The following is a 71790-nucleotide window of genomic DNA, read 5'->3' on the forward strand; positions in this document are numbered from 1 at the left end:
TGCTCCCCTGAGTGTCACCCACCTTATGGCCCCACTGTCACAATCACTGAGGAAGCCCCCTGTGCTTGTTAAACTTACCACTACTATTAATACTACTACTACCACCACCACTACCACTACTACTACCACCACCATCACCACTATTACTACTACTACTACTATCACCCCCATTACTACTAGTAGTAGTAGTAATACTACTACCACTACTACTACTACTACTACTACACACACACACACACACACACACACACACACACACACACACACACACACCATGCACCTTTATAAAGGTCATACAGTACAACTCAGCTGTGAAAATCAGAGATACTATGGTGAAGTAGAAAGATGTCCGGAGCTGAAGTTAAGAAACCTGGGTTCAAATCTTTGTCATTTACTCCCAGGTGACCTTGGGCAAACCATTTGAATTCTCAAGGCCTCAGTCTGCAAACCCTCTAAAAGCAAAGGGTTGGATACATGTCCTTCGCAGGGCCTTGCCTCAGCAGAGGTTCAGAGGGCCTTCAGAGGCCATCTAGCCAAATGTTTCCATTTAATGGATGAGAAAAATGAAGCTCAGATGGGATAAAGAACTTGACTAAGGTCACTCAGGTCATCATAGGGGCAGGATTTGAAATCTAATCCTCTGCCATCCTGCCTTTGCCCCTCCCCCTACACACACACACACACACACACACACACACACACACACACACACACTTCCTGAGGTTCTAAGCCATCCTGTCCTTCCTGTCCGGAGCCCTGTAGACATCCAGGTTGTAGGAGAGACACCAAGAGTGCCAGAGTGAACCATAGACAGAGGCCCTGAAGCATGGCTGATGCCCTTTGTAATCTGTGAAATGGGCTGGAGGAAGGTCAAAGAAGAGAAAGAACACAGGCCCCTGGCTGACTGAGAAGGGAGAAGGGAGGACTCCCCAACTCTGTGCTGTTGTATCTTCTCTGCAAGAGATGCTTTTCAGGCTGAGAAGAGGAAAAACCAGCTGAGAGGAACCAGAAAAGAAGGGCACAAAGCCCCTCCCTTGCCACCCCAACGGAGCTCCCCTGGCGAGGCCTGTGTGATCCCCCCCCAGGATGGAGAAGCTGTGAGGCCTAGCAGATGGGGCTGCTGAGCCTCCATCAGTCATCTCTCACAGGCCTGGGGAAGGGCCTAGCTGCAGTGTCTGGAAGGCGAATGCCTCAGCCGAGGTCTGGGCAGGCTTGACCCGAATGGCTGCTGTCGCCACAGCGACTCCTCCAACATCAACCCAGAGAATGACCACCCAGCAAACAGCCGAAGCTCAAGCAGGACGGCAGTGAAGAGCCAGGAGAGGGCTGCCCCGAGGAGGAGGAGAAGTGAGGCTGCAGAACAGAATGGCCCCTCAGAGCAGGCAGAGGAGTCTCCACTGCACCCTGAGCAAGCCAAAGGCCTACGAGCAAGGAGCAGGGGTGAAAGAAAAGGGAGGAGTCTCGTCAGGATGGATGGCGAGAGACAGAACCACGGCAAGGGCTTTTCTGGGAGAAGAGAGAGTTCTGGAGGAAGACGGGTGCCATCCTCAGGGATCTGGGGCTCAGACAGACAGCTCATTCTGGCTCAGGAGAGTGGGGATCATCCAAGCTCCTGGGAGGATGGGAGGGTGTGGATGAGGGAGATTTCAAGACAGATGGGGGAGTGAAGGTCAATAAGGAACTTCCCCATCAAGGATACAGGAAAACTCCTACCTTTCTGTCATTGCAGGAATTGGCATTTCTTAGAGAGTCACAACAAGAAGGCGGGGGAGGGGAGGGGAGGTAGAGGACAAGAGCTGAAAATACTGGAACTGAAGAGAGACTAAGTAACTGGAAGGGTCATGAACGAAAGAATTAAGTATAGAAGAGAAAGGGAGGATGAAACGTGATGAAATAAATTATTTTTAGAAAGAGGCCCATAAAATAAATTGTTAAAACCAACAACCAAAAAAAAAAAGTTGCAAGGTCAGAAAGGAAAGTTGGCTGCTTACCTGGAAGGGGAAAAAAATAGAAGAATTAAATAACTAGATAAAAGCAAGAAAGGAAAAGGAACTAATAATTTAAGCAAAAACTCCAAAACTATGGAAAAAGATAACAGCTGAGAAGGAAACAAGGTCTGAAAGTGAAAGGAAGAGAGGGGGAATATGGACAACTTTAAAAAGATTAAGCTAAACTAACTAAAGAAATTCAATACTGTGTTTACAGAGGAAGAGGGGAATCAATCCTAATTTGGAAAAAAAAGAGACAAATGGCAGAAAATATAAAGCTCCTGTGATTTTAAAAGTGAATAGATAAAGCAATTCAAAAAAATGAAAAAGAGTGATAGATTGAATAAAAAGATAAAAACCCATGATCTATTCTTTATAGAAGCACATTAAAAAAAAAGACATGAACAAAAGAAAAATGAGGGAGGGGAAGGCAAAAATTCATTCTGCATAAAGTAAATCTTAGAAAGCATGAGATGCAATCATGGGATGATGTCAGACAAAGTAAAAAAGAAATGTTCAAAATAGTAAAAGGATAAACAAGGAAATTACATTATACTGAAAGGGACCACAGACAACAGAGTATTGACAGTATCAAACTTATTTCTCCCAAATGCCTGTGTCTATAAATTCACAAAGGGAACTACCTGAGTGATGTGAGACATTGGCAGTAACGCAGCGGTGGCAGGAGATTCCAATGTCCGTCTCTCAGCATTGGATAAGTCCAACAGCAAGACAAACAAAAAGAAAAACAAATAATTGAAAAGAAAATTGCTAAAGAAACAATAGCTAAAAGAATTATGGCATCTCCTAAGTGCACATTTAAATACACTTATGTCGTGTATGACAGAAAACTTTTGTGACAACTCACCTTTTATTAAGGCAAGGAGAAATTACAAACCAATATGAAAAGGCAAAAATAGTCAATACATATGCTATAGACCGTAATGAAATAAAAATAGGAATCAGGAGAGTACAATTAAAAGAGAGAGACCTAAATGGAGATAATAATGAATTCCTAAGTAATGAGTGGTTAAAAGAGTAAATTATAGAAACAATAATCGTGTGAAAGAAAATGACAATGATGAAATAACATACCAAAATTTCTGGGACCCAGCCAACACAGCCATCATAGGGAAATTATAACCCTACAAACAAACAATAACAAATGGAAAAAGGATTAATGGACAGAATACCCATTGCCAGCTCACTTGCACCTCTTAGCATCTCGTTTCCTTCAGAACTCTTCTGAGGTGACATCTCCTACAGGAAGCCTTTCCTGAACCCTTCCTCCCTCTCCCCATTCACTGTTTATTCATTTGGCATATAGTTATGTACATGCGGTCGTCCTTGGTAGAATGACAGCAGTGACTGTCCCATCTTGGTCTTTGTCCCCCCAGAGCCTAACATGGTGCCTGGTACACGGCAGACCCTAGTAAATGTGTGCCGATTGACTTATTGAGATAGGGGAGATCTGTTCAGAGTTCCACAGGATAGGAGCCACTGGATAATGAAGATGGATCGAGAGAGGGGGGAGTGACACAAGCCGTGGGGAAGCTCCCACAGTGAAGGAGAGGGGACGGCTTCCAGGGTTGGTCAACCAGCACTCCTTAGCTGCCTGTCAAACTCTTTCCCATACCTTCTTTTCTACCCTTGTCTCACAAAGCTCACAGCCTAAAGGAGAAACAACACAAAACAATGATGTGGGAACAGAATATATGCAGGATAAACTGGAGGTAATCTCAGGGGGACTGGCAAAAGGTGGTGCTTTAGCTAGGGAGAGAAAGAAGCCAGGGAAGCAGGATGCAGAGTTGAGCAGGGAGAGGAAGGAGGTGTGGAAGAGAGCCGGTGAAAAGGTCCCAAGCGGGTAGATGGAGCACTGTGTGTGAGTGTGTGATGACATGGGGCTCAGTAAAGTGAACCAGAACCCCTTGATGGACTAGAAGCTCCCTGAGGCCCCAGGACTTAGTCCTATGTCAGGCACAAAGTAGGGGCTTAATTAATAAATGTTTATTGAGTGATTTGAATTATGAAGGCAATTTTTAAAAATCGTGTTTTGTCTTCGTATCCCAAGTGACTTGTACACCAGGCAACTGACAAAAACTAGACTGGATTAGACTGGTTTAATAATTTGAGTGAGGTCCTTCACAACTCTACAATTTTCTTGGATTGTGTTTTCATTAAATTCTGTTGATACCATTTGTTTTGATATCACCTTTATTTCTAAATATATCTCTCCCCCTCCCCTTCCCCTATCAAGAGAGCCATTTCTTGTGACAGTTAATAAAATATAATGTTTTTAAAAACTAACAAATTCATTAACGGAATCTGAGAGAATACACAATGTTGAATATCTATCATTTTATTTTTTGTTCTTGGGGTTTGGGGTAGATGAGTACACTTAGATTTGCAGTCATTCACGTAGTAATCATTAAGTGCTTACTATAGACCAAACGGGCATCAAGCCCTGGAGCTACAAAGAAAAAAAAGTGAGGTGTCTTTCCTCAAGGATCTCACATCCAAATGGGAGAGATGACATTCAGATAACCATGGACATCCAAGTCACATACCAAGTAAGGTACAGGAAAGGAATCTCGGGGAAGGCAGGAGCCACTAGCAAGGGCAGGACTGTGCACAGGAGGCGTCTGCAAGAGCCTTCTGGCACAAGGTAGAAGATGGCAGGAGATCTTCCCGGGCTGAGGAAGGGCCACTGGAAATTCAAGGAGCTAGAGGAGAGAGAGATCATTGCAAGGAAGAGCCAGGAGGCCAGAGTCATAATGTGCGTTTGGGGGAGAGAAAGTAAGGTTCGAGAACAGTGGAATGGCAGGAAGGGGCCAGGCTGTGAAGGATCTGGGACTTCACACGTTCTTCATGGAAGATCCTCTTCTGCAATGAATATGGATGACGCTGCATTACTCAAAGTGCCTTCTCTTCCTATTTGGAGGGTCTTTCTCTGGGCTGCTTGTAAAATGTGGTGCTTGTTATCAAAATTGTGATTGTAGCTTTTAATTCTTTTTGTCATATTTGGACCTGGTTGCAAACTGTGGACTGACTGACCAGGGCTGTGTTGCTTCTACCGTAATGGTAATCAGGTTTCATGACTGTTTTCCATTCTCCTGAGAGTCCCAGAATCCCCATTAACTCTGCACAGCCTGTCCTCAAGGTCAGTCACTTTGGTATGTATAGAATCCACATGTTGTCTTAATGTGGTTTAACTGTATACCCACCTCTTCTACCCTCAAGTGTTTTTCTGTCCCAAATCTGTTGTTCTTTTTCTGTTTCTACTTCTTTGTAGAAGATGCTTGTCACCCCATTCCTTTCTTCCAGCCAATACTGATAGCTAGTATTTATATTGCATTTTAATGTGTGCTAAGTGCTTTACAAATACTGTCTCACTGAATTCTCACAACAACCCTGGGAGGTATGTGTTATTATTATGCCCATTTTGCAGAAACTGTAAATGGAGAAATTGAGGCAAACAGAGGCTAAGAGACTTGCCCAGGCCACACAGGTTGTAAATGTCTGAGGCAGGATTTGAATCCGGGTCTTCCTGACTCCAGGCCAGCACTCTGTGCACTGCTCCACCTAGCTGCTGCTAGTTTGAATTGTGGAGTAAGTAGGGTTCAGGACAAGCCATCATTGAGCGGGGTCCCCTACAGCTGACCCTGAGCTTCAAGGTACAAGTTTTCTTTTGCTCACTTCACTGGATGCTTGCCTTGGGCTGGGGGTGGGGGCAATGAAAGAGGAAGCTCAATACTAGCAACCTCTGGTTTGTTTTTCTTATGTAGCAATTACATCTTCTCCTTTTGTAGATTTAGCTACAAGCACCATAGATATTTTCCTTCATAAAGTCATTCCAAATGTTTTCATAAGAGTTCTTTGCAAGGCATTTAAATCCCCGAGTTAAACTCTGCTGGCGTGAGAACCTCCAGAAGGGAGACAGCCCCAGGCCCACCTCCAGCAGGAGCAGAATCCAGTCTTTTGTTGGGAATCTTCCACTGCTTTTCCCTCTCTCTGTTTTGGAGACTTCTCCTTCTCGGGGCTTAGCTTTCCACCACCTCTTCTTGAAGTGAGCATCAGTAAGATGTAGTTTGGTTGTCTACACACGGCAGATCAACCTTGATGAGGTGGCAATAACAAATACTTGACAAGTCCTTCACAGAAGAACACAGCTGATAGGCAGATGTTCAGTTCCAAATAGCAGTGCACTGGCCAGCTGCTTCAAGAAAATGATTCCTTTGCTTCTGTGATAGCCAGGAAGGATGATCAGAACTGTCCCAGGACTGATGGAAACTCAAAGTCTTCATCCATGGATAGAGGGCTTTTCGCCACCACTTAACAGCCTGTGAGACACCTTCTTGGGAGAGTACCACTGAGGCACTTGGCCAATTTTAACCACCGGAGTAATCCCGTTTTTATCACCAACTGCCTTTTAGACCACATAAACAAGCTTTTCTCTTTTTGTTTCCAATTCGGCTTGTAGACAAAGATTGCTTCTCTTCTACAGAGCTCTGTAGATCAGGAACATCCATTGATTTCTCGGGCAGAACAGGGTTCTGGATGCAGAAGTATGAGAAAGTTCTTGATCAGCTGCTGTTTTCTTTTTGTCTTACTTGCTGTTATTAGTATCGTTGGGTGTGTTTTGCAGGATTGCCTTCTGCATTCTCAGGTTCTGCCAGTTAGTACTTTTAGCTGGTCCCATTTTCCTCTCATCAATGGACATTCTGTAGGTTTTTGTTTAGCCAGATGGATACTCGCCTGCTCCATCTGAGGATGAGTGAGTCAAGAAATGCTTCATCATTCAGCACGCTAGAAAGTGAAGAACATCACAGAATGAGAGCCATCCTCAGCATTCACCCTCTGATCTCTGCACGGCTATGGGATCATTACCTCACATTCCTCCCCGCGCATGTTCAATTTCCAGAAGGATTCAGAAACTTCTCCACAAGCTTCTACTATAAGGACGTTTGGCCTGATACTACTGAGACTACATCTGTTCTGAGTATAAACAGAGGGCTTAAAACTCCAAGGATTTCCACAAAAGATACTGAAATGCATGTTTTTATTTTAACTTCAAAAATCTCCAATTTAGCCTGGAAAGGATATGCACAGTACAAAATGGTATGTATTTTTGTAAAGTATATTTAGCATTCTCTTTTCCACGGTACCATTTACATGTGGCACAGTGCCATGGACATGGTAGTTGCTCCATAAATATTTGTTCATCGAGAAACTGTCCCCGGCACCTTTCAGGTAGATGTCCTAATACAAGCATATCTAGAGTCCTTGCCCTTAAGGAGCTTGTCAAATGGAGGGGACAACGTGCAAATGACTATGTACATCTAAGGTATCTACAGGGTAAGTGGAAGACAATCTGGGACATCAGGTGAGATGGGGAAAGGCTTCCAAGGGAAGGTGGGATCTGCACTGAGTTAGGCAAGTAGCCAAAGAAGACAAGAGGGGAAAGGGAAGAGCAGATTATTCTTGACATGGGATAGCCAATGCAAAAGCCCAGAGTGGAGAGATTGAGCACTGGGTTCAACGACCTACCAGGAGGCCACAGTGCCCAAGTACATTGAGGGGTTAAAGTCTGAGAAGACTAGAAAGGAAGGGGTCAGGTTAGGAAGGTGCCAAGCAAAATTAGGGCTGGGTCACTGGGGCTCTCTGAGCAGGTGGGTCATGGTGAGGCCTAGGCTTCAGGAGAATCACTTTGGCAATGGAGTGAAGGATGAATGGAGGGAGGAGACTTCAGGTGAGGGAGACCAGTTAGAAGGCATGACCCAGGGTTATAAAATGGAGAGAGGGGAACATAAAGGAGACATATTGTAAAACTTGACAAGATTTGGTCATGCAGGGGATATGCTGGGTGAAGGAAAATGAGGATTTGAGGAAAACGCCAAGGTGGTAGGCCTGGGTAACTGGGAAGGCGATGATGCCCTCAAAAGGAATAGGGAGGCTGGGAAGGTGAGAGGGTTTGAGGGGAAAAGATAATGAGTTCTGTTTTGCATTTGTTCAGTCTGAGACATCTGTAGGCCATCTGATTCAAGATGTCCAAGAGGCAACCTGGTCATGAGTGATGGTACCTCAGGAAAGGGCTAGGGTTGGATGTATGAGTCTGGGAATCATTTGCATAGAGATAACTGAACCTATGTGAAATAACGAGAACACCAAATGGAATAGTACGGAGCTGTTGTTCAGTCATGTCTGACTCTTTGAGACTCCTCTGGGGTTTTCTTGGCAGGTTTGCCCTTTTCTTTTCCAGCTCATTTTACAGATGAGGAAAGTGAGGACGACAAGGTTAAGTAACTTGCCTAAGGTCACACAGCTGAGTGTGTGAGGCCAGATTTGAACTCAGGTCTTCCTGACTCTAGGCCAGGCACTCTATGCACTGTGCCACCTAATAGTACAATCTATAAATTATAGCAGATTACCAGGTACCCATGAGTTAAGAAACTTTTTTGCATCTTTTAATGAAGTTTTATTCTATTTAAAATGTAAAAACCATTCTCAGTTCAAGGACCATATAAAAACAGGCTGCTATAGAGATGTGGAGAGGGAGGGAGGAAGGAATAGGGAGGGAGGAAGGAAGGAAGGAAGGAAGGAAGGAAGGAAGGAAGGAAGGAAGGAAGGAAGGAAGGAAGGAAGGAAGGAAGGAAGGAAGGAAGGAAGGAAGGAAGGAAAGAAAGGCATTTATCAACCACTTACTGGATGCCATGTACTGTGCTAAGCACCTTACAGATTTGATCATTTGATCCTCACAACCTTCGGGCTAGGTATTATTATCCACACTTTACAGTTGAGGAAACAGGCAGAGAGAAGTTAAGTGACTTGCCCTGAGTCACACAACTAGTGTCTAAGGCTAGATTTGAACTCAGGTCTTCCAGACTCTTGAACTCTATGCTTTGTGCCATCTAGCTGCCACCTAGACAACTATAAAGTTAGGGAAAATAAGAAAATGAGGCCAGTGCATTCCTTCCAGGAGGAGGGAATGCAGGTCACAAGGAGGACAAACAAAGATGGAGAAGTGGAGGCTAAGTGGTAGCTTCTGGGTGGATTTGGAATTATTTGAATGAAGAGCTACAAAGTCACATTTAGGGTTACATCATTAACGGCTTGGAAGGATGACCTGTTGAGGAGTATCGAAGGCCTACATTGTTCCACATTTTAGGGTTAGAGTCAGAGGTTGGATTAAGTTTGGAGGATTAGCTCGGATGTCTGATGGCAGAATTCCATTCCAAAGAAAACAAAACTCAATGGGGGAGAATGAGTGTGTTTGAATAGGAGGAATTTTAGTGGGGATACATGCAAAGGTCAGCATTTGAAACAATTTCACAAATAAAAATGTGGAAAGTCATAGACGAACAATAAATTATTGGGGGAGGGGGTCAGGGCGGAATCTGGGTGGGGTTTTTTGGTGGACTTTAAGGTCCACACTATTCGAGTGTAAGGAAGCAGTGACGGGTGGGAGCGCCAACAGCCGAGAACCCAGCTGTACTCCGGGAAACTGACAACCCTGGAGCTCCTCCCCCCACGTGGTCTGCACTACGAGTCCCAGAATCCACCGCGCCAGAGGCCCGCGCATGCGCGACCGGCGCCCGAGCTATGGTAGGGCTGTGCTCGGCTCTGCTGGCAGCGGCCCTGGGCGGGGGGCTGTGGTTGGCAGTGCGCCGCTACGTGAGGCCCGCGGGTCGGGCCGCGGCCGGCCTCATGCGCGGCAAGACGGTCATCGTGACGGGCGCCAACAGCGGCCTCGGCCGGGCCACGGCGGCCGAGCTGCTGCGTCGGGAGGCCCGCGTCATCCTCGCCTGCCGCGACCGCGGGCGCGCCGAGCAGGCCGCTGCTGAGCTCCGCCGGGAGCAGGAGCTGGAGCGGGCCCGGGCCCAGGCGCTGCCCGCAGCCGAAGGCGAGCCCGCCGGGGAGCTGATCGTCAAGGAACTGGACCTGGCCTCGCTGCGCTCCGTGCGCGCCTTCTGTCAAGAGGTGCTGCAGGTGAGCGGGACCTGCGCCGTGGGGCCGAGGCGACAGCCTGGGTCGGGGCGGCTTGCTGGTGGGAGGAGCATGCGCAGTGAGGGGGGGGGTGCTTGCAGGTGAATTGGGGCATGCGCAGTGGGGCCGGCGTTGCCCTCTGGTGGGGTGGCTTTGCTGGTGGAGGAGCATGCGCAGTGAGGGGGGTTGGAGGTGGAAAGGGGCATGCGCAGTGGGGCCAGGGCTGCAGCCTCACGTGGAGGAGTGGGGGCGACCTGCAGGTGAGGGGTCAGGCCTACTGCTCATGCCCCTCTCATCTCCATCCCCTCCCCAGTGCCCACCGCCTGGGTTGCCAACAAGGGGTTAGTTCGTCTGCTTTGGGGGGAATGCCCAGGCAGGGGGGCGGGTCAGGGAAGGTGTAGCCTGAAGGAAAGCCAGGCAGTCTACCTGGGGTTTGGGGAGAGGGGAAGTTGTGTTGGGAGCCCAGGAGTGCAAAGGCGCAGAAGCAGGAGACAAAGGGCAGGAAGGGGGCACCTGGCGGAGCTCCGGGAGCTTCGCGGGCCGCTCGTGGGCTTGGTCCTAGATGGGGAGACTGGGGCAGGGAGACGGGGTGGGGTGGGAGGGAGGCGATGGTGCTGCCCAGGGCTGAAAGTGTGGAGGTTCTGGGCCCAGTGGACAGATGCAGCCCCGGACCTGGGCATGTCCCCGTGGGCAGGTCACTCGGGCTCAGTTTCCTTTTCTGTAAAGTGGGGTTGGTGTTAGGATCGTGTGAGGTCATGTTTGCAAAGAAAGGTCGACCGGAAGCACCCCCCTCCCATGAGGGGGAGGAGGAGGATGAGGGTTGCCCCCCCATCGCTGCCCCCGCCAGGCCCCAGTCAGGGGAGACTTTTCAAAAGCCCGGTAGAACACCTAGAACCTTGGCCCTGGCACGTCCAGACTGTCCTGGGCCATGTGAGTCCAGCATCGGTGTGGGGGGGGGGCGTCGGGACCCCTTCTCTTCTCCGAATCCTGTTTTTCGATGCAGAGCATCAGGCACGTGGGACACCATAACTGACCAAAGCAGACAGGGCCGCAGATTAAACATTTGACTTCAACAGTGTCTTGCTTTCAGGAAACACAGTAAAAACCAGAGATACACACAAAGATAAAATAAAGGGCAGGAGCAGAACTTATTCTATAAAAAAATTTAAAAAGCAGGGGTACTAGTCTCTGTGACCAAGGAAACCCAACAGGAGAGATGGAAAGAATAACACCGTAGAAAATGACAGCAGGAGGCATCATCAGCCTGGGAATCTGCCCCGAGAACACTAAGATGGAGTCCTGAACAGAAACCTCCTCATTGCTCATGGCTGGGCCCAGTCGTCCTGGGTGTCCCAAAAGTCTTCAGAAGATTGAAGACTGAACTGCCCTAGCTCACCACGAACCTAAACTGATGCACATGCTCTGTGCCACACCAGGCAGACTGTGGAACATCTCAACAAAATAAGAACAAGGTTTGTCTGGCAAAAGAAAAGGTCAAGAATCTCGAGGGAAATCACGAGGGGGAAAATGTAGACAGGAGGAGGGCTGGCAGCTCCATATCCCAGTATGTGATAATAGACACCAAAGCCATGATCCTCAGGACGGTTTGGTCCTGAGTGAGAAATGAGGAAGGTGCACAGCCTGCAGGAGCCAGAGATCCTGGCTGCTGGGCCAAGACCCTGCAGGAACCACGGGATCAGGAGGCCCGGGGAGAGGGGGGGAGAGGAGGGGCCTCGGAACAAGTCAGAGGAGCAAGGAAGACGTTTCCTTTTAGATCTATCATACCAACCAAGGGGCAGAGAGTCAAGTCAGCAAGCACTGAAGTGCCTACTGGGTGCCAGGATGCACAGAAGACAAAATCAACCGTTTTGATGACAGGAAGTGTGAACATTTGTATGTAAACAAAGCCAATCCACCAGTCAGGTAACTGGGAGAAAGGACTTGCAGCAATTTTCTCTGATAAAGTCTCTTTTCCAAGATATGTAAACTAAGAGCCATTCCACAACTGATAAATGGACAAAGGAAAAGCGCAGGTAGTGTCATTTTTAAGGGAGAAATCTAAACTATCGATAGCCATTTGAAAAAAAAATGCTCCAAATCATTGACAATTAGGGAAATGCAAATTAAAGCAACTCTGTGGTTCCTGCTCCTACCCCTCAGACAAGTAAATTTAACAAAAAAGAAAATGGCCAATGATGAAGGAGTTGTGAGAAATCAGGACCATTTGCTTATGCCACGGGTGTGGGCCCCACTGTTCTGGAAAGCAGTTTGGAAGAGTGCTCATAAAGTTCCAGAACTGTTCATGCCCTTTGACACAGCCGTGCGGTAACAGTATTAATAATTAACTTGTGTGTCGTGTTGGGGTTGGCAGGGCACTTTGTACATGTTATTCCGTTTGATCCCTGTAATAGACAAACAGGCCAGGAGGAGGGAAGTGACTCACTCCAGATCACAGAGCTAGTAAGTATTTCAGGCAAGATTTGAACTCAGGTCTTCCTGACTGCAAGTCCAGCACCTTAACTGCTGCACTGTCCCTGCCAGGCTTAGACCCAGACAGATCAAGCAAGGGCAACGGGTCCCTATGCCCAGAAGTGTTTAGAGTGGCCTTTGTGTAGTTGCAAAGAGCTGGACATTGGGGGTGGGGTCGGGAAGCACTCATCTATTGGAATGGCGTAGGAACTGCCAGGCTGCAAGTCGTGACACAGGGACGGCTCCAGAGAAGCCTGGGGAGACTCGGTGAAGTGAGCAGGAGCAAGAGAGCAACCTCTTCCAGAACAGCTACCCTGGAAAACTAACCCTGAACGCACCCAGATCAATGCAGAGTGCTCGGAGCAGCGATAGGCTACGTATTTGTTACAGGGGGGTGTTTTTCTTCCCTCGTCCTCCTCCTACAATGGAGAGGGAAAGGAAGAAAAAACAGATTTTTGGAAACTGAAGAATTTTCAATTAAAAAAATGATGCCTTTGGGAAAAGCTTCCAGAAGGTGAGTATAAAAGTGCTCCTTTCCTACTCCAAATTCCAATGTCTTTATGAATATTGGAAGGAAAACAAGACCCAGGGATTCCAGGACGTGGCTGACATTGCCACCTGTTAAGTAGGGGTGGTATTTGTCATGTGGCGCAGCATGGCACAGTGGTGGAAGACCGCTGATCCCCAGTGAGGGGAGCCCAGAGTCTTCCCAGATGCTTCTTTCTACTCTGGGAGAGTTTGTTCCTAAGGCTTTCCTCGTGTGAAGCCCGCTGCTCGGAGCTGGGCTCTGTGGAGCCATCTCAGGACAAGTGTGACCCTCACTCCTTTGAAGCCTTTCCCAGGGAGCTTCGCCCTCCAGAAGATCCGCTCGGAGGGTTTTCTTCACAGCACCCCTAGTTCCTTCATCACGCAGATTGGCTGGTCGCAGGGCTTTCTATAGCATCTTAATGACCTGCTTATGATGAAGTTCCTAGAACTGCACCTGCCCTGCATGTGTGCTCAGAGCAGTGCAGTGACACCTGGCCATCTTCTGCTCGGATGCCGGGCCTTTCAGGGCAGTCTAGGATCACGATGACCTCTGCTGGACCGCACCATAGTGACACTGAGCTTGCAGTTCACTAAGACACCCAGTCTTCCCTGCCCCCCACCCCAAAGGTGATCTGGTGTCCAGCCACGGGAAGGGAATGACCTCATGTTTTTAAACCAGACCTGGGTGGTCATTGTGTAGGGAACTCTTGGTAAGGGAACTCCTGGAAGCATTGAGATCTCCCTGATTGCAGCCCTCTGCCCGCAGCGGAAGCTCGTGCACTTTGGAGGGAATAACTGGGATGAGCCAGTGGCTTTGACACCCACCTCCTGGATGTGCAGATTTCCCTGTGTAGAGATCCCCTGCACCTCTCTGGGAACCTCCCTGCCCCCTCACTGAGAGGCAGCACCATGTAGTATGGCAGTCCTCAGACCCAAGAGCTTTTGTTTATATTGAGCATGTTGTCATTCAGCCGCTTCTCAGTCATGTCCAACTCTCCATGACCCCATGTAGGATTTTCCTTGCAGAGATACTGGAGTGGGTTGCCATGGTCTTCTCCAGCTCATTTTACAGATGAGGAAACTGAGGCAAGCAGTTAAATGTGACTTGTGCAGAGTCACACAGTAAGTGTCCAAGACCAGATTTGAATTCAGGTAGATGAGTCTTCCTGATGCCAGGCCTGGTGCCCTGACCATTGCACCACCTAGCTGCCCCCTTATATTGGTTATATCTATCTATAATTGCTGTATTATAAATTAAAATATCCCAGTATTTTTATGAGAATAATTTTGACCTCGCAGACCCCTTGCAAAGGTCCCCAGCAGCACCCTGTGTGGTGGATAGAGAAATGTCCTTCAAAGCAGCGAGATCAGAAGTTGTCCTGCTTCTGGCATGTGGGCTCTGGGACTCCAGGCAGATTTTCTGACTTCTCAGTGCCCCAGGCAGCTTAAGGGATATTGGGAGAGGGAGTATCCTTACCGGGAGCTCCCTAGACCAATAAAATTGCAGGATTGGCTCCCTACCCTCACCCCCCAACAACCAACCAACCACTGTTTAAAAAACAAGACTCCTCTTTTCTCTGCCCAGACTCTGAACATCTTAGCTTGTTGGGGCCACAGCAAGTCCTGGAAGAAGTGTTAGCGAGCTGTGGTCGGCTGTAGGACTTCATCTGCTTCTTCCTGTCAGTCAGCCAGATGTGTTAGGCTCTTACGGGACCAAACCCTTCCGTAGGGGCTGGGAGACCAGCTGTGCAAAGCCCTGGAGGTGGGAGAGGGAAAAGCCAACCATGTGGTGTGACTGGAGTGCAGAGTGGGTGAGTGGCCAAGCTTTTACAGTGAGCTCCGTCACTGCCTCCTACAAGAGGTTTTTACTGGTCCCTCCCCCAATCCCTTCTCCGCCCCCCCGCCCCCCCCACCTACTGTTAATTGCTCCTGACCTCCTCCCCCGCCATTAGCTTGTATTTCTTCCTATCTTTTTCATGACTTACATGAGTACATGTTGCCATACCCTCTAGAACTTCATCTCCTTGAGGGCAGGCGGGAGCTGCTTTGCTGGGCTTCCACATTCCCAGCACTAACTGCAGGGCTTTATAAATGCCCTTTGACTGATGGGTGGATTTTGTGTGATTCTGGACAATAGGGAGCTACTGCAGACTTTTGAAGAGCACAGTGACTTCTGGGTGCAGAACAGGCCTGAGGCAGGGAGCTGGATTGGGAGGTCACAGGTCGGAGTCCAAGTCATAGGCAGTGAGGGCTGGACTCTGTGATGAGTGAGAAATGTTACAGGGATAGAACTGAGAAACCTGTGGGCTTAGAGAAGCAGGACAAGGCAAGGAGAGCCCTCTGAGAAGACAGAGAGGACTCGGGATTCGAAACTCTTCGGGCTTATCCCATGACAGCAGCGGAGCTGGCTCCTTAGGTCAGGAAGGCATCTGCTTGGAGATGACCATCCAACCCATGGCAATGCAAGAGATTGGGGGAGGGACAGAGCCCTGCCCCTGTCCCCCAGACACCCTGAGGGAAAAAGGGGACAGGGGTGGGGACCCAGGCTCTGGCTGAGGAAGAGCAGACAGGTGGGAGGAGGCAGAAACCCAGGGGAGGCGAGTCATCAACCACAGAGAGGTTAGGAGTAGCCCCAGCAGTTCGCAAAGCATCTCCTATGTTCTAGAAGGAATCGTGAGCCATCTCAGTGGAGGGAGGACCCACGTTAATGGAATCCCAGGTCCTTGAGCATCGTTGTGTTGCCATGGGAACACTATAAGAGACCTTTTAGAATCTGGGCCTGTTGGTGTGAGATGGATGGGGACAAGCCCCAAAGTCTCAAGTCTGGGATTCTGTTGCTAAGGCCTGTGCTGGCTGATCACCTGGGCTATGTGCCATGTTTTTCTGGGCCCCCTGTTGGCAGGACGGCTCCATTGGGCAGAAAGTGCTAAAGACTGTGGCGAGTCTCTCTGGGTGAAAAGGGAGACCTTGGTTTGAAATCCGGATGGGAAGCTGCTGCTTTGACATCCTTTGGGTTGGGGTTGGTTGGGATAAAGCCGGTGTGGCCACCTGCCGCAAGACCTCATCCACCCCTTCTCTTTGCATTTCCAGGAGGAGCCCCGGCTGGATGTCTTGATCAATAATGCTGGAGTCTTCCAGTGCCCATACATGAAGACAGAAGATGGCTTCGAGATGCAGTTTGGGGTGAATCATCTGGGCCACTTCTTGCTTACTAACCTGCTTCTTGACCGCCTTAAAGACTCGGCCCCCAGCAGGATTGTAGTGGTTTCTTCCAAACTTTACAAATATGGAGAAATCAACTTTGAAGATTTGAATAGTGAGCTAAACTATAATAGAAGTTTCTGTTATAGTCGGAGCAAGTTGGCCAATATTCTCTTTACCAGAGAACTAGCCCGCCGCCTAGAAGGCACAAACGTTACCGTGAACGTGCTTCATCCTGGCATTGTCCGAACCAACCTGGGGAGGCATATAAACATTCCCCTGCTGGTCAAGCCACTTTTCAATCTGGTGTCGTGGGCTTTTTTCAAAAGCCCTGTAGAAGGAGCCCAAACCTCGGTCTACCTGGCTTCCTCAGCAGAAGTAGAGGGCGTGTCGGGAAAGTACTTTGGAGATTGCAAAGAGGAGGACCTGCTACCCAAAGCCATGGATGATTCTGTGGCGAGAAAGCTCTGGGATATCAGTGAGGTGATGGTGGGCATGTTGAAGTAGCTGTGGGGACTCTGGGGCAGTACAGGCTAGGCCTTTCCTCAGGCACAGGCCTGTCAGGACTGGAACACTGAGACACTAAACAAATGAGTTGCGTGGGCCTCTTATGTGAAAATAATCATTGGAGCCTTAAAAGGCTCCCCTGCTGGCATTCACAGCCAGGTGCTTGAGGCTACAGAAAACCCCTGGTCTGAATGCTCATAGACTAGCCGCTGTTTGTTAGGCTTTTAGCTGAGCATGTGCGTGAACTAAGAACTGGGCAGTCATGGCACTGCCAGGGGCCCCAGGAGTGCCCCACTGGGGTGGGACCCAGAATTGTTAGAATAAACACTGTTGACCAAACTTGGCGTCGTGGACTTCTTTCTGCATGATAAACCTCCCTCACCAGTGCCAGACTCCCAGCTTCTAAATGTCATCCTGGTAGGTGACAAGTAGCATTGATCCCCACGCTCCTGGAGAAAGAAGCTGAGGCTTGGAGGGCCCTTGGCACCAGGCTTGGGCTTTCTCTGCCTCCCTGCACTGCTGCTTCGCTCTTACTTAGAGCCCAGGTCATTTCATAGGACCAGCAGCATCAAAGTCCCCTGCTTCATTTTTTAAATGACTGTTTTTTTAAATTTTGTTTTGTTTTTTAGTATTCTGCCGTCTCATAAAAGTGCAAAGAACTTGGTGAAAAGAGTCCAGCTTGCAGTGCACCTACCCTCGTTGTCACTCTTCGAGGGTGAGAGCAGCTGCTGCTTTGAAGTCCATTCGTAAGGTCTTTCTCAGCCTCGACTGTTTGAGCACGAAGGATCCTAGCAGGTCGTAAATCACAGCTGCTTTCTGTCCGGCCTGGACACGGTGCTTTGTAATCCAGGACTGGTAACATTTGTAGCATCCCAGGTGTGGCCGTGCAGGTGTGGTCAGTATGGCTGCATCCTGTGCTCTCCGACTTCTTTAGAAAAAAAAGTTAATCCTACAAAGGGGTCTGCATTGCTTAGCAATATGGACAGGAAATCAGCTAGAATGTAACATGGGAAAATCGGAGCTAATAAATCTGTCCTACACCTCGACTTCATTAAAAGGGGCTCTTTATTTCAAGGAATGCCATCTTTTCTGCATTTGGATACATGATGACTTTCAGTGGATTCAGGTCTTCCCCCCACCCACCCCCCAGAATTGAGCTTTTTGAGTGGGGGAAAAATGTTCTTTGTGGCAGTGTTATAAAATGGGGGCTATTAATTTAGTAATGATGAAAAATGAAGCACTCATCTGGGAAACACTAAGGCCAACTGAGCTGCCATTTGGAAGACATCCTTCCCACCCTAGTGTTTGATGAAACAAGAGGCCTTGTAATGGCTGCAGTGTGATGAGCAGCTTGCCTGGCCAGCTCAGAGTTGTGAATTCTCTTTCTTCTTTCTCCCTTCCATTGCTTGGCTTTAGGCCATTTACAGAAGGGATGAAAATTATTAATGCAATGGCTTTTGCTATTTGCAATCAGCCCTAGTTAAAGGTGGTTGGAGAGACGAAGAGAACTGTTTTCCTAAGTATCTGAATTGAGAAGTTACACTTTCCTACAGGGTCTTACTTTTCTTTTTCTTTTCTTTTTTTTTTTTAGGGGTCTTTTACTGGGTGATTGAGTTGCTTGACAATACCTGAGACCAGCTAATGTAATAAAAGAGTTGGATTGTCAGCAGTAGAGGGGTGCAAACCCAATGCCATTTGTATGATGGGGTAGCCATCAGATATATTGTTTCTAGCATTGATTCAGGTGGTATGTACCACTATGGAGACAGTAGAGCCCTTCTTCTATGAAGCCGTCCAGAACAGTCCAAAATGCAGAAATAATCGAAGATGTTTGGTTAGGGAAAAAACTCACAAACCCCATGCACTTTTTTGGTGAGGCTACCATCAGACCCATACTTCCTTGATTTAGAATCATGGGAAAATAGGCTCCTTCATCCAACCAGTTTGCTTACTTTGGATCCAAAATCAGTAGAACAATGATCCCGGGAGTTGGTACAAAACTTCCTTATGGTGCCACAAACCAGCCGAGACCTTTCATCTTTGCTTCTCTGTGAAACAAGATCAGGCTAGATTTCTAATGCCCCTTAGAATGTTCAAATCAAATGTTTCATGGCCACTGAGGCTACTGACCTCAATGAGAAACAGTAGCTAACAGACATAAATAATATAATCTACCCTAAGAATATCGCAGGACAATTTAATAATAATAATAACAGCTAGCATTTATGTAATGCTTTAGGGTTTACAAATATTCTCTCATTTGATACAACCCAGGAATAGAGGCGCTGTTTTTATCTGTATTTTACAGTTGAAAAACTGAAGTAGACAGATGTCAAATGACTTAATCAGGGCAACACAACTAGTCTGTATCTGAACTTGGGCTTGAACTCAGGTCTTCCTGACTGGGTCTAGGGCTCTAGCCGCTTTGCCCTCTTAGCTGCCTTACAATCATAATTATTTCCCCACCCGAGACATCAGGATGAGGTTAGGTAGGTTTAGCATCTCCTACATCAGAGGTAGGGGAGTTTATAACATGCTTGGAAGTATTTTCAACAAAAATGTTGGATTTTGAAGTTTTGGCACAGAAATCCTCAGGTATCTGGAAAATTCACTAATGGGGGAATCAGTCATTCCTTGATGCTGTCAATAAATAAGGTGTTGCTCTCTCAGTGTACTTGGTGCAGTAATACAGTCTGTGCAGGTGTTGGGGGCCTGGGAGAAGGGGGAGCAGCATAAAGTAGAGAAATGGACTTAAATCGCCTTCACTCAGACTGCTCAGGAAGTGCCAGGCTTTCTCACTACTCCAGGCCATAAATGGATTTACCTGCAAACAGAGCCTGTACAATGGCGAGAGGATCAGTGATGGACAGCCTCAGTCCTAGGAACAGTGACATCTTTTAAAAAGTCACCAGTAGCTTCATGCCCAGAGGTTCTCCTGTGAGCCCTGACAAAGCTCAGCTCCCTTTCCTCTTCCTGTAGCATTTCTAATGTCAGGGAAGCTGTTTGCTGGAAGATCCGGGAGGCCTGGACAGCATGGTTTGGTTTGTTTGTGTTTTGCTTTTAACCTGTCTCCAAATAGAGTTTTGGTGTGAGGAACAGCAGCTATCTCCCCAAAGCCCCTTATCCCTCAAACCTGCTGTGCCTGGCTCGAGATCTGAAAACCTGTATTTGAATATTTAATTGATTCCAAATGTCCTCGGGAACAGTCAAATTGGAGCGTGTTCGTAATCGCCCATTAGGACGCTGCCCCCAAGACAGCCTCAGATGTTACCACAGGGGGTTCCTGTTAGTTGTAGGTAACATGAAAGGAAGCAGTTTAATCTGAGCAGGAAGAAAGACTGGACCGATTTCCATGTGACTGAAAGGGCTCTCAGTCAAATGTGTCCTCAGTAGTAACAGCCTTCACTTAACAGAAAGAGAAGTCTGTAGGCTGAGGACCTGGCTTTCCTCCCCTCAGAGGCCCTGCAGCAGCACCCGTCACGGGCCATGTAAGATGTTGAGCTCGGGGAGGTGCCTGAGCGTCTGAGAGGTCCGTGTTCGCTCCCTAGTCAGCGTCAACAGGCAGGCTTTGAACCCGAGCCTGTTTAACTAAGTCCAGCTCTCTCTCTCCCCAAGGTGGTGCTGCCACTAACGGAGTAGGGACACCGCCCATGAGCCAAATTTCCATATAACAAGGAGGCCTAGTGGGTTTGCCTCTGCCCCACCCTTCCCACGTGGTTAGGCGTGGCCACTCCCCCCCCCCCCGCCTTGCCCCTAAATTCCTCCTCTGAGAAGGCAGCTCCTGATAGCCGATGGTCCGCTCCCCCGAATTCTGTCATGCGGGGTTCCGAGAGTGAGTGGAAGCTTCTTGGCTAGGCAGTGTGAGCTGCAAGGGAGCTGCGGATGGCTCTGCAGCACAGAGGCTGCAGCAGCATTTCTGGGCTGGGAGAAAGTGATCAGCCCCATTCTCCAACACAACTTCCTCCTCTACCTAGACGTCTGCCCCCCTTAAAGTCATCGCTGGCCCCGTCTCCCTCTGTGGTACCTAATGTCGCCTCCTTTACCTGGAAGCACTGTTCTCTTCTCACATCCTCACTATCCCTGGGCTGTCCTCCCACGTCTCCCCAGGATCGAGCTTTCCTAAATGGCTGTTGAATTGTCGTCTTCATTAAAGACTTGAACGTGAAAACGCATTCTGTTTTGGGCCTCCGGCTCTGCTAGGGAACGTGCCTGCCGCCACGCAGTCTCAAGTTTGATATTAAGGCATGCAGCCGGCAGCTAGGGGGCAGTCCCTGGGGGCAGGAAGCCTTGACTTCCGATCCAGCTTCAGATGCCTGTGCTATGCACTCAGCTGGGTGACCCAGGGTGAGCTACTTCACTTCTGCTTGCCTCAGTTTCCTCATCTGTAAAATGGAAGTCTTAACAGTACCTACTTCGCAGTATTGTTGTGAGGACCAAATGAACTAATGTTTGTAAAGCATCTGGCACAGAGCCTGGCACATAGCAAGTACTGTGTGAATGTGAGGTAGCAGTGTTATTATTGGTATTGGAAGGGCCTAGCAAGATTTTTTTTTTTTTGGCTAGGCAATGGGGTTAAGTGACTTGCCCAGGGTCACACAGCTAGTAAGTGTTATGTGTCTGAGGCCAGATTTGAGCTCAGGTCCTCCTGAATCCAGGGCTAGTGCTCTATCCACTGCACCACCTAGCTGCCCCGGCCTAGCAAGATTTAATGGCATGCCCAAGGTCACCAGGTACAAAGAAGTAAAGCTGAGATTCGAACCCAGATTGGATTGTTGCTTTGGCTGGTGGCCAGAGTCCCCAGCCACTCTAGAGATCCAAGCCATCCCCAGGAGTAACGGCTGCAGTGGTAGCAGCTGACATTTACATAGCATTTTTTGGACCGGACTTGTGATTTCACTGGTCTAGGCACCTCTGTACCTTCTTCCAGCCTGAAGAGGCGAAAGGGGCTTGCGGGGGTGGCAGCCAGGGTGTGTTATAGGTGGACTGGCACCCAGGCCTTCCAGACGGCACAAGAGGCTGCATTGTAAGGTCTCCATGGGGCTTTACAAAGCATGTGCATCTTTGATTTCCACAATAGCCCTCTAGGGTATTTTATAAGAAGCTAAAAGCTGTGACATGCCTATAGCGAGGCCTCTAATGAGGCACCTGCGAGTGAGGAAGCCCTGGGTTCAGCTCCTCCCTCAGGCACTTACCAGCTGTTCCACCTAGGAAAGGTCACTTCAACTCCTTGTACCTCAGTTTCCTCTCTTGTAAAATGAGAGGATTGGACTTAATGGTTTCGAAGGTCCGTCCTAGCTTTAGAAGCTTAATTCTCTGATCCTAAGTGTTCTAGGCACCTAGGTCTTCGAGACTCACAGAGTTCTCTGTATACTCCACTACATTGTTACCGGCAGCTCCCTACTTGCAGACTTAAGAGGAAATGGTGGCTCTTTTAGATGCACCCTGCAATTAAAGCCGTTGGGTCAATGGAAGAGCAGGATGCCCTGTTATTAGTTTATAATTATCTCTGCGTGTGTGTGCATTCACACATGCATGCGTGTGGGGAAACGCGTGATGGTCATTTGAGATGGAATGTGTGCCCTGACATGCTGCCGGTAGATTGGGAAACCCTGGGAAATGGGCAGCCTCAGTGTTTTGTGAAAAAGCAGAACCCCTTTCTGTGGCCCATCCATGAAAGGACAGAAGTGGCTTCATGTTAGAGGTGTTGGGCTGGAGCATTCTGTTGACAGAAGCCGATTCTGCCCAGGAGTTTTGTGTTAATGTAATCAAACACTTCAGAGTCGGAGGCAGCCCTGGAGAGCCCCAGTCCACCCACCTCAGAGTTTATCTTTAGCTCATCTGGAAGAGTTTATTTTAAACATTGAACATTGTTTGCTGCTGTTGAAATGAAAGTGAGAGGGTCGCCAGCTTTCTTCCAGGGCCATCTGGCTGCCTTGGTGATGGAGCGTGGGCTTGAATCCGTGTAACCCCGGGTGGGAGAACTCTCGCCTGGGTGTGGGTCATGCAGCTGGCTTGGCTGCACTTGAAAGAGCTCCCACAAGGCTATCAGAGCCACGGGATCTGGAGATGATGGGCTGGGGGGAGGGAGAAGGGGAGAGGGTTGGCTGACAAGGGCCGTGGGGGCCTTTGCAAAAAGGATGGAGGCAGCAGCAGGAGATAAGGGCAGAGAGGGCGGAATGTTCCAACGCCTTCCTCACCAGCCTGTGCCGGGCCACCTGGGGTCCATCCAAAAGGGGCAGCGAGCAGGAACAGAGATGCACTGGGAGCGTCCTTGAGGAGACTGATCCGGGCTTTTTAAAGAGATGCATACACCTCAACCAAGAGGGATGCAAAAGAATAATAATTCTCCAGCACACTCAGGCTTATACAGGGCTTCCAGACATTCTCTCCCAAGAGCCTCTGGGAAGCAAGCACTTCACGGGTCATCATCTCTGTTTGGCAGAAAAAGAGACTGCCTCCTGCCCAGGATTCTAATAATAGCTAGCATTCCCTATAGCACCTTAAGGATTGCAGGCACTGTACAATTATTATCTCCTTTGATCCTCAGAACAACCCTGGGAAGTGGGTACTATTATTATCCCCATTTTACAGATGGGGAAACTGAGGCAGACAGCAGTTTCTGGTGCCAGGCACAGTGCTCTATTCACTGGACTGCCCAGCTTAGTGCCATGTATGTAGTGAGCTCTGGATAAATGCTGCCTCTCATTACATGGCTGTTCCATGTCTAAGGGGGCGTGGGAACTCAGCTGTATCTGCTATGCTGGGATGTCTCCCAATGTGGTGTTAGCACAGGAGCTATAGGGGGGTGGAGAGTCTTGCCAGATCTGTGACTCCCACATATGGAAAATAAGGTTACAGGTATGAAAAGAGTGGACTTTTCAAAAACATGTGTGACACGGGAACATTGGTGTGCAGAACGAGGACTCCCCACCTCCTTGTGAGATTTTGTTATTCCCATTTTATGGAGTGGAAAGCTGAGGCTCCAGCAGTGCAGTGAGCTGTCCCAGGTCACACAGCTTCTAACTAACAGGGCCAGGAATCAAACCCAAGTCTCCTGACTTCAGACCCAGGGTTCTGACAACTCTACCCCAGCTCCTGGTTCCTAAGGCAGGAAGCGAGCATTTATTAAGCACTTACTGTGTGCCAGACATTGTGCTGAGGACTCAGATGTCGGGCTCTGGGAGGAATGGGCACACAGGCCTCCTGAAGGCTAGCTGTTGGCCATGTTTCCTAAGTGGCCAATCATTTCTAAAGGTCAGTTCTGTATTGTCCTTGTTAATGAGGGTCAGGGCAGACAGGTGGCACCATAGTACACAGAGTGCCTGGCCTGCAGTCAGGAAGACCTGAGTTCAAATTTGGCCTCAGACCCTCACTATATGTGTGACCCTAGGCAAGTCACTTCACTCGGTTTGCCTCAGTTTCCTCATCTGTCAAATGAGCTGGAGAAGGAAATGGCAAACTACTCCAGTAACTTTGCCAAGAAAACTTGAAATGGATTCACGAAGAATTGGACACAACTGAAGAATCACTGAGGGAGGGCAAGGGGAGGCAAAGGTTCCTGCCTACATTTGAGTTCTTCCTTGCAGCCCCTTGCATCAGAGCTGATGTTCAGGGATTCATCCAACGACCATTTCATGAGCCCGGGGAATGAGCTGCCTTTCTTTCTGCCCCTTTCCCAAACCAAATTCGCCACTGCTACAATGAAGGGTGAAATGATCTATTTGCCTTTGGCTCTGCTCAGAGGCTCCCCCAGTCCCTCTAATTTGACTCTAGGCTCCCCAAAGCCAAGGTTTCCTTCCTGGACCACCTCTCCAGCTCCCACCCTCTCCCAGGTCCCGACTCTTCTCTTCCTCAGCCTTCCATTGGGCTTTCAGGAAGCCTCTGTTCTCTCACTGTCACTGTGGGTCCTAGGCTCTCCACTCAGAAGTGGCATTTTATGTATTTTGTATTTATTTATGTCTGTGCACATGTGGCCTCATGCCCTCTCTTCCTCCCCAAGAATGGAAGCTCTATGAGGGCAGGGATTGTTTGATTTTGTTTTGCAAATGTCCAGAGCGTGTGGCAGAGTACTGCTCGCACGGGAATTTAATAAAGGCCTGATTTACTGAATATGTTATCTTCTTTGATCTCTGGTATTCAAAGTCCTCCATTACCTTGCTCCTCACTGAATTTCAAGTCTTCTCACACCTTAAACCAGGTCTGCACAACACATGGTCGAGTAAAGGATTTCACCAACAGTCCTAGGGCGGCCGGAGAAAAATGTAGAGGATGTAAAATAAAGGAAAGATGCACCAAGTTCTTTGGCCGTGCCTTCCTCCAGTCACTATTGAGCCGGTCCTGTACCTTGGTGGGTGGGGTGCCACTGTGTGTGCTGTCCTGTTTGTCATGTGACCTGCAGTGACCAACCACATCAGTCTGTCTCTAGTCTGAGAGGAGCGACTTCATGATAAATAAAAATCTTAATTAATAAGTGTAATTAAATGATATTAATTGAATTTTCCCTCTTTAATATGGCTTATTTGCAAAATAGTGTAATCATTAATTACACCTTTACTTGGGAAGTAAGTAGCTAAAAATGTACCTGTGGCCTGAAGACATTTAGCCTAATTTTGGCCCCTACCTAGTGCCTTCAACCTTCCTGCCTCCCCAGGGACTCTTGGATCCAGCTTCCCTGGCCTCCCAGGTGTTCCTTAAACGAGACCCTCCATCTCTCAGTTCTGGCCATCCTCCAGGGCTGGCACTCTTGTCTCTGCCTCCTGGCTTCCTTCAAGAGGAAGCCTCTCTCAATCTCTCGTGATTCCAGAGCCTTTCCCACTCACTCCCATCATCTCCAGTTCAACCTATTCTCCCCTTATTTGTACATAGTTGTTTGCATATCTTCTTCCCCCATTAGACTGGGAGCAACCTGAGGGCAGGCACTTTATTTGTTTGTATCCCCAGCACTTAGCACTGTGCCTGGCACGTAGTAGGTGCTTCATAAATGCTAGTTGACTGACTTCACTTGTGTGCGTTTGTGTAAGTCTCTTTCCTTCTCTGGGCCTCAGCTTCCCCCACTGTAAAATGAAGGCATTTCACTGGGTGACTGCCAAAGTCTCTTTAAGCTCTGGTCTGGAGTGCTGGGACATCTGTCACAAAGCTAGTAAGTGACAGAGTTGGGATTCGAACTCTAGTCCCAAATGCAGGGTAACCTCAGAGTAGTCATTTCCCTTTTCTGAGCCCCAATCTCCTCTTCTGTTAAATGGGTATGCTGGGCCAGATGATCCCTACGAGTGTTCTCAGCAATGGCATTCTGATTCTCTAAGTCCCCTGCATATGCTTCCGTGACAGCCCTGTAGATGACCACAATGTTCTCTTAGCTTTGAGCACCACTTTGCTAAGTTCTTTCCTCCCAATATCCCAATAAGCTCAGTAATGGAAGCAATATTGCCCCATTATACAGAGAAGGTAACTGAGGCCCAGAGTGGAAGTGGGCTGTGGTCACACAGCTGAATAAGAGTCTGCAGCAGGATTTGAAGACAAGTCCTTCTGACTGACACCAGGCCCAGAACCCCCCACCCCATCATTCCTCCTTGCCCCTCACCTGTGCTTTATGATGGCCACACCGACATTCCAGCCTACATGATTAATCGTAATTATCCAGCATTTGTTGTGCAACATGTCGAATACTCAAATAGCTGAGCACATGCTAAATAACATTTCCCTGGCCATCCTTCTTGGACCATCCTCAAGGCCCTGAGCTGGCCAGGAACAGATAAATTATCTTGGCTCTTGTCTGAGAAACATCTTTCTCCAGTGATTGGTGGGAGGAAAACCAGGAGGTCAAAGAGGGAAGAAGGTCAGTAATCTCAAAAACTAAAGATAACTCGAGGAAGAGAAGGTTTGAGGAAAGGCCATGGGCCTTGGCAGTGACAAGGTGCCTGAAGAGGGTTTGACATAAGGGGAAAACTTCTTAATGACTTTGTTGTTATTGTTCGGTCATTTTCAGTCACGTCCAACTCTTCGTGACCCCATGTAGGGTTTTCTTGGCAGAGATGCTGGAGTGGTTTGACATTTCTTTCTCCAGCTTATTTGACAGATGAGGAAACTGAGGCAATCAGGGTGAAGTGACTTGTCCAGGGTCATGCAGTTAGAAAGTGTCTATGGCCAAATTTGAACTCAGGTCTTCCTGACTCCAGGCCTGGTGCTCTGTGCACTGTGCTACCTAGCTACCTTGACTCCAGCTTCCCAAAACTCTTCTTTGAAAGGGAGTGAGCTCTGAGTTCTTAGAGGTCTTCAAGCAAAGGACAACTCGTCAGGAATATTGTCTTGGACACAAATGGGTTGGCCTTGAGGCCCTATTCTGGCTCTTAGATTCTATGGTTCTACTTCAGGTACAGGTGAGATGGTGTGGACCTTGGGATACCTCGGATACACCTTCTCGCTCTGAAATTCTGTGACCCCAGGAGAGGGCTCGATGGAAAGTATAGAGAAGCTTAAAGTAGAAACCCCAGAGTTTGCATAGGACCATCGAACTGGAGCTGAAGGGAGAGGAGAGACCCCCCAGAACAAACTCCTCACGTTGCTAAAGTGAGGAAAGGAAAAGAGTGCGCGGGCTTGGCGTTGGGGACATGCATTTGAATCCTGGCTCTCTGACCCGTATCTGTGAAATGAGAGGTTTGTTTGATGTGTTGTCTAATCTTCCAGCTCTACCTTTAGACACTATGATTTCAAGGAAGTCACATAACTAATAAGAGGTGATCTGAATTTGAACCCAGGACCTCTGATTTCAAAGCCAAATCCAACATTCTTTCTTCCGCACCAAGCTTCCAGTTTTGATTGGTATGCAACAGTGTGTTGTGACTCTTCTCTCATAAATGTCTTTTTTGGAACAGGTGTTAGTTTTGTAAGAAATTGGACCATGCAAATAGATCTATTTAAAGAAAGAGAGAGAGGAAGGAAGGAAGGAAGGAAGGAAGGAAGGAAGGAAGGAAGGAAGGAAGGAAGGAAGGAAGGAAGGAAGGAAGGGAAGAAAGAAAGAGAAAGAAAGAGAAAGAAAAGGAGAGAAGGAAGAAAGAAAGAAAAGAAAAGGAGGAAAGGAAGCAAGGAAGAAACTGATAGCTTCCCCAGGCCACCCTATATAGTTTTTCTGTCAACACAATTGAATAGAAAAGACTTCTGCTTAATATCTCTAACTGTAAATTACCAGAGTGGTTAAAGCAACCCATTCCCAATGCAGCCCACTGGTTTTGTGCCAGAGGGAAAGAGATCATATTTCATTGAGATCGGAGAAATTGCCCAAACAATGGAGATGTCTGAGTTATATCATAATGCAGTGATCAAAAGAAACATGTTTGAGGGCTCAGATACCCCGGGCAAACCCGCGCCTCCTCCCGAAACACAGAGACTTTAACTCTCCAACATCTGCAGAGAGTCCAAAGAGATTAGAAATGCCCTGTTATGAAAACAGACTAATTAAAGACTTCAAATACCAAGAATAGTTTTCCCGCTATGTAACATGCCCAACTGATAACACAGCTTGACATTGCTCATATTATTTCACTTTTCAAAAAATTTCAATTGGGGGAGAGATAACACAGAAAGTTTCTGGGTTTCTTTGTTTTTAAAAACATAAAAATCAAACCTGAAATCAGCTTTCAAATGCATAGTCTTATCATATTGATTTTATTAACACAAATAGCTAATGGAATCATGTTTCCATGCTGTAGATACTGTCTTTTTTCCCTCCTCCCCACCCTTCTGTACTTAAGGGGGTAGTGTGTATGTAAGAAGATTAGGATGTGGCAATGATAGGGCTTTAAAATGTGTAAAGCACTTCCCTTACATGATCTCACTGGAGCTCCATGGCTGCCCCAGGAGGGAAGGACAACAAGGATTGTTTTCCCCACTTCAAGGAAGAGGATGCCAGGACTTAGAGAAGGGAGTTACTTTCCCAGGCTAATATAATAATTACCAAAAGTGGGATTTACATGCAGGTTTTTCTCCAGCACTCTGTTTCTATAACAAAGAAACATTTCCTTCTTAAGTATCTTGTCTTTATATCCCCTCCCCCCCAAAAAAAAATATAAATGGAGCTTCAATAGAACCGTATTTGTTTGGACTTGGTCCATTGGGAATTTGTACTAATTTGAACCAAATATTATCCTGGATGCTCTTTCACAAAAGGACTAATTAAGCCAAGGAATACTGTCAATGTTGTAAACAGGATTCAAAGAAACACTTAGAGTAACAAGGTAGGAAAAAAATACTCCCTGAAGAAGTGCTCACTATTAATAACCATATAAAAGGATTCTCTAAATGATTAATAACAAAAGAATTAAACAACAGTCCAAGTTTTACCTTACACTCTATAAGTTGGCAAAGCTGACAATTAAATAGTGAATGTTAAAAGGATTCTGGGAAGGGATGCACTGTTGCATTGTTGGAGCTGTGAATCAGTATAACCATTTTGGAAAGCAATTTGGAACTTTGTGAATAAATTGACTAAAATGTCTCTGTCCTTGAACCCAGAGATTCTGCTACTAGGCTTATACCACGAGGAGGTCGTTGATAAAAAGAAAGTCCTCATATACACCAAAAATACATACAGCACCAATTTTTGTAGTAGAAAAGAATTGGAAACAAAATAGATGCCGCTTGATTGGGGAACAGCTGAACAAGTTGTGGCCCATGAAGATGCTGTAAGAAATGGGGAATATGCCGAATGCAGAGAAGCCCAAAGAAGATGTGCATGAACGGATGCAGAGTGAAGTCAGCAGAGCCAAGAAAACAACTACACCATGGCTGTGACAATGCACACAGTGTACATGGAGAGAATCACAAAGCAGCGGTTACAACGTTGCCAAGAACAAGGGTCTCTTCTCCCCAAAGAGGAAATAGGGGTAGAAGCCCCCACCCTTAGCAGAGGCGGGAGGTCCACAGGGGTGCTACATTGTATATAATCTCAGTCTTTTATCAATACATTAACTAGTGTTGTTGCTGCTACTGCTGCTGTTTTCTCTTCTTTCTGGGGAAATGGCCCAAAAGACCTGGATAAATCAGGATCTACCCAGCAGGCTATTTGAGCCTCACAGAAATCCTATGAAGCCATTAGCACAGTATCATCTCCATTTGACAGATGAGGAAGTTTGCTCAGACTGCCCAAGATGATGGACCTGCCACTTGTCTCAGCCTGTAAAATAGTGATGATGATAATGGCAGCCGTCATTGCTTCGGGGTTGGAAGTTTGCAAAGCACTTTCTCTCTGCTTTCTCTGCTCTTCACAGTAGGTGCTATGATTGTCCAAATTTTACAGAGGGGGAAACTGAGGCCAAGAAAGGTGTGCCCAGCATCACCAGCTGATAGGTGTTGGAGGTAGAGTTGGGGTCCATCTGGTTCCTCCCTCTAATCCCCAGCACTGAGCTGGCAGCTGCTGCTGCTGCCTCTAGGAAACCCTGAACCTTCTCCCCTGGGACCTCACAGAGAAAGCACTTGGCCCCTCAGTAGTGCACTGGCCATGCACAATCTTATTTTACTTTTCTATGTCAGGATGTAGATTCAATAGCAACAGAGACAGATCTTTTCTAAATGTTGCATCTTCTCAGCTCCTTTGCCCAAGATTATGCATAAGGCAGGAGCTTAATAAAAGGTGGGTAGGAGGGACAGAAAGGAAAGACAAAATCTTGAGTCCAAAGACATGAGTTCAAATCCTGATCCCAAAACTTACTGTATGATTTTGGGGAAGTAATTTAACCTCTTTTGGTCTCAGTTTCTTAATTTGTAAAATAGGAATAATAATGCTTGTACTACACCATAATCAGCAAACATTTATTAAGCATCTACTATGTTCCAGGCACTGTGCTAAGCCCAGTGGATACAAAGAGAGGTAAAAGACTGTTTCTGCCCTCGAGGAGCTTATAATCTAATGAGGGAGACTACGTGCAAATAGGTATGAAGCAAACTACATACAGGATAAATAGGAGATAATTAAGAGAGGGGAGGCCCTGAGGGAGGCTTCTAGGAAAAGATGGGACTTTAGTTGAGAATTCAAAGAAGCCAATGAAGGCCTTAGAGGAGAGAGGGCATTCCAGGCATGAGTATATACATACATACATGTATATATACATATATACATATATACATACACACACACACACATACACACACACACACACACACACATATATACATACACATATGTATACCAGCAGCTATTGCAATAATCCAGAAGGGAGAGCATTCCAGGTATACACCTATGCCTGATGTGTGTGTGTGTGTGTGTGTGTGTGTGTGTGTGTGTGTGTGTGTGTGTGTGTGTAAAGACATAGAGAAAAGTAACAGATCCGTAATGAAGGGATATCTCTACTGGGAGTAAAATAATTAGCAATTAAATTCTAAGTCTGTTCTGTACCACCCCACTTAGCTAATTATTTAAGTCTCTGTCATATATGGGACTTGCCATTTCATACAGTGTGGCAGGCTGGACAGAAATCTGGGCTGGACATTCAGAGGCCTAGTTCAGTCCCTTCCTTGCTTTGGGACCTTGGCCAGGTCACTTCCCTCTCTGGGCCTCATTTTTCTATCTCTATAAAAGAAATCATTGAAGTTACCCACATGGAGGCATTCCAGGCCAGGCACCAAGAAAGCGATTGACGGAAATACATTGGGATGGGTGGAAGGGGGCTGCCAGGCATCCCGCCTCTGGAGAAGACTGACTTGCAATTCTGATTTCTGTCCTAACCCTACAATCCAGTGACACCGACCTCCTCACTATTCCTTGCTCACAGCACTCCACCATCAGCCGAGTGGCCGTCCCCAGGCCTGGAAAGCTGTCTCTCATCTCCTTGGCCTCTTGGCATCCCTGGCCTTCTTGAAGTATTAGCTCAAACCTCAAATCCTCCCTTCTACCGGGGCCTTTTCCAGCTCTCCACCTGTCCTGCCCACCATGAAGCCAGTGCCTTCTCTGTTGCTTATCTCCAATTGCCTGACTTACCCACCCTATCTTGTTTGCACGTCCCCCATCAGATTGTGAGCCCCTGGAGAGTAGGGGCTGTTTCCCCTTTCTTTGTATTCCCAGCACAGTGCCTGACACACAGTAAGCAGTGAATAAATGCTTGTTGCCCATGACTAAGCCTGATCCAGATGGAGAAGGGACACCTGCTTGTTTTGGGAAGGGGGCTTCAGGTGCTTGTGGGTGGTGGGAGACCACTTCCCTCAAAGTGCAGCCGGAGCAGAGTCCTTGGAACCCTGCCCCACAGTCCCCTGGGAAATAAATTATGCCCGCAGTCAAAAGAAAGAGTTAAGCAGTTATTTATTAACATCATTAGTCATCTAAATTCTTGTAAGGAGTAAGAGCCGAGCCCCACAGGTCAGCCACTCCATGTTTCCGAAACACTTCCACTGTTCTCTAAACACCCGCCCCTTGATTTATGTCTGTGCTCTGGCCTCTGCGGGGCCTCCTGATGCAGCACGTACTGCCCCCCACATGGGGACTCTGGCCTTCTACGCAGCTCCACTGGACTCCAGAGCAGCAGGTGACCTCTGCTGCAAGCGGAGAGCCGCCAATGAATTGGGAAGGGTCTCAGAGAGCCCTTCTCCCTCCCCAGCTGCCCCCAGCCCTTCGGATTTTCCTTCTTGCCTCCTGAGGATTTCTTGGCGGTGATTCCTTCCATCCCCAGAGATTTCTTCCCCACACAGGATGGCAGGATTGTAGATTCAGAGCTGGAAAGGACGCGGTGGGGGGGGAGACCCTCGTGCCCAGTCACTCATTTGACAGTTGAGGAAACCGAGGCCAAGAGATGTTAAGTTGCTTGACCAAAGCAGTAGCATTTGTAAGAGTAGAGCAGAATTTGAACCTTGTTGCTTTGAACCCAAGGTTATTTCCCCCTGTAATGGGTCACCTCCAACTTTTTTTTCTTGATGGTCTTGTTACTAATTTTATTATCGCTGGTAGTAGTGGTGGTAGTGGTGGTGGTGGTGGTGGTGGTGGTGGTAGTAGTAGTTGTTGTTGTTGTTCACATTTAAGTAGCAGCTTAAGGTTGACAGAGCCTTGGGAGGCGTGTAAGGGAAGCCCCAGTATCCCCATTCTACCTCTAAAGAAAAGGAAAGGCCAGAAGTGGGAGTTCATACCTGTAGCCCTTCCGCTGTTGGGGAGGCCGGAGCAGGTGGATCTCCTGAGCCCCAGAGCTCCCAGCTGCAGCCAAGCCCATCGGTCGGTGTGGACTCCTTTCAGCCTCACTACAAGCAAACCTGTGAGGACAACGAATCGGGGTTATGATCCCTCCTTCAGAGCTTGTTTAGCTTCACCCAGCTCATTCCAGAAGAAGAATCTAAACCCAGGCCTTTCGAACTCCAAGCCCCATGCGCTATCACTTCTCTGCCTTGCTTACAGATTATCTGGTCCAATCCCATCATTTTACAGATTCTTGAGGAGACTGAGTCTGAGAGAGGAAGTCATTATCAATGCTCCCACTAGACTCTGAGTATGACTGTGGAAGAAAGTCCAACCTACCATTAGCAGGAGTCGGTGCCTGGGAAGCCATGTTGACATCAGTCTAACTCTCTAAACAGTTACAGCTTATCTGCCGCATGAAGCCCAGGGCTTAGTCCCACTGGTATGGTCTGTCCTCATGGCACGAAGACTCTGGCTCTCAAGAATGAGAAGAAGAAGGACAGAATCTAGTACTTGAATGTATGATAGAGGACCCTGTGTCATCTCCGTTATGAACCCTCACCCTCAGTGTAGATGGAAATCCATCCACACCTTCCTACCTGTGGGACCCTGAACCATGACCTTCCACTGGAGGCTGTCCCTCCTTTGGGCCTTTGTCCACTCCACAGGGACCAGAGCAGCATGCAAGCTGCCCATCCGCTGTCCCAGAAAACAAGGCTGGTGCTCCCAAGTGTGTAACAACCCACTCTGCAAAGGAAAAAAAATGTACATACACACGTGCACACACACACTTCAGTTTAGTCTTTAGCATTAATGTTTTTGCCATCCCTTACATCTATACAATCCACAAAACAATCAGTTAAACTCTGTGTTTGCTGATTTCGGGGGTGTAAATGCTCACACTGAAAACTGAGCACTTGGCTTTCTACCAGCCTATGTAAGCTGCTCTAGCCAGTCCTTCTGAGACAACACACCCTCCCCGCCCCAGTTATTCAAGGGCATGAAACACAAACACTGTGGAGCTCTCATGAGGACAGATGGGCCTGGGTGAAGGACGAGCTTAAGCACCTGGTGAGTGAGAGCTCAAGGAAGGCTGGAGCAATTGGGAAGGCTTCATAGGGGAGGTTGGGATTGGCTCTGAAGGGGAGATATGATTTGGTGAGGAGAACTGAGTGCGTATGTGTGTGTGTGTGTGTGTGTGTGCATGTGTGTTTGTATGTGTGAGTTTATGTGTGACTACATGTGTGTCTGTCTATGTGTATGTGCATATGTTTGTATATGTATGAGTGTTTGTGTGCATGTGTGTGTTTATGTATATGTGTATGTTTGTATGTGTGCCTTTATGTATGTATGTCTATGTATATATGCATATGTTTGTATATGAGTATGAGTATGTGTATATGTGCATGCATGTGCATGTGTGTATGCCTATGTGTGCCTGCATGAACATGTATATGTGTATGTGTTTGTATGTGTGAGTGTATGTGTGCCTGCATGAGTGTGTGTATGTCTATGTGTATGCATATGTTTGTGTGTGTATATGTGTGTACATGTATGTGTGTGTGTTCGTGTGTGTATACATATGTTTGTGTGAGTGTGTGTGTGTGTGTGTGTGTGTGTGCGCGCGCACGCTCAGGCTGTTCTTGATCTTGGAGGTCAGGGGAGTGATGCCTGAACATTCTTACACTTGATCACACCCTTTACATCTCAGTCACTCAGAACTCCTGTTTATCAATATCCAAACCCCATTCCCTACCCCTTACCGCCTGATTCCCCATTCCCATCGCCCTCAACCCACCCACCCCACAGTTTCACCCTAACTCCTCCCAGGCCCTTCCACAGTGCCCTCTGCAATGCCTGTTCCTTAGGCGACAAAGTTCCCTTCATTTTAAATCTATCCCTCTCCCCCTCCTTCCATCTCCCAGCTCTGACTGAAACAAGGCTGCCCCTGAAGACACCATGACATCCCTGGCCTCCTTCTCCAATACTGGCTGCCCCTTCACTCACTCCCCTCGGCTCACTGGTAGAGGTGGAGTACTCAAAATAGCCCTTGCTCCCCAATGTCCCTTCCAAGTTCTCCCCTTCCTCATTCCCTCAGCGACCTCTCTTCCTTTGAGGTTCATGCTCTTCATATCTACCATCCAACCAGAATCCTTGTAGCTGCTTTCTATAGACCTCCAGGCCACTCCCCTCCCTTCCTCAATGAGACTAAGCCTTGGTCCCAGTCTTTCTCTCCCCCCACCCCCACTCCTGCCCTCATTCTAGGGGCATATACAGGAGGTATTCTTTATATCAACTAATATTTCTACGACTCAAATCCCACCTTCCCCAGGAAGCCCTCCCACCCCTCTTAGTTCTAATGTCTTCCCTCCATTAAATATTTCCTATTTGTCCTGTATAGAGCTGCTTTACATATTTGTTTGCGTGTTGTCTCCATTAGATTGTGAGCTCCTCAGGGACAGGGATTGTTTTTTGCTTCTCTGTGTATTCCCTGGGCTTAGAACAGTGCCTGGTATGTAGTAGGTGCTTAATAAAAGTACATTTATTAATTTTTTTTTTGTATGTGTGTTAGGGTGGGGAGTACAATGAGTCACAGAATTACAGATTTAGATTTAGACTCAATGAATATCTATTCAATGCCTCTGAACATTATGCTAGACTCTGGGGGTACAAAGACAAAATGAAGGGACTTCCCTTCTATCAGGAGGTGAAACAACCTGCCCAAATGAGAGCACATACAAGGTAGAGTCGGGAAGGAAGCTTCCTCCAGACAGGCAGCAGAGCCATGAATGTCGGCAGGAGGAATCCAAACTCTAGCCTGCCAGCCATGGGGAGCCTCTGAGAGTCCCTGTTTGGGATGGGACGAGGAGGAAGAAGGGCACTGGGACAGCGTGAGCGAGCTTGACTAGGATTCTGAGGTCTTCATAAAGACTCAGTCAGGGCTGCTGTTAAGCAGATCACAGGGCTATAGAATGTCAGACCTAGAAGGGACCATCTCATCTGAGCCTCTTTTTAAAGAGGGAGAAACTGAGGCCCAGAGAGAAGAGACTTTCCCAGGGTCTCACAGAACATTGGGGCAGAGCCAGGAGCTCCCTTACCCCAGGCTCCCTCTGATGACTCCACTGTGCCTGGTCCCAGACCATCACAACCATCCTGCTGGGTGGTCACCACAGGCTGAGACACAGATATCACTGCCACTGCCCCCAGAGCCATGACAGGCGTCAGCCTTCGGAGCCCTCCCTTACAGCCCATCTGCCACGGCTGGACCACTCTCTCTTCTCTCCTCTTTCTCCCAGGATCCCCAGCTGTTTTCCAGCATGAGCAAAATGTTCATAGATCGTATCATTTTAGAGCTTGAAGAAGCCTTGAAATAATCTGGTATGGGGCACTGAGGTGGTGCAGTGGATAGAGCGCCAGCCACAAAGCCAGGACAACCCAAATTCAAATTCAGCCTTAGACATTTGCTAACTGTGTGACCCTGGGCAAGTCACTTAACCCAGATTACCTCCAAAGAAAATTAAAAAGAAGTCATCTGTTCTATTTTACACAAGAGAAAACTGAGCTCCAGGGATAGAAAGGGATTTTAGAAAATCAGAGAATTTCAGAGTTCAAAGAGGCTCCAGGGCAACCTGGATCTGAACTCAGGAGCCCTCACCCAGGTCTGTGATTTCCCCATTCAATACCCCCAAAGTCAGGGGGGTGCCACTGATGGTTTCTGGGCAATAGGTGGCCTGGGACTAGCAGTCCTCTGGAAAGCTTAACCACACCTTGGTCTGTAGGAGGAAGATTGGGAAAGGCCAGCAAAGGTGGGAGCCAGGGGGGGAACAGACTGGTGTGGATGATGGGGGTGACTTTAAGAATAGCTCTGAATGACGGTGGATTGAAGGGCAGCCTCCCCCAAGGCCAAGTCCACGGAGTTCCCTGCCCAGAGGGCTAAGGTCCCTGGAGAATGTAAGGAGAGAATTTGTATTCATTTCTACCCAATACATTACGCCCATTCTGATTTAGCACCCAGCAGAATGTCCTCCCCTGACTGAATATGGGTGATGTCACTGAATACCTGCCATGGCGCTGCCCTGACAGATGAGAGTCCTGGCCAATATCCACAAGGCTCTGCAACCTTCCTGGACCCCAGGATCCTGAAGAGCTCTGGCCCTGCAGGCCTCCAGCCCCACACCCTTGCCTGGGGACCACATTATTGAATACCTCATCACTCCACTGAGAGAGATGCCTTAACCATTAACCTGGAAGGCCAGCGGCTCTCTGCAGAGCTCCCAGCTTGTGCTCAGAGCAGAGGAAGCATCAGAGAGCCACAGAGAGAAGGCCAGCCCAGAGATGGAGGCTGTGAGACCAAGTCCTCGCTCTGCTCCTGGCCACCTGGGTCAGCTTGGCCAAGGCTCTTCTCCCTAGAAGATCTCCCAGGTCCGTTTAGCTCTCACAGTAGGTCTGCTTTTGGTAAATGACTTTCATGGTAATTCAACCCTAGGTTGGGAAGTAGAATAATGTAAGGAGTAATAATAGCTAGAATTTATGTAACACTTTAAGGGTCTGCAAAGTTCTTTACAAATATTTTCTCATTGACCCCAACAACAACCTTGGGGAGGTAGATGCTATTATTAATCCCATTTTACTGATGAGGAAACTGCAGCAGATAGAGGTCAAGTGACTTGCTCAAAGTCACACAGCCAGTAAGTGTCTGAGGCAGGATTTGAACTCAGATTTTCCTGACCCCAAGCCCGCAACTCTATGCACCGTGGTGCCCCCTAGCTGCCTCTAAACCTGTAGAGCACTGGACTTCAAGTGAGGAAGATCTGAGTTCAAATTCACCTCAGACACTAGTAATTTGTGGAAGTGAAAAACAGGCAAATTTATGCTTGGTATTAAGAGAAAACTTTCTCCCAATGAGAGCTACCCCCAAGTAGCCTGGGCTGCTTTGACAGGTGAGAAGTGTCCCCTCCGTGGAGGATTTTAAGGAGAGCCTGGTGACCACTTGTGAGAAATGTTATAAAGGGATTATTCCTTTTGCACACAAGTTTAACTCCCTTTCAGCTCACAAATTCTGTGCTTCTGTGGCAGCCGTGTGATCTTGGTTAGGTCACTTCACTTGTCAAGGCCTCAGTTTCCTCACCTGTAAAACAAATGAGTTGAATTTGCTTACCTTTCCGGTCCCATCCAGATGTCAGTCTGATGAAAGCTCTCCTTTGTGGTGTTACCCTCCTTTTAGAGGTGAGATGAATTGCTCAGGGTCATGCAGGGAGAAAACAGGAAAATATGGATTTGAACCTAGGTCTGAGGACAGCATTCTTGCCCCTGTCAGTATGTCCTCAAGCCAAACCATCCAGTTCACTCGCTTCAGGTGCCCAAGAACACTTAATATTAGCAATAGGGAGTGGTGCCTGGAAGCTGGCTGTAGAGGCAGGAGAGAACTGGGTTCATATCCAGCCTCAGACCTTTCATCTGTGTGACCATGGACTCAATGGCCTCTTCCTCAAAAGTAAGAGGACACAGCAGACCCTGGAACTCCTATTGTCTGTGTGTAGACCCTGAACCCCAGGCAAACTGGGCAACTCTTTGTTGAAACAAACATGTAAGTGGATGAGCAAGGGTTTGGGAAGAGAAACCAAGATTTGGCTACAGCAGTGCCAGAAACGTAAAACAAACAAGCAATTGGAGCTTGAGGGAACTGGACCAAGTGACAGAAGCAGCCTTGGACAGGAAAGAGAGAGAGACAGAGAGACAGAGAGACAGAGACAGAGAGAGAGACAAAGAGAGACACAGAGAGAGAGGGAGAGACAGAGAGAGACAGAGAGACAGAAAGTCAGAGAGACACAGAGAGAGAGGGAGAGACAGAGAGACAGAGAAAGAAGAGGAGAGAGAGTGAGAGACAGAGAGAGACAGAAAGAGAGAGAGGGAGAGACACAGAGAGAGACAGAGAGAGAGGGAGAGAGAGAGGGAGAGAGACATAGAAACAGAGAGAGACAGAGAGACAGACAGAGAAAGAAGAGGAGAGAGAGAGTGAAAGAGACACAGAGAGAAACAGAGTGAGAGAGACAGAGACAGAGAGAAAGAAAGAGAGGGAGAGACAGAGAGAGGGAGAGACAGAAAGATAGGGGGAGAGACAGAGAGAGACAGAGAAATGGAGAGAAAGAGAGAGAAAGAGAGGGAGAGAGAGAGAGAGAGAGGGAGAGAGAGAGAGACAGACAGAGAGAGACAGACAGAGAAAGAAACAGAGAGACAGACAGAGAGACAGAGAGACAGACAGAGAGACAGAGAGAGAGAGACAGAGAGAGAGAGACAGAGAGAGAGAGAGACAGAGAGACAGAGAGACAGACCGAGAGAGACAGAGAGAGAGAGAGAGAGAGAGAGCGAGAGAAGAGAGAGAGAGAAGAGAGGAGGGAGACAGAGAGACAGACCGAGAGAGAGACAGAGAGACAGACAGAGAGAGAGACAGAGAGAGAGCGAGAGCGAGAGAGAGCGAGAGCGAGAGAGAGAGACAGAGAGACAGACAGAGAGAGAGAGAGAGAGAGAGAGAGAGAGAGAGAGAGAGAGAGAGACAGACAGACAGAGACAGACAGAGCGAGAGAGCGAGAGAGAGCTGGTTTTGGAGCCTCCGGGACTTGGATGGGAATCTCGACCCTGCCTCTTCCTATTTGCGTGATTATGGACAAATCGCTTCCCGTCTCGAAGCCTCAGTTTCCTCTTGTGTAAAATGAGAAGGTTGAACCATGTGACCATTTCTGGCACTGATATGTCGTGATTCTTAGAAAAGAAATGAATGTCTTTCACAATTATTTCCCAACCTCACTGGCCGTCGGCACATGGACTTGCTCTCCGTGCGCTCTTTGGGCTGGATGAGGGTTGGGACAGCGTGAGCCTTTTGGGCCGGAGCCCCGCAGCCCGAGTTCAGCTGCCTCTCACCGGCTGACCGTGGGCTTCTGCCCCGAGGACATCCTGAGGCTACTTTGTGAACAGAGAGGCGCAGATTGACTCGGTAACTCAACGCTCATTTATCGAACACAGCCAGGTCTGTTCTAGGGCTCGTTGGGAAAACGCAGCTTTGTTCCGACGCTTGCTGTATCCGCAGCCATCTGAGCCTGACAGGAGCTTGCACACGTGCTTACGTGCAGTTTCACCTGTGAGGAACAGCGAGAAGGCAGAAGACGTCACTGCTTTGCGATGGCCCACGAGCTGCCATCCTTCTGACGCCTGCTTCCACAGGCCGCTTCTGTCTTGGTCAGGATCAGGGGACAGATTCCTTGTGGAGTGGGAGCTGCAGGCAGAGGCCTGGCCCGCCATCCTCATGCGCTCCCCTCCACCTGCTGCCATGGTCCCCGGCCCCTGGCGAGGAGGGGCTGCCCGCCGAGCCACCCTTTGCGTCCGCTGCTGCCGAGTCTGCCTGCTCACCCACAGCCTCTGACTTTTCCTGCTCGGTGCCACGGGAACCACCAAGCAATGGACCGAGGCTCTGGATGCTGCTACTGGTTCTTGTAGTATTTGTTGCATTTCTAAAGCATTTAACATGTATAACAACAATAAACTTAAAAATAATAATAGCAACCATTTGTATAAGGCTTACTTTGTACCAGGCACTGCCCTAAGAACTTGTAACTGTATTATTTGATCCTAGCGATAACTCTGGGAGGCAGGTGCTATTATGATTCCCATTTTACAGCTGAGGAAATCAAGGCAAACAGAACTGAACTGACTTGCCCAGGGTCACCCAGCTAGTAAATGTCAGGCTGCAATTGAACTCAGGTCCTCCTGATTCCAGGCCTGGCGTTCTTTGCACTGTGGCGCCACCTACCTGTACAAAACAGTTACTGGTTTTATTATTAGGGTCCTGTCTCTTTCTGTGTGTCACTGACGTGTCTGAGTGTTGTGCCCCTGACTCCATTTCCCCATAGTCCCTGTGGTTTCTATTGAACAGTGTTGCATAACGGCAGTGATGTCACAGTATAGCAGAACTGACTGTACCTACTAGGTGCCAGGCACTGCTGAAGGCACCAGGTAAAGACAAAAGCGAGTCTCTGCCCTCAAGGATCATCTGTTCCACTAGTGGTGGGGGAAGCCTTCAGGAAAGCTCGATTCTAACAGGAGGCAGCAAAGGGAGAGGGCGTACCCAGGGGTGGGGGACAGCCTGTGAGGGCTGGAGGCGGGAGATGGAGGCCGTGTTTTGGAGACACCGCGGGGGCCAGTTTCACACAAGAATGGTGTGTGCTAATCCTAGGAAGGGAGACTGGAATGGTGGGAAGGAAGCCAGACCTTGGAAGGTTTGAGATGCCAAACAGGGTAGTTTGGAGTCTATCCCAGCCAAGGGAGTGGGTTCAATATTCTGTAGAGGTGATGGTGGCACGGTCAGGAGACACAGGCATGGATGCTGTTACCTGTCACCTGTTTGACCCTAAGCACCTCCCCCTTCAGTCCCTTACAAGTGCAATGTGGGGCTTAGAATAGAGGACCACCAGGGACTGTTCTAGCTTTAAATCTGTCTTCTGAAGCCCTATCCCCCACCAGGACCAGCTCCTCCAGGAAGACTAGGAGTATCTTGGGGAGGTTATGAGAAGGAAGAACGTGGGTCTGTGTGCAACGATGCCAGAGCAGCCCCAAAGTGTAAAGACTTGCTTTGTGAGGGGGTGAGCAGCAGATCACGTGGAGGTCCCTGCATAAACAGCACTAAGCTTCCTCTTCCTTCCCCTCTCAAGGGGCCTTCTTCAATCTTTCAAAATGGCTTTTCTTTCCCCTGCTGCTGTTGCTCTCCTGACTTTGCCTTAGTTCATACACGTCTTCCCAGATTTCTTTGAAACTTTCCCCTTCATCATTTCTTATGGAGAAATAATATCACATTACGTCCATATACCATAATTTGATTAGCTATTTGCAACCTGATGACCACCACCTTAGTGACACTGGCCTCCTGACAGGTACAACAGTAACAGCACCAACGTCCTGGGCATTCTGTGAGGCTCAAATGAGAGAATATTTGTAAAGCACTCAGTATAGCGCATAGCAGGTACTTAATAAGTGCTCATTCTCTTCCCATTCATTGGCCAGTCCTCACATAATATACTTCATCTCCCAACTCCTAAATCTTTTGGTCCTATTATCCTTAGTAACTTTCTGATGATAAGAACTATTTGAAAGAGGAGTGTTCTGCCTCAGACCCATAGATTTAGAGTGGAAATGACCACAAAGGCCATCTAGTCAACCCCTCATTTTAGAGATGAGATTAGTCTCTAATTTTGTTCTATAAGACATGATGAAAGGAGTAGTTACAAAGAAACTTCTATGTACCTATCATATTTCCATCCATCCATCCATCCATCCATCCATCCATCCATCCATCCATCCATCTATCTATCTATCTATCTATCTATCTATCTATCTATCTACCTACAGACAAGTCTTCCCAGGAAACGAAGAGATGCCTGGCCTAGGAGCCCTCTTTAAATGGAGGCTTTGTGAGGAGCTGTGTGCTCTCATCCAGTGGCATTGGCCTTCTGGCTGGTCGTCACACAAGATATTGCATCTCCAGACTCCATAGATCTTCTTGGGCTATGCCGCCTACCTGCAGTGCCATCCCTCCTTGTCTCTGCCTTCTTCCTTCCTTGTTTCCTTCAAGTCCCAGCTAAAATCCTGCCTTCTCTAGGAAGCCTTTCCCAGTCCTCCTTAATGCCAGTGCCTTCCCTCCATTATCTCTAATTCATCCTGTTTGTAGATGAGCACAGTACCTGACATGTAGTTGGTGCTTAATAAATGCTTATTGTAAGATTTTCTATGTGCTTGGCCCTGTAATAAGTGACAAAGTTGGAAAAATAAGAGCAATGAGGATTGAGCCCATGCCCAGATCATCGAAGATGGAGGCACCCACGTGGGAGATGCTGTGGACCTGTTTCTGGCAGGAAGGAAAATGGGAGCAGCTGTGGACATTCTTCCTTGGCCTCCTGTGTGGTTGGGTGCATCCTCTTTCCACAGGCTGCATAGCCAGAACTGCCAGCATCTCTAACATGACCTGCTTGGGCCATGGAGGCTCCAAGAAGGGACCCCCAGTCACTAAGGGAGCCTCAGGAAGAGAGGAGGAGCAGGGGGTCAGGGTGGAGAGTGAGATGAGGGCATCTCTCTTTGCTAGGAACTGGCTCAGGGTGAAGGGAGTGGAGCTGAAGGGACACTTTATCCAAGAACAACGTTTTAAGGACAAATAGATGGGAAAGACTTAAGAACTCTGATCAATGCATAAGGAAGCATGCTACCCACCTCCTCATGGAGGTCACGGGCTTACGATGCAGAAGTGGGCATATGCGCGTGGGCATGGCCAACGTGGGAGTTCATTTTGCCTCCCACCCGATGGTGGAGAAGAAGTGAGAGGGGAAGGAAATGAAGGTCCTCAATTTCAAAAGTAAAATACAACTTGCACCTTAAAAGTGGGATCCACAGAAAGTTACATGATGCTCAGATGTGTTCTGACCAAGGGCAGCTGGGGGGTGGGGGTTGGGTGCAGAAGCCTTCTGAGTTCAGACCCAGCCCCAGACACTTCCTAGTTGTGTGACCCTGGACAAGTCCCGTAACATCTGTTTGCCTCAGTTCCTTAACTGTAAAATGGGGCTAATAACAGCATGTGCCTCCCAGGGGGATTGTGAGGATAAGATGAGACAGTATGTGTAAAGCACATGGGGGGACACAGTAGGTCCTAGCTACTCTTGCCAGGCACAGACAGTCTGCCACTTCCTTGGCCCTGCTCACTATGCACTGATTAATAAAGACTGAGATCCCAGTGGCTTTGGGGCTATTATCAATGACAACCCTCCACCACGAAGAGGGATGAAAACACCCTTTCATTTTACTTGTGGGTTTCTTTTATCAAAGAAGAGTTCACAGGCAGTGACCATTTCTTGTCTTCAGTATCAATGGATCAGTGAAGCCCAGGGTGGAGCAGACAGAAGGAAAACCTAAATTCACATCCCGCTTCTGACCCAGGCCTGTTGGATGACCCTGGACAAGTCCTTTCCCTTCTCAGTACTGGGCTGAGGTGGGAATGGTGCCCACCACCATTGCTGGACAGTGTTTCCTCCACTGGCAGTTCTCCATTCCAGTGACATCCTGGATCCAATCTCTACTGCTAAATATCCAAAGAAACATAACAAAGAAACAGCTATTGACCAAGAGGGCGATGGTGACATGTATGAGTCCCAGTTGGAATGTTGGCCAAAAGCAGCCCCAAGGACTTCAAGGGGGCTGCTCTGTCTTCCTTGCTCTGGCCATTTCTTCAGGCTCAGGGCTGTCCCTGCCTCTGAACAAAAGAGATTTCAGCTGTCACATTCGACAGAGACTTGAACTGTTCTCCTTTCTAACTTGGCTGGCTTTCTGGGTGTGCTGCTTTGCATCAAATCCACCCCAGCCCCCTCCCTCTTTCCCACCCCACCCCCTTTTCCTTAGATGATTGGTAGAGATTAAATATCCTGAAATCATATTAATGGAAAAAAGTTAATAGAAATGTTAATCCAAATATAAGTTTAACAGTTCCCAGCCTTTGAATGAGAAGCAGGCTGTCCGCCCACTGGGATACCAAGGCCTGAGCACAGGTGTTAATTAGCCCCTGGGAGAAGCCCCCAATGCCTTGTGACTGGGGCAGTACCCCACTTTAGAATTACAATTTAAAATATCATTTAAAAAATAATAATTAGGAACAGATTATATTAGAGACTGGAGAAGCCTTAGAACAGAGACCACAGACTGTCAAAAACTGGGGTGAGGTAATTCCTAGTTCCCCATCCTCCTCACATTACAAATGGGAAACTAAGGCACGGGAGGGGTGGGCTGACTTGTCCAAGAATATAGTTTCAGAGCCAGGACTAAAACGCAAGAGATTTACAGTTCTCCCAAGCCTTTGTTTTCCACTGAAGACCCCAAATTTGAGAGCAATGGAATTTGCTCCCAGGTTTTTCCCCAGGTGACTCAGATCTGTCCCCCCTGAAGACGACCTCTGTGGCCTCATGGGCCCTGGACGGGACCTGTGCTCACTGAGAGCACAAGATCTCTGCTTTCTACAAATGAGGGAAAGACTTTGAAGATCAGCCCAATAAGGGCCTGCTGAAGGCAACTGTGATGAGTTTTTGAGGCAATAAGCATGGGCGGGAGTCCAGAAAAGCCTAAGCTATAAGGAGGGACCTTAGAACAAAGAAGAGGGGGGGCAGCTAGGTGGTACAGTGGATAGAGTACCGGCCCTGGATTCAGGAGGACCTGAGTTCAAATTCGACCTCAGACACGTAAAGCTTACTAGCTGTGTGACCCTGGGCAACTCACTTAACCCCATTGCCTAAAACCAAAACAAAAAAAAACATAGAAGAGGGACTGTGCAGAGTTGGAAGGAATATTGGCATAGTCACCAGAGAACTTCAAAGCTGGGAAGGACCCGAGACCACAGCTCAGAGAATGCTAATAGAACATACAGCAGGGACGGTGAGAGCCGGCACACACAGCCGTAGAACCAGGGACCTCACAAGATGGCAGACGGATGGCTGGCTGGAGAGTAGGAGGCACTGTGTCCAGATTCAGGCCTGGCTACACACCAGCTCCAAGGCGTGACCCGCCTCATTTTGCTTATTCGTACAATGCAGGGGCTGAATAGGATGACCCCGTCTTTTCCTGTCCCAAATCTCTGACTTTATGAACCCAGAATGCCACAAGTAGGAGGAACCACAGATCCTGAAGGCCACTGCCTCATTTTACACATGCTTGAACCAAGGTTTAGAGAGGTTGAGATTGTTTGACTGTTATTTGTTTTTTTTACTCAGCCAGTAGGAGGTCAGAGACAAGTCAGCTCACTCTTCTCATGCCTTAGTTTCCCATTTGTAATATGAGGGAAATGGGGAAATAGAAGGAACCCCATTCCAGGTTCTGACAGTCTGTGGTCTCTATTCTAAGGCCTCTCCAGTCTCTAATAGAATCTGTTCCTATTTATTATTATTTTTTAAAATGGTGTTTTAAATTGTAATTCCAAGGAGGGGTACTACCCCAGTCACAAGGCACTGGGAACTTCTCCCAGGGTCCAATTAAGACCTGAGACTCCTTACTCCCAGGGCAGTGCTCTTTTCAGAGGCTTAATTTTCCCCATGGAGCTAAACCCTTCTCCACCCTCATGCTCCCCCTCTTTCTACACCCAGCCTTGGGAGCTCGGAAGGAAAGGGAAGGGAGCCCAGACCAAAACCCTGGTCCAAAGCATTGCGTTCCAACAGCAGGCTTTGCACGCCCTCTGCTGGTAGAGTTTCACCCTGTTCCTCTCCAGGGCTTCTGGCTGGATTAACTCTATAAATAGCTCCATGATTTATTAAGCAGATTTGAGACTCATTTGGGGCGCTGAGCCATTATTGATCTATCCCCCAAATAAAAAAATCATCCGAGGCTCCTGCTTCTCCAAGGGCACCTGGAGTCATTTACAGAACTCCAAGCACTCTGCACATCCCAAGCCCGGCCCAGATTGTTGGCTTGAGCTCTCCCCAGCCAGAAGATGCCAAGTCCTTCCTATACATCAGGCAAACTTTTGTAACTCAAGCAAAATAATCATCCTTCTCCCCCCGCTGCTCTCCCCGCAGTGCAGGCGGCCGGGCTTCAGAGAGGATACACAATACCTTGTTATAAACCGTGTAATGTTTTTTAAAAGTATCTATCTGACAGCTTTGGCTCAGGCCCGATCCTCTATCTAGATTACTTCAATATGTCGCGGACGGATCGCGCTACAGAGTCCATGGTTTCCACGCCAAGGATTTCTGTCTTGTCCAACCTTCCCATCTGGAAGTAATGAGCCTAATATTGTTGCTCTCCCCCCATGAAAGCCATGTCACAAAAAGTAGCAGTCTCAGGAACGGCTGTATCCCCCAAAGACGCATTTGAGATCCATTGAGTCTCTGAGCTCTATCCCAAGTCATTGAAGCACCATTTTCTCCTGGCTATCCCCATAAGACCCATAATGTGGGGAAGAGCCTACAAGTGATCTGACAGCCGTTTATAGTTTAATCCTCTTCTTGACATCTCGAGGGACAGAGTTTAAAAGATAGTGGGGAGAAAGGAAGTGCTTTCTGGGGAAGAAAGTGCATTTGTGGAAGAAGGAGCAGTCCCTTTGAAAGGGGCCTCCTGTTTCTGGAGAGCCCACCACCCCAGGAGCAAATCCTGGGAAACTCAGCTTCTTGGGGCCAGGGTGCCCACTACCTCCCTCCCATGGGTTCCTCACCTTCCCAAAGAGTGGCATGTGTCCTGAGCATTCGGCAGCCTGTGACCTGGCAGAGAGAGACACCTTTCCTTGGAAAGTGCAGGGGAGATCATTTATTCACAGATAATGAGGTAGTGCCTACTACCTCATGCTGGATGCCCAGCCCTGGGATAGCTGGGACAAGAATACCCCTGCCCGAGGAGGCACCAGTCTAACAGAGGAGATGGCTGGGAACTTGAGAAATGAGAACACAATTGAGAGCAAGTGTTAATTGATGATTAAGTAGAGAACATCAAAGAACATCAGAGGATTTGAGAAAGAGTAAAGAAATCATTGTGTGTTAGCCTCATTAGAGACTGGACCAAGGTTGAGAGGAAGAGGCAGGGTGAAGGAACCGTGGAGGTTTAGCCTGGAGGAGAGAAGACTTAGTAGGTAGAGAGAGCTGTGGTTAGGCGTTGATGGGCCACCATGCACTAGAGAAATGGGGCTGGCCCAAGAACTTCAAATGTAGGCATGGGGTTCGATGACATCTAAAGTCCCTTTTAGCTTCAAATCTGTGATGCCGTCATGCTCTCTGATTCATTATTATACAATATTATATTGTAATATGTAACATCATGTAGTACTGGGCATGCGTCTTGTGTCTCTGTTGTCTCCTTGCTACTTCATCTCTGTGAGGATGGGGGCTGTCTTACCTAAACTTTGTAGTTCCCTCTCCCTCTAATAGGTATGTGTATACACACACATACATCTACACATATACATATACACATATGTACATATTTATATATAATACATACATATATGTCGGAAGAAAGGAGAGAGAGAGAGAGACTGACAGAGGCAGAGACAGAGACAGAGAGAGTTCTTTCTCTACAGAAGGTCCCTTCTGGTTCCAACATTCAGTGAATCTCTGAATCTGTCATCCATAGTTTCAAAGATGATGACCTTGGGAAAGTCTGGCCTGGTGGGGCTCTTTTGACAGTCATCTTTTGAGTGGTAAGTACCCACCTGCTTGTTTTCCTGTGGTGGGTCTGCCCGCCCATATCAGTCATTCTGTTTTCTTTTCTTTTAAAATTTATTTAGAATTTCATTTCCCCCAATTATGTGTAAAAACAATTTGTATCATTTGTTTTTAAAACTTTGAGTTCCAAATTCTCTCCCTTCCTCCCTCCCCAACCCCCCTCATTTAGAAGGCATGTAATTTAATGTAGGTTATAAACACGTAGTCATGCAAAACATATTAGTCATGTTGTGAAAGAAAACATAGACCAAAAAAGAAAAATAAAGTAAAAAAGTATGCTTCAATATATATTCAAATCAGTTCTTTGGGGATGGATAGCATTTTTCATCATAAGTCCTTCAGAGTTTTCTTGGGTCATTGTATTGCTGAGAACAGCTAAATCATTCGCAGATCATCTTACAATATTGCCTGTACTTTGTACACAGTACATTGCACTTTGTGTCAGCTCATGTAAGTCTTTCCAGGTTTTTCTGAGAACGTCCTGCTCATCTTTTCTTAGAGCACAATAGTATTCCATCACAACCACATAGCACTTTTGTTCAGCCATTCCACAATTGATGGGCATCTTCCAGTTCTTTGTCACCAACAAAGCTACTATAAATATTTCTGTACATATAGGCCCTTTTCCTTTTTGTTTTTTTTTATTTCTTTTGGGATATAAACCTAGTAGTGGCACTGGATATGTCAAAGGATATGCCTGATTTTATATCCCTTTGGGCATAATTCCAAATTGCTCTACAGAATGATTGAATCAGTTCACAACTCCACTAACAGTGTATTAATGTTTCATTTTTCCCACATCCCCTCCACCATTCATCATTTCCTTTTCTGTCTGATTAGCCAATCTAATAGGTATGAGTAGTACCTCAGAATTGCTTTCATTTGCATTCCTCCAATGAATAACAATTTAGAGCACCTTCTCATACAGCTATCAATAGCTTCAATTACTTCAGCTGAAAATTGTTCATATTTCTTAATCATTTATCAATCGGGGAATGACTCAGTTCTCTATGTATTTGAGAAATGAGGCCTTTACCAAAGACACTTGCTTCAGATTTTTTTTTTCATTGTTAGTATTGCTAAATGTATTTCCCTCCATCCTATCCCCCACCTCTGTTTATTCTATTCTTTCTCTCCATTCACTCTGTCCCTCCTTAAAAGTGTTTTGCTTCTGACTGCTGTCTCCCCCAATATGCACTCCCATCTATCACCACCACTGCCTTTCTCTTAGCCCCTTCCTCTCCTTCCTTCCTATCAGGTAAGATAGATATCTATACCCAGTTGAATGTGTATGTTATTCCCTCTTTGAGCCAGTTTTGATGAGAGTAAGGTTCACTACTCCCCCTCACTTCCCCCCCTCTTCTCCTCCACTGAAGAAGCTTTTTCTTGCCTCTTTTATGTGAGATAATTTATCCCCTTCTACTCCCTCCCTTTCTCTTTCTCCTAGTGAATTCCTCTTTCTTAGCCCTTAATTTTATTTTTTTAGATATCACCCATTCATATTCAATTCACACCTGTGCCTTCTGTCTATATATACTCCTAACTGTCCTAATAATGAGAAAGTTTTTATGAGTTACAAGTATCATCTTTCCATGTAGAAATGTGAACAGTTTAACCTTATAAGTCTCGAATGATCCCTTCCCTGTTTACCTTTTTATATTTCTCTTGAGACTTGTATTTGAAAATCAGATTTTTATTCAGCTCTGGTCTTCTCATCAAGAATGCTCAAAAGTCTTCTATCTCATTGAATTTCCATGTTTCCCCTGAAGGATTATACTCAGTTTTTCTGGGTAGGTGATTCTTGGTTGTAATCCTAGATCCTTTGACCTCCAGAATATCATATTCCAAGCCCTCCGATCCTTTAACATAGAAGCTGCCAAATCTTGTGTTATCCTAATTGTGTTTGCACGATACTTGAATTGCTTCTTTCTAGCTGCTTGCAATATTTTCTCCTTAACCTGGGAGCTCTGAAATTTGTCTGTCATATTCCTGGGAGCTTTCATTTTGGGATGTCTTTCAAGAGGTAATCAGTGGGTTCTTTCAATTTCCATTTTACCCTCTGGTTCTAGAAAATCAGGGAAGTTTTCCTTGGTAATTTTTTGAAATATGATGTCTAGGCTCTTTTTTTTGATCATGGCTTTCAGGTAGTCCAATAATTTTAAAATTATCTCTCCTGGATCTATTTTCCAGGTCAGTTATTTTTCCAATGAGATATTTCACACTATCTTCTTTTTTTAAAAAATTCTTTTGGTTTTGTTTTATTGTTTCTTGATTTCTCATAAAGTCATTAGCTTCCATTTACCCAATTCTAATTTTTTAAGGAATTATTTTCTTCAGTAAGCTTTTCTACATCTTTTTCCATTTGGCCAAATCTACTTTTTAAGGAGTTTTTTCTTAAGTGAATTTTTGTCCCCCTTTTGCTATTTGACCAATTCTGCTTTTCAAGGCATTTTTCTCCTCATTGGCTTTTTGCACCTCCTTTACCATTTGGCTTATTCCATTTTTAAGGTGTTATTTTCTTCAGTATTTTTTGTGTCTCCATTACCAAGATGTTGACTCTTCCCCCCCCCCATGATTTTCTTGCATCTCTCTCATTTATCCTCCCAATTTTTCTTTTACCTCTCTTCCTTGATTTTCAAAATCTTGTTTGAGCTCTTCCATGGCCTGAGACCAATGCACATTTTTTTTTTCTTGGAGAGTTTGGATGATGGAGCCTTGATTTTGTTATCTTCTTCTGGGTGTGTGTTTTGATTTTCCTTGTCACCACAGTGATTTTCTGTTGTCAGATTTTTTTCTATTGGTTGCTCATTTTTCAGTCTATTTCTTGACTTTTAATTCTTTGTTAAAGTGGGGCTCTGCTTTCAGGGTGGAGGATGCACTATCCCAAGCTTGAGGGGTTTTTGTGCAGCTGTTTTCAGAGAGACTTCTAGGGATCTGCAAGTTTTCAATTTTTGCAAGGTTGTATGTTCTTTTTTTTTTAATATAAATGTATGTATTTTTAGTTTTCAGTATTCACTTCCACAAGTTTTTAAGGTTGTATGTTCTAAGAAAAGGTGTGCTCGCTACTTTTCTGGCAGGTGCTCTGGTCTGTGGGCAGCCACAAGCACTCTTCTTCTGCCCCAGGACTGTGACCAGGGTCCCTGCTCCACTGTGGCTATAAGCTCTGGTGTGCCAGTGCTCCTCCTTACCCTGAGACTGCCACCCAGCTCTGAGTATGGGAAAAACAACAGTGTCCTAAATCAGTGCCAACAAAGAGACTCCTATAGTCTCCTTCTTACCAGTTATTTGATCCCCCCCTTACCAGCTGTAGACTGAGAGGTCTGGAAGCAGCTGCTGCTGCTGCTAATTCAGTGGCTCCTAAGGCCTGCTCCTGGTTTGCTGGAGCCAGCTCTGTACTGACATGGCCTGTGCTGGACTGTGCTGTACTCTCACCCAGGTACAACAGGCCTTTCCTGCCAACCTTCTAAGTTGTCTTTCTCTGTAAAATTATTTGACTCTGTCCTTTTGCGGGTTCTGTTGCTTCAGGAATTGCTTTATGTCGTTATTTAATTGTGTTCTGAGGGGTTTTGGGGAGAACTCCGATGAGTCACTGACTTTTCTCCACTATCTTGCCTCTACCTCCCGTAACAGTCATTCTCACCCAGGTCAGCTGTGTGTGGGTGCCTTGACCCCTGGCTTCAAGGATCTCCTATCCCTCAGCTTCCCAGAGGATCACTGACTCTGGGGCCGTGCCCATCTGGGATTCTGAAACACTGTCACCCTGCACTGGAGTTAACCTTTTTTTTTTTGGTAAATTAGTTCATTACCTGGGAACAGCTGAATCTGCTATAAGCTGCCTGAGAGGAGGCTATGCTGGGGTCTGTCTTTTTTTATACCAAGCTTTGATGCGTTTATTTGGAAACTTGGCCTATGCTTGCTCTTTGACTATTTAGAGCTAATCCTATGTTTTCTCTGAGCTACCTTGAGAGCCCCAGTGGATGAAACCTGTGTCCTGATTTTGGAGTGTAGGTTTACCAAAAGAATGCCAAAGTTTATGATCTTGGATTCATCATCCCATGGATCCACTTCTCACTTTTCTCCAGGCAGGCTCAGAGTTGGCCAAGAGCTTTGGGGCTGTATCCTGGAGGAATGGAGATAATGAGTTACTGTGCACATCTCCATAGCAACAGCTGTTCCCTGACAACCTACCTCCATCAACCACAAGCCAAGCTCACGGGAGCCTGAGGCAGCCTTGGGGAGGGGAAGGAGCCCTGGACACAAGCTGGTGTCAGAGACCTGGGCTTAGAGCAGGGCATCATCACCTACCAGCTATGGGACCTTGGGCAAAAATTATTATTGCTGTTCCCTGAGATCTAGTCTCCTCTTCCTCCTTAAAATGAGTTTAATACTATATGCATCTGGCCTTCCTCACCCAGGTATAGTAAAGAAAGGTCTATGGGAGCTTAAATCCATGCCAGAATGAGAGTACTCATGATGAGTATGGGAGGGTTCAGGGCTGCTGCTTTCACCGTGCTGCCCTCATACCTGCATCTTCTGTGACCACAAGAACAAGACAGACGCTGACCTTGAGGCCCTCACATCTCTGACCTCACTGAGATCCCCATCATTGGAGGGTTGGGGGATTCCTGTAATTGTTATCATGCCTATGTATTTCCTTGGGGTAGAGAAATAGAAGAAAATGTCAGAAATCTTTTGCTTTGTTGGAAAATAGCTCTGCATTACACACTTGTCTATCAAGTTAATGAGGGAAGAGGCATTTATTAAGCTCTTACTGTGTTCCAAACACTATGTTAAGTTCTGGAGAAGCAAATGCAAAAAGCATAAGACAGTCCTTGACCCTGAGGCATTTATGATCTAAGGAGGAGACAGCACATACAGGGCAGTGGGGCTCAGGAAGGATCATGTTAGCTTTGAAAGCTGTAGAGAAAGTGAATGAAATCATAAAGAATCAGAATGACACAACCTTTCTGAGACCGGGGACACTCCAGGGCCAGGGCATGGAGGGGAGGCAGAGAAGGATAGTGGGCAAGCAGCCACCCAACTCCTCAAAGCTAGCACTATAGCTGAGGGCTCCAGAAATTAAAGACACTGTGAATTTGATCATGACTCCAGAACTGAGAAGAGTGAGGGGGGGTTGAGAAGTTGAGAAGGGCCACGTGCATAGCCAAGGTGGTTAGTGAGAACCCAGCCTGAGAGTAACATGAATAATGATGGGAGCAGGCCTAGATAAGGGGCCCATGGGAGGCACTCCCCAGAGCAGCACTCAGGGTGAGGTCTCTGGTCTAGAGAGACAAGGTAGCTGGGGGTAGGGGGAGGAGATAAGCAGGGAATCAAAGAAGAATGTTAAGTGTGTACATGCATACATGCATGACACATTTGTATACCTACCCGACTCACCAGTATTCACATGTAGCACGATGTGCACATACACAGCATGAATTGACACAACTGCCATTGAGAGGAGTTTGTAGAGCACTTCATATCCATTAGGTCATGTGAGCCCAAATATCCCTGGGAGGTGGGCACAACAGGCATCATTATCCTTATTGTGCAGATGAGAAAACTGAGGTTCAGAGATACAAAGTGTTTTTTTTTTCCCAAGCAGGCCCTTTCCTTTTTATCCTTTGTGCAATAGTTTTGTTTATGCAGAAACTTTTCGATTTCAGATACTAAAAGTTATCTATTTTATCTTTTGTAATTACCTCTATTTTTTGTTTGTTTAAACATACATCTCCTACCCACAGCTATATGCATTTAGAATGTATTTTGTAATATGCTGTATGATGTTTGTGTAAACCTAATTGTTGCTTGACTGATTTCCAGTTCTCTGAGCAGTTTTTATCAAATAGATATTTTTTCCTAGGTAATTTATGTTTTCCATTTTCTCTAACTCTGGGTTATTGAGTTCTGCTCTTTCTGAATCTCCCTTATTTAGTCTGTTCCTTTAATCTATCTCATTTTAAGTCAAAAGCAGGTGGTTTTGATGACTTCTGCTGTGCAATATAGCTTGAAGTCTGGAAGAGCTATTCCTCCTTTGTCTCTTCTTCTATTCATCATTTCCTTTGATACTTTAGATTTTTTTTAAATGAATTTCTTATTATTTTATCAAGTTCTATAAAAGATCCCCTTAGTATTTTGACTGGCACAGAGTTAAAAATGTAATTTAGTTCTGGTAGCATTGTTACTTTTATTATATTGGCACAGCCTAGGCATGAGCATTGAATCGTCCTCCAGCTATTCCAGTTGTTCTTTATTTCTTTATGGAGCACTTTGTAGTTGAATTTCTATGAGTCTTTTGTGTGCCTTAGTAAGTTGATTCCCAGATATTTTATGCATTTTGTAGTTATTTGGAATGGGACTTCCCATTCTATTATTCCTTCCTATTTTTTATATGAAAATGATTTTTGAGGGTTTATTTTGTCACCTGCAACTTTACATATGATATTAATTGTTTCAGTTGATACCTTAGGATTTTCCAAGTAAGCCATCATATCATCAGCAAGTAGGGGTAGAGCTATCTCCTTTTTACCTATCTTTAGGACTTTGATTTCTTCTTCTTTTCTTGTTGTTTTTGTTAACATTTTCAGAACTGCATCAAATAATAGAAGAGTGAGCATCCTTGCTTCACTCCTATATTTATTGGGAAAGGTTCAAGTGTATCTCCATTGCACATGATGCTTGCCTTTTGTTTTATATAAATCCTTTTTATGGTTTAAAAACAAAAGTGAGGGGAGGGAGCTCTGTCTCTGCCTATACTTTGTAGGGTCTTCACCGAAAACAAACAAACAAACAAAAACAGTATTGTACTTTGTCAAAAGGTGTTTTTTGCCTCTATTGAGATCATCACATGGTTGGGTATATTTGAGTTTTTAATATGATTAATTATGTTTATTGTTTTTCCAATGTAGAACTATCCTTACATCCCTGGTAAGAATCCCACTAGGTCAATATTGAATGATTGTTTGGATACATCGCTGTACTGTTTCATAGGATTCTGTTTAAAATTTTTGGATCAATATTAATTAATGAGATTGGCCTATAGTTTTCTTTTTGTGTTTCATCTTTCCCTATTTTGAGTATTAGGATTATATTTCTCTCATACTTTCTCAATTTTTAAGAATAATCGGTGGGGCAGCTAGATGGTGCAGTGGATAGAACATTGGTTCTGGAGTCAAGAGGACCTGAATTCAAATCTGACCTCAGACACTTGATACTTCTTAGCTGTGTGACCCTGGGCAAGTCACAACCCTAACTGCCTCATTAAAAAAAAAAAAAAGAATAATCTGTGAAGTATGGGTATTACTTTTTCTTTAAAAGTTTGATAGAATTCTCCTGCGACTCCATCAGGACTGTAAGTTTGTATGTTTCCCTTTGGTAGTTCCTTTAGAGTTAGATCTATTTCCTTTTCTGAACTTGTGTTTCTTTAAGATTTCCATCTGACCTGCTGATACTTTCAGCATGTTTCTGAGGGTGTGCCTCTACTTCTTTTGTGTCCTCAGTTTTGTGAACATGTGACTATGCGCACGTTGTGCTTTTTCTTTTTATTCTGATTTTCTTGTGATCCTACCTGCTCATTTGCTCTTCATTTTATGTTTTTGCTCTCTTTTTGACCAAATTAATTAAGCTTATTAATTGTATTAATCTTTAAAAAAGCAGCTTTTAGTTTTATTTGTCTTTTTGGGGGGGTAGAGGGCTAGGCAATGGGATTAAGTGACATGTCCAGGGTCACACAGCTAGTAAGTGACAGCTATCTGAGGCCAAATTTGAACTCAGGTCTTCTTGACTCCAGGACTGGTGCTCTATCTGCTGTGCCACCTAGCTGCCCCTATTTATCATTTCTACAGGGGTATTTTTGGTTCCAATTTATCTGTTTCCCCTCTAACTTTTAATATCCCCCTCTTTTGTGCTTATTTTTGTTTTGTTTATGTGTTGGCTTTCTAATTAAAATGCATATTCACTTCATTAATCTTCTTTTTTTCTATTTTTTAATGAATGTTTGTCAGGATATAATTTTCATCCTCAGGACTGCTTTAGCTTCATCCCAGAAGCATGTTGTTTCATTATTGTAATTTTTTTAATAGTTATTATTTCTATAACCTACTCATTATTTAAATTTTATTTTTAAAATATATATATATATTTATTTTTTAGTTTTCAACATTCACTTCCACAAGATTTTGAGATACAAATTTTCTCCCCACCTTGCCCCTCCCCCACCCCAAGACAGCATGCATTCGGAATACCCCTTCCTTCAATCTGTCCTCCCTTCTATCACCCCACCTCTCTTATCCCCTTCCCAATCTATTTTACTGTAGTGCAGGAAAAATTTCTATAGCCCATTGCCTATATATCTTATTTCCCAGTTGCATGTAAAAACAATTTCTAACATTTGTTTTTAAAACTTTTGGGTTCCAAATTCTCTCCCTTCCTCCCTCCCTACCCACCCTCTTTGAGAAGGCAAGCAACTTGATACAGGTTATAAATGTATAGTCATGCAAAACACTTCCATAATAGTCATGTGAACAAACTAACTATATTTCCCTTCATCCTATTCCACCTCCCCCATTTATTCTATTCTCTCCTTTGACCCTATCCCTCCTCAAAAGTGTTTGCTTCTGATCACCCCTTCCCCCAGTCTGCCCCCCTCTTCTAACATCCCACCCTGTCTTATCCCTTTCCCCCCTATTTTCCTGAAGGGTAAGATAGATTTCCACACCCAGTTGAATGTTTATGTTATACCCCTCTTAAGCTGTTTCCCTCTCACCTTCCCCCACTTGCCCTCCACTGTAAAAGCTTTTTATTGTCTGTTTTATGTGAGAAAATTTACCCCATTCTACCTCTCACTTTCTCCTCTCAGTATAATCTTCTCTTACCACTCAATTTTATTTTTAGATATCATCCCTTCATCTTCAACTCACCCTGTGCCCTCTGTATGTATATATATTTATTTATATTTACATTTATTTTCCTTCCAATTGCCCTAATGCTGAGAAAGGTCTCATGAGTTACAAAAAACATCTTTCCATGTAGGAATGTAGAGCAGCTCGGTGGTGCAGTGGATAGAGCATGGGCCCTGGAGTCAGGAGGACCCGAGTTCAAATCTGGCCTCAGACTCATGACACTCATGAGCCGTGTGACCCTGAGTGAGTCACTGAACTCTGAATGCCACGTCAAAAAAAAATGTAGGAAAGTGAACAGTTCAACTTTAACAAATCCTTTATGATTTCTCTTTCCTGTTTACCTTTTCATGTTTCTCCCGAGTCCGGTATTTGAAAGTCAGATTTTCTATTCAGTTCTGGTGTTTTCATCAAGAATACTTAAAAGTCCTCTATTTCACTGAATGCCCATTTTCCCCTTGAAGGATTATACTCATTCTTGCTGGGTATTCTTGGTTGTGATCTTAGTTCCTGTGACCTCCAGAACATCATATTCCAAGCCATACAATCCTTTAATGTAGAAGCTGCTAAATCTTGTGTTATCCTGATTGTGTTTCCACAATACTTGAAGTGTTTCTTTCTGGCTGCTTGCAACATTTTCTCCTTGACCTAGGAACTCTGGAATTTGGCTATAATATTCCTAGGAATTTTCCTTTGGGGATCTCTTTCAGGAGGTGATCAGTGTATTCTTTCAATTTCTGTTTTATCCTCTGGTTCTAGAATATCAGGGCAGTTTTCCTTGATCATTTCTTGAAAGATAATGTCTAGGCTCTTTCTTTTTTGATCATGAAAGACTATGGGAGGGATCTAGGAGTGGCCAAATACTGTATAAGGTAATAGAACTCTAGGGACCTGCATGCAGTGGCCAAGGGAGAATGGAGCCTAGATAGGATTAAGGGTGAGAAGTGGCCTGGGGCCATAGGGAGGTAAGACAATGGAGGGCTAGGCTAGGTTAAGGGTAACAAAATTGAGAGATTGGGTATAGCTGCAATGAAAGGCCAGTTGGTAGAATTATAACCTCAGCCAAAAGCCAGAGATTTGGCCATGTGAGAAAGTCCAGGGTTTTTCATTTTGGGGGTCTATATCCCAACCTCATCATTCCCCCATGAAACAAATGGGACCCAAACTCTTTTGGGGTAAGGGGCAAAGGTCTTGGCTTCTGAAACTGCTTCCTGCTGGCAAGGGGCATAAAGCTGTTCCTGCCTTGAGGGGGTCCCAAAGAGGAGGTTGACTGGAACCCAGCACAGGCTGCGTCCAGGGAATGATGGGGGACAGGGCGGTTATTGGCTGGTACCAGCTGTTTACTATGAACTGTAGGTGAATGGCCTGTAGTCTGGAAGACACAAATCTGACAGAAAAGACTGAAGGGCCCAGATATAAAGCAGGGACTAGATCTAAGGCCCAAATATGATAGGATAAAACATCCTTAGCTCTGTTTGGATTCAAATAATTCAGTTTTCCAACCATGCAGTATCAAATCCACCTCATAGCCAGACTCAGGAATAGCCAGGTGGATAACATTCCCTTTCAAAGGAACATAATGGGGAAACTGAGCCAGGAGGATCCCATCTTATACTGAGGGTAAAATTGACTTCTCAGCTTTTCCCAATGCTGACTTCCCACCACTATCACATTCTCTCTGAGTAACTTGTGGCATGTCTCAGATGGTGGAATATTGATTTATCGATGGATTATTAAGATCCATTAGACAACTCAAAATAAAATCCCATGAGCTTTTACCTCACACAGCAAGGTTCACTAATCACAGCTTAAGAAAAAACTTTTCCAGGATTTAAGTCTCAAATTTAAATTTGTCCTGGTGTAAAAAAACAATTGTTAGAGATTTCTATATGCTTACAAATTCTCAGCAAATTAAAACCCAAACAAGCTTTTTGGCAAGTTTAGACATTAAAACAGTTACCAACAATAGCCAAATTATTTTAGTGGTAACCAAATAATGAAAAGTTGCTTGGCATAACTGATACAAAAAGTTCAGCAATTTGAAACTTGAAACAAACCTATTAGTACTCAGGTGACTTCAATTTTGTTAAATGCATTTCCAGATTACTTTACACAGAGAATCAACATTTCATTAACTGCTAAAACTGCAACTTTAAAAAGAGTGTGCTTACCCAAGTTCTGAGACTAGCTTCTTTACCTTGAGCAGGATGTGCTGAACCTGGGTGATGCTTCCAGGCAAAGATTGCCCCAGGACCCAAGGCCGTTGCCAATGGGGTTCATGCTGTAGCTGCTGCCCCTCCCCCTCCTTCTTTTCCCAGGTGGGGGAGAGTGAAATCAAAGGTGAGGGGTAAAGGGTGAAATTCTCTTCTATGAAAGGAGTTAACAGATATCCTCTTGACTCAAGGGAAGGGAGTGGGAGAAAGGAGTGACCAGGGTTGTAAAGAGGAGTTTCAAAACTCCTTAATGATCAGTCACAAAACCTCCAGAATCTGCCAAGACATTTGTAGCTGTTCTAACTTTCTCCTGTAACCTCCATGAAGGAGGATTCAGGGGTGTAGAGGGAAGGGAGTAAGTAAGCCTCAGGGAACCAAAAAGCAACAGCAGTTTTCCCCAATTCCCTAGCACTGAGAGAATTCACAGAATTGGGCATACACTTCCAGATAGGGCGTCCATCCTTGTCCTCTATGCTTTGGAAGGTTTACCCAGGTCCATGGCCTCAAATTGACCCAGTGGACTGAGAGCCTGAGAGTGTCAGGCTGAGTGTGAGACAGCCTCATAACTGTCTGCCCCAAAAACACCTCCAAGCCTTGGTGCTTGGAGAGTGACCCCAACTGCAGAGCAAAAAAGGAGGGGAGGGGGAGGCTTATATACCTTCCAGTCTTGGCTGGATAAGAACTTGTGGTTAGGCAGTTTACCCCATACAGGCCACCAAAATGTTGAGGTTTAGGGATTTAGGGGTACCCCAAAATCACAACATGCAGATCCTGTCTGAAAGGATTTGATCCAAGCCGTCTTTCAGCCAAAGACAAGGTTTATTAGAACATCTGTCATATTATGCAGACTCTTAAGGTGTCTGAACATTAGTGAGCTATTGGCTAGATTATAAGAATCTGAGCAGTGGCTAGATCTTAAGAATGTAAGCCTAGAATTTAATTTTTAAAATTTAATTTGGGTCTGTATCTTTTGTTTGCGGTTCCTGAACCAATTACTATTTTTATTGCATCATGGTCTGTAAATGATCTATTAACTAGTTCTGCCTTTTTACATTTGTTTGCAATATCTTTGTGTCCTAGTACCTGGTCAATTTTTTAAAAAGGTTCTATATGGTGCTTAGGAATATGTGTGTGTTTGTGTGTATACATACATATACATACATATATACATACACGCACACACATACATATGTATGTGTATGTATGTATATATGTGTATATGTATATGTATTATATATGTATGTACATATTTCAACATTCACTTCCACAAGATTTTGAGTTCCAAATTTTTCCCCATCTCTCCCCTCCTCCCGCCCCAAGACAGCATTCATTCTGATTACCCCTTTCCCCAAACTGCCCTCTCTTCTATCTCACACACCTCCCTTTTTTTGATCCCCTTCTCCTTTTTCCTGTAGGGTAAGATATATTTTTATACCCCATTGCCTGCATATCTTATTTCCCAGTTACATATAAAAACAATTTTAACATCCATTTTTAAAACTTTGAGTTCCAAATTCTCTCACTTCCTCCCTCCCCACCCAACCTCTCTGAGAAGCCAAGCAATTCCATGTAGGTTATAAATGGGTAGTCATGCAAAACACTTCCATAATAGTCATGTTGTGAAAGACTAACTGTATTTCCCTGCATTCTATTTCGCCCCCATCCCATTTATCCTATTCTCTCTTTTGACCCTTTCCCTCTTCAAAAGTGTTTGCTTCTGATTACTGATTACAGTTCTGATTACAATATGCCCTCCCATCACCTCTCTTTTCCTCCCCCCCCAACTTTCCTGTAGGGTAAGATAGGTTTCCATACCCAATTGAGCACACATGTTATTCCCTCCTCAAGCCAAATCCGATGACGGTAGGGTTCACTTATTCCCTCTCACCTCCCCCCTCTTCCCCTCCACTATAAAAGCTTTTTCTTGCCTCTTTTATGTAAGATAAGTTACCCCATTCTACCTCTCCCTTTCTCCTTCTCCTAGTACATTCTTCTCCCACCACTTAATTTTATTTTTAGATATCATCCTTTCATATTCAACTCATTCTGTGCCTTGTATGTATATGTGTGTGTGCGTGTGTGTGTGTGTGTGTATGTATTCCCTCCAACTACCCTAATAATGAGAAAAATCTCATGAGTTACAAATGTCATCTTTCCATGTAGGAATGTAAACAGTTCAACCTTAATAAGTCCTTTATGATTTCTTTTTCTTGTTTACTTTTTCATGCTTCAAGTCTTGTATTTGAAAGCCAAATTTTCTATTTACCTCTGTTTTTTTTTCCTCAAGAATGCATTAAATTCCTCTACATCATTGAATTTCAAAGTTCCCCCCTCACTGATTACACTCATTTGCTGGGTAGGTGATTTTTGGTTTTAATCATAGCTCCTTTGGCCTCTGGAATATCATATTCCAAGTCCTCCAATCTCTTAATGTAGGAGCTACTAAATTTTGTGTTATCTTGATTGTGTTTCCACAATAATTCAAGTTGTTTCTTTCTGGCTGCTTGCAATATTTTCTCCTTGACCTGGGAACTCTGGAATTTGTCTATAATATTCCTTTTGGGATCTTTCAGGAGGTTATTGGTGGATTCTTTCAATTTCTATTTTACCCCTCTGGTTCTGGAATATCAGGGCAATTTTCGTTGAGAATTTCTTGAAAGATGATGTCTAGGTTCTTTTTTTGATCATGGCTTTCAGGTAGTCCAGTAATTTTTAAATTCTCTCTCCTGGATCTATTTTCCAGGTCAGTTGTTTTTCCAATGAGATATTTTACGTTGTCTTCTGTTTTTCATTTTTTTGGTTTTGTTTTTATAATTTCTTGTTTTCTCGTAGAGTCATTAGCTTCCATTTGCTCCATTGTAATTTTTAAGGAATTATTTTCTTCAGTGAGCTTTTGGATTTCCTTTTCCATTTGGCCAATTTTTCTTTTTAAGGCATTCTTCTTCTCTTTGGCTTTTTGGACCTCTTTTGCCATTTGGGTTAGTCTATTTTTTTAAGGTGTTGTTTTCTTCATCATAGTTTTAGGTCTCCTCTAATAAGCTGTTGACTCATTTTTCATGATTTTCTTGCACCACTTTTATTTCTCTTCCCAATTTTTCCTCTACTTCTCTTACTTGATTTTCAAAATCATTTTGAGATCTTCCATGGCCTGAGACCAATTCATATTTTTCTTGGAAGCTTTGGATGTAGGAACATTGACTTTGTTGTTTTCTTCTGAGTGTGTTTTGATCTTCCTTGTCACCAAAGTAAGATTATAGTCTGAGGTTTTTTTCCTGTTGTTTGCTCATTTTTCTAGCCAATTACTTGACTTTTAACTCTTTGTTAAGGTAAGTCTCTGCTTCCAGTGTGGAGGGCATACTGTCCCAAGCTTCGGGGGTTTTGTGTAGCTGTTTTCAGAGATGCTTCTATGGACCTATAAATTTTGAGTTCTTGATGGATATGATATGATCAAAGGAGGAGTGTTACTCCTCTCCTGGCCTGTGCTGTGGTCTGTGAGTGACCACAAGCACTCTTTTCTGCCCTGGAACTGTGAGGGAGGTTCCTCTCCAATGCTGCCACAAGCCCTACTATGCCAGTGCTCCTCCTCACCCCAGGGCTGCCACCCAAAACTGTGACCCAGATCCAAGCATGGGCAAAGCAACAGAATCCTGCCTCATTGCCAGCAAAGATATCTATAATCTAGTTCTAATCAGTTGTTTGATACCCTTAATGTCTGTGGACAGAGATCTCCAGAAATAGCCACTGCCACTGCTGCTGCAGCCCTGGGGCTACACTGGGGCCATGGCTGGACTGCTCTCCTCTCTCACCCAGATCTGACAGACCTTTCCTACTGACCTTCTAAGTTATCTTTGGTGTTTGTGAGTTGAGAAGTCTGGAAACCCCCACAGTTGTCAATGATTCAATTCCCCTGAGGCTTTCTCTGAGCCCAGTGGGCCTGGTCTATGTTGGCGCAGACCACACTAAACTGCTCTCCTCTCCCACCCCAATGCAACAGACCTTTCCCATCAACCTCCCAAGTTGTCTAGGGCTGGAAATTTGTTTCTTTCTACCTTTTTGTGGGTTCTGCTGCTCTAGAATTTGTTTAGAGTCATTTTCTACAGGTATCTGGAGAGATTTGGGGGAGACCTCAAGCAAGTCATTGGCTTTACTCTGCCATCTTGCCTTTGTTTCCTGAAATACGTGTGTGTGTGTGTATGTGTATTTACAATCCCATTAAGAAGATGTTGTAAATTATTTAACTTTAGATTCTCCATCAATATTTAGTTCCACATTTTCCCCTTTGTTTATCTTTCTGTTAGACTTATGCAAAATGGAAAACAGATATTTAAGTCTCCTATTACTATTGTGTTACAGTTTCTTCTCGTAGCTCAGGTGAAGTTTCCTTTATGAGTTTGGATGGTAAAGCATTTGGAGTATATAAATTTAATACTGATTTGGTTTATTATCTATGCTTTTCAGCATAATGTAGTTTCCTTGTTTGTCCATTCTTATTTTTAATTTTTTTATATTTTTCTTTGCCAAATACCATGATGCATAGTAATTTTTCCCATACCCTCCATCTTGTATTATGTATGTTGTCTGTGTGTGTGTGTGTGTGTGTGTGTGTGTGTGTGTGTGTGTTTCTAATAAGCAACAGATTGTAGGATTTTGTTTCCTTATTCAATGTCACATTTTCATTTTTTTGGATTGTTTAATCCATTCACATTTAAAGCTATGAGAATCAGGTTTATATTTTCTTCTATCACTCTGTCCTCTATCATTAGTATTTTTTTCAAATTATTATTTCCCCATCTTTTGTTGTAAATAATGTTTCTTCAGCTACTTTGCTTTAATCTTTTTTAAGGTAGTCCTGTTCCCTCTGGCTGTCTTTCTCTCTCCCATGATTCTGTCCTCTCTTTTGTTACCCCTTTCCCTTTGGGTTTTTGCATATTGTTTCCTTTTTCTCTGCTAATTTTGTTTGGTTATATAATTCTTTCCCTTCTCCCACTTTCTTCTTCTCTATTAGTTAAGTAAATTATCTTTCCTCTTCTCCCTTTAAACTAGTCCCATTCATTACATTTTTCTAAATTTCATTTTTGTGCCCCTTTCCAGAATGAATTTCTCTCATTCTATTCATTATGTAGTCACAACCCCTGTAATTTTCTAGTCTCTCTCTTTTCTCTGTATTCCTCACACAATAAAAGCTTCCAAAATATCCATTCTATGCTGTCTCCTCTAGAAAGTTTCTGTCATTACCTAGTAGAGTTTGCTGCAAATATTCCCCCTTTCCATTGTGCTTCCTTCCACAACAATGCTAATTCTAGGAGGTATCAGAGAGCACACTGCACTGTGGTAGGGTCCCCTTCCCACATCCCTGATTTTGCAGCTCTCAGTACCTTCCCCCTCCATTTGTCTCAACATCTCCTCCCTGGGTCCATGACCTCACATTACCCCACATGCCAGTTGCCCACAGGAGTTCCAGTTGTCCCCCCTGGGTAGGACAAGCACCAAACCCCCAAGGACACACCCAGTAAAGCTCCCCTCTGCCCTCCACAAAACATTTCTTATCACCCTTAGGATCACTCAGCAGTGGCATCTTACTACTTCCTTTCCCCCTCATTCCCATCCTACCCCCTCCTCCTCACCCACTCCCCTGGGAGAACGCCTCTTACTCTGGCCACAAAGATTGCCTTCCCCTCATCTCTAGTGCTGGATTTGACCCTGGTGGATCACTCAGTTGGTTCTGTTCCCTTCCCCCTTTACTGCACCCTTGCGTGTTGTAATCTAGTCCCACAAAAAGCATGGATTCATTTGTAGGCAGGTTCTGTCCATAATGCCCCTGTCTGCCTCTTCACTGTGCCCTCTACCAGAGTTCCTCCTTCACCCCTCTCTCCTTGGTCACATTTAGAAAGGAGCCTCTTAATAATCTCTCTGCCATCACTCTGTTGCTGCTGCTGTCCTTGTCTGCTGCTTTCATCCACCCCTCTTGCCTTTCTCTCATTGAGGGTATTCTAGGAGCAGGTAATCTTCTCAGGTCTGTTTTTCCTGTTTCTGCACATTCTAGTCCAGCTCAGCACCTCCAGGGTTATCACAGCCAGTTAGAAGACCACGGCCAAAAGTCAGCTCACCAATATTCCCATGTGTTATTCTATTCAGGTTGGAAGCAGGCAGGGATACCTGTGTATTCTTCAAGTACTGGTCCTTTATTCCTTTTATTAGCCAGCACTCCAATGACATGAAGAAGAAAAGATTTGGGGTATGGGTGAGGTCTGTTCAGGTGTTTGAAGATCTGTAACATGTTAGAGGGATTCTCTTTGTTCTAAGGCAGAACCTAGAGCAATGGGAGCAGGGACAAAAGGGAGAAACTTCCTAAGGATTCTGATGAAACTCAGAATGAGCTGAAGCTGCCAGAGAAAAGCAAGAATAATAAAAAGGGTTGAGTTTGTTTGTGAATTATTTGCATTGTCTACAGTGGAAAAAATGAGGAATGGGACCACTGATCAAGGTAGAGGGCCTAATAATGCCCGATAAAAAAAAGAGAAGGTCAAGCTACTTGATTCTTTTTTCCCTTAACTTTTTAATTGTTTTTTTTTTCTGCCAAGAAGAATCATTCTTAGACTAGAGAGGATGGGACAAAAATTACTAATAAGACATGTCTTATTTGTTATTAAATTACTAATAAGACATTTCTACCTCTGATAAGTAAGGCGAGTAAGAGAACACCTAATTATTCCCCATAGATTCAAGTTCCCCAGGTCCACTCACTGCAAGAACTTATTGATATGCCTTTGGAGGCACCCAAAGAGATCCTGGAAGGATCTTGAAACCTGGGACAAGCATCATAGGACTACAGAAGGGCAAAGGAGGAAGAAAAAGAAAAGGAGGAGAAAATAGTCTTGAAATTGCAATCCAGTAAATGGGACCTCTATTCCCAGCAAAATCCTCAGTTTTAAAAGCCTTTGGAAAAGTCTCTTCTGATATTCTTATGGGAAATAGGAAGAACTAGATCATAGTATGATCAAATGGATTAAGAAATAAATGGATGAATTGCATGGGAAAAAAGCATTTAACATGTACTAAGTATTATGCTAAAGACTAGGGATACTAATACAAGCAAACAAGACACTCCCTGCCCTTAAGGAGCTTACAGTTTAATGGGGGGAGATAGTACACTTAGATAGTTACAAAATGGGGAGGTAATACTTGCAGGATGGTGTGGTTTTTAAATGCCCAAGAACCCAAAGAGGAAACATTCCTGGCTCTGGGTCACTTGGGCAGGATGTCTATAGATAAGCTCCCCTTGTATCCCTTCTGGGCTTGGACTATGTGAAAGTTGGGCAGGTTTTGAAACAGACACAAAACTGGACACACTACCCAACAGTGTAGGCAAGCTAAAAATTCAAAGTTCTTACAAAATGTAAACTCCGTGTGAGCAGGACTCTTTCCTTTCCTTCCTTCCTTCCTTCCTTCCTTCCTTCCTCCCTCCCTCCCTCCCTCCCTCCCTCTCTCTCTCTCTTTCTCTCTTTCTTTCTTTCTTTCTTTCTTTCTTTCTTTCTTTCTTTCTTTCTTTCTTTCTTCCTTCCTTCCTTCCTTCCTTCCTTCCTTCCTTCCTTTCTTTCTTTCTTTCTTTTCTTTTTTCCTTCTTTCCTTCCTTCTCTCCTCTCCTCTCTTTCTCTCTCTCTTTCTTTCTTTCTTTCTCTCTCTCTTTCTTTCTTTCTTTCTCTCTCTCTTTCTTTCTTTCTTTCTCTCTCTCTTTCTTTCTTTCTTTCTTTCTTTCTTTCTTTCTTTCTTTCTTTCTTTCTTTCTTTCTTTCTTTCTTTCTTTCTTTCTTTCTTTCTTTCTTTCTTTCTCCTTCCTGGCCAGATTGGTAGCAGATCCTTAAGAAGTTGTTGAACCAAAATGAATTCACAGGCTATAACATTGGACTGCCTTGAATAAGATTAAGTATCTCAGAGTTAAATGTAAAGTCTCACCCATGAGTTTAAAACAAAATCAGCTTCCCAAACATATAACTGGTGAGGCATAGCCAGACAGCAGCCCATTGGAGAAAAAGTCTGGGTGTCAGAGTGGACTTTAATACCAATGGAGAAGCCAATGGTGTGGTGCTAGCCAAGAAAGCTGATGAGATCTTTGGCTTGACTACAGAGCAAGAGAATTCAGGAAGAAGAAGAGGATATGTTAGCTCCTTGATAGTGGGACCATTTTGTTTCTTTTTGTTGTATTTCCTAGAACCTAGCACAGTGTCTAGCACACAACATGTACTCAATAAATGTTTGCTGAGTTAACTAATGTTAAACTTCTCTGAAATATATTACATGTAAACTCAGCACTGAACCACTGTTTGGAGTATTGATCCAACAGGATGACTATATCCCATTCTGGTCAGACCACAAGTACAGCTGTTGGAAAATGGAATAAACCACCTTGGGAGGTAGTGGGTCTTTCCTCGTTGGAGTTGGGGACAGACAGAGTGGTGAAGGGGAGCTTCAGTTATCCAGACACATGCTGGAGCTCTCTGCTTGCCAAAGGCAGAATAAGCAATAACTTCTTGGCTTGCCTTTGTGATAATTTCATCCTTAAAAAGGTGCAGAAACCAATAAAAGGAAATTCCCTATTGGCTCTGATTCTTACTGTCAGGGAGTTGGTGTTGAGGTGGAAAGGATGGATACTTTGGGAGGAAGTAACTGCTTCCTGGTAAAGTTTTTAATTGAGGAGAGGAAAGCCAGGCATAGTCTGACTTTGGATTTCTGAAGAGCTCAAGATTCAGAGAAAGCATAAGAAGGAGACCATAGACTAAGATTCTACAATGGAAACAAGCCTCTCAGGGAGGAAAGGAAATCAAGAACAAACTTCAGAAGACATAAAGGGAAGCAATTTCAAATGAGGAGGAAAACCAGGAGCCATCTGAAATGCTTATGCTAATGAACTCATCAACCATCTTAGATTTTTAAAAAGACAAACAGAGTCAATGTTGGAGGAGCTAGAGAGAGGAGAGAGAGAGAGAGAGAGAGAGAGAGAGAGAGAGAGAGAGAGAGAGAGAGAGAGAGAGAAGGAAAGAGAGAGACTCATACAGTGTTGATGGACCTGGTCCAAGAATTATGGAAAGCAACTTGGAATTTCTGAAGTGCCTAAATGTTTGTGCCCTTTGACCTATGGACCACCCTGCAGTCAAAGAGAGAAAGCAAGGTTCCCCTGTAAAACCATCACCTCCTCCTCCCAGCACATCACCAGAAAAATCAGTACCAGGAAATGGCCACTAAGGATGTGAAATAATTGGGCAATGAAGAACCATGCAAATAAGCAGGACCTCAACAGAATGCTGCTCATGACTGACAGCCATTTCAGAAGCTGCATTCCTGCTCCCTTCCTAGATCATGGCTCTTGGGCAGATGGGACTTACCCTGCAAGCCAGCATCTCCTGCTGCCTTTCCAAGTCCTTGCAATGGGAGCTGCTCTCAGGAAGGGCTGACATCTTCTGTACTGTGGCCCAAGAGCATAAAAAGTAGGGCAGCTCTGCCTCCAGCACCTGGTATGGATCAGCCTCACTCTGAGCTCAAGCTGGTGTTGGCATCCTCACATTCCAACCCAAACTTCCCTTTCCCATGTAGCTTCCAATGTTTTGCCCTGGAGCAAAGAGAAAACATAATTTCTCTCCATTGACCACAGCCCAGCATGTCCAGTACCAACCACTGTGAGATTTCCATCCCTGTGGTGGGATGGCTAATTCATAACACATTCAACCATGGTGTATTTTTTTTTTTGCAATATTGAATCTTTATTAACTTCTGCAGTATAATGGATGAACCCAACTGGTTCTTGAAGTGGAAGGAAGAAGATAGTGCATCTGTCATTCCATGCCTTCACCTCCTTTCTCTAGCATGACGAAGTTAGCTCTAATTTTGTTCCTGAATGTCATATTTGTAGAAGGGGAAAGGCAGGCATTTGGCTATTTATTTGTGTAACAGAGGCCATGAGAGCAGAAGTGGGTCCATATGCATTTTAATTGGAGGGTGCTATATTGTTGAAATGATGTTGATAACCTGGCTAGCAACCAGAGGAAGCTGAACAGGAAAAGGAAGAGCCTTGAGACCATGTAATAGGAGGGTCCACTGAAAGAACCGGTGACAAGTAGCCCAAAGGGGAGCAGGCTGGGGTGGGAGCCAAGGAAGTTCCCTGAAGGCATTTTAAGGCTCCTTTGTGGAGGAAAGATGATGAATGTTCTGTTTGGCCCCAGGAGGCAGAATTATGTGAGATGAATGTCAAGTCCAGAGAGATAAATTAAGATTGGATGTTCCTAACAATTAAAATTAACCCAAATGGAATGGAATGGAATATCTGGGGAGGCAATAACACTACTTATAAAAGCTTCCATTTTGTTGGTGCTCTAAGGTTTGCAAAGCACTCCACATGCACCATCTAGTGTGAGGGAGGATCTACAGGAATCATTATCATACCCATTTTATAGGTGAGGAAAGTAAAGTTCATTCAAGTTAAGTGACTTGCCCCAGTCACATAGTTGATAAATCTCAGAGGTGAGATCTGAATCCAGGTCAAGCATACTGTCATCTCTATGTACCTTACACACACACACACACACACACACACAGCCTCAGCCAGAGCTGGCAGGACTTTGCAGGTCATTTCTCAGGTGAAATGCTGCCACTATCCCTGCAGAATGGCCACATTAGCTGGAGATATTTAGGGAAGAGGAGGAAGGGTGAGTATGCATTTCTGATGAATAATCAGACCAAAGACAACTTTAGGATTTGGTTCTTTGTGGAGTGAGGCAGGGAGAGAGGGTTGGTGATCAGTCCTGCCCCTCTCTCCCCCCCGCCTGCCGGTGACATCAGATATGGGCAACTAATCACATGCACTGAACCAAAACCATCCTCTCCCCCATAAAATCCAAGATCCTCACCCACTTTGCTGGGCTGCCGGAGAGCCGGAAAAGATGATGGACCCACAGAACTCTGTGGAATGAGGAGATCCTGGTGTAATCCGCACATACTGAGTTTTGAGGGCATCTCCTATCCTGGTGCAAAGATTCTTGTGCCCAAGGGGCCATTCACCACACTGGTGGGACCCTCCGCTGCTCTCGTCTTTGCCCTCAGTTGCTCCCACCTACTCGCAGTTCCTCATCTTGTGACACTTCCTTCCTTGGTATCAGTTTAAACATGCCGACAGTAAAGGCCTTTGAGCATGGCTGACACATCTACTTCATCAGTGGAAGCCTCTAGGTCTTGCATCAGCTGCGGTGAGCTGGGACAGATAGTCAATGTTGGAGCCAAGACTAGAGAGGACATAGCTTCCCTGCCACCTCCACCCATGTATTCTGGTCCTCCCTCCTGAGGAAAGCAATTCTAAATATTTAGTTTTTTCCTTTATAGGCAAGTCCTCAAAGTAATTTATTCATTCATTTAGTTGACAAACATTTTAAAGCTTTTTTATGTTTAGTCTATTAAACCAAACATGGGATATTTGAAAATAGTGCTGTTTCTTCTCTTCCCCAGCCTGTAGACCTCTAGTCCCTTCAAGTGATCCTTGTGTGCCCCAGTTTTGAATTCCCTAATTTAGGGAGGCATTAGTAGAGAAATTCAGCCTGAATGGGGTTCAGCCATGAGGGACCCTGCTGTGTTTACAAATCTGAGTCCTGAAAATGTAACAGAAGACTAATCAGAGTGAGAATTGTATACTTCACAAATAATTTCATTACTTTTTCCTAAATTTCTCAAGAGAGTTTTCCATAGCAAGCATGAAACACATGGAAAGTCTCAGGTTTTTTTTTTTTTGGTCTATTTCAGCTGTTTTTTTTTTCAGTATCCATGTATCGAAACACAGCCCCACCTGTCCACACACCCTCTCTCTGCACCCTGTGGCCACCACACCCTAAGTTGGGATTGACCCCCTTTCTTCTTTTCACTATTGGATATCATGGAGTTGGGCATATAAAATTGACTCAAAATTTCCATCTCCATGTCCCCTAAGTGCTGTGAAAAATTCTGGACCATCTGATCAGGGAAAGAGAACTCGGAAAAATTAGCAGCAAGTAGAAACAGCAGTGGGGAACTAACATGAATGGCTGTATCAACACAGGCCAGACTCCCCAAAGAATAATGTTCTCCCACAAAGCAGCACTGACTGACTTCCTGGCTGTGCAGCAGCAGCAAGCATTTCCCACTAAATTATGGTCATGGAATCTCAGTGCCCCAGATTCAGGGTGTTCCTCCAAGCTCATCTGGTCCAGCCGATACACTTGCTATGAAATCTCCTGTCCAACCTTCAGCAAGTTCCTCAATATCCCTCTGCCTCAGTTTCTTCATTTACAAAAATGGAGATGATCATCCTACCTCATGGTGTTGTTTTGAGATGAGAAGTGTGAACATGGCTGAGAAATGCTTTTACACTTGTGACTTGTAGGCAGAGGTTGCTATTACCATCACCATCTTGCAAATATTGAAATGGTCCTTGGGTCTCACTAATGATGATGTCCCTCCAACTCTATAGATGGCCACTCAACCATGCTGGCCTATGATCTGCCACTGGTCCACTCAACACCCTGGGGGTCCTTTTCAAGTTCTCCAGACATCCTAAGGATGCCTAAGGCATGTGTGATGGAGATATCCAGTGGTTAGCCCTTTTTCTCCCCCTGACCAG

General features: G+C 45.5%; 1 protein-coding gene across 1 annotated transcript; it reads left to right on the forward strand.

The window, feature by feature from the left end:
• Positions 1-9562: 9562 nt before the first annotated feature.
• Positions 9563-17722, forward strand: RDH14 (retinol dehydrogenase 14). Its single transcript, XM_020967453.2, has 2 exons — positions 9563-9974; positions 16059-17722. Exons 1-2 carry the CDS (start codon positions 9588-9590, stop codon positions 16674-16676), a joined length of 1005 nt encoding a protein of 334 aa, XP_020823112.1. The 5' UTR covers positions 9563-9587; the 3' UTR covers positions 16677-17722.
• Positions 17723-71790: the final 54068 nt, after the last annotated feature.

This window comes from Phascolarctos cinereus, unplaced genomic scaffold (genome assembly GCF_003287225.1).
Source record: "Phascolarctos cinereus isolate Bilbo 61053 unplaced genomic scaffold, phaCin_HiC Scaffold_2;HRSCAF=192, whole genome shotgun sequence".
In the NCBI taxonomy this organism is placed as follows: Eukaryota; Metazoa; Chordata; class Mammalia; order Diprotodontia; family Phascolarctidae; genus Phascolarctos; species Phascolarctos cinereus.

Coding starts and splice junctions, on each gene's coding strand:
- RDH14 (XM_020967453.2), top strand. CDS start 9,588: ATGGTAGGGCTGTGCTCGGCTCTGCTGGCAGCGGCCCTGGGCGGGGGG. Junction 9,975..16,058: donor TCTGTCAAGAGGTGCTGCAG/GTGAGCGGGACC, acceptor TTGCATTTCCAG/GAGGAGCCCCGGCTGGATGT.